Consider the following 72,089-nt stretch of genomic DNA (forward strand, 5'->3'; position numbering starts at 1 on the left):
AATTGGAAGGAGCTAAATTGATAACTGCCTTTCTCTTCTGCTCCTCCTTGACCTGGTGAAGAGATTGAATATCTTACCTCACATACAGAAGGTCTGCACAGCCACACAGGCAGAGCAGCTTCCTGAACACACAGACTGGGTCAGAGCAGTGCCAGGAAGAACACGAAGGACATTATGGCCATGAAGGCTCTTTTATTCATACCACCAAACACACCCTTGGGCAGACAGATCCCTGTTTTCCAGTGCACTGGGACTGGTCAGCACTGCAAGAGTGAAGCTCCATGTGTGCTGCACTGGACAGCCAGAGGATGAGGAACATGAGCAACCACTATATGCCAAAATCTTGGTGCTAGAGACTTTCTCTTCAGCATCATTAGGAAGAATCTGGAGTAGAAGACAGGTTTTTACCAGTCATCTTGTAATTACATGATCAACTTTCTTCTTCCTATAGGACGCTGCTTAGCTATTGACTCTTCTTTTGAATCGTGTTGCTGAATGTTGTCCTATAGCAAACAGCCTCATTCCCTACAGAGTGCTGAGACATGTCCACACCCCAACCCCACCATGGTTCAGCCTCACCACCATAGTGAGTGAGGTAATTGCCTGTGGAAAATGCCGTAATTAGATGTAAGCTCATGATGCAGACAAGGAAATCTGCATTATGTCTACACAGATGTCCTGCCTGGTCTTCCCTTCTGACCTCCAAGTGCATGACTTGATGAGTCAAATACTAATCTTTCTGGGCTCAGGCAAACATACACTGAAAACAGGCCAAAACACACCAATATTTTCAAATCAAAGTAGCCCTATGGAGCAAAGGTGGACTGTGCCTATTTTTCCTGAGGACTGGGGAAAGGTCAATTGTCAACAAAAGTGTACTTCTTTCCTCTTCCTTCACATTCCTTAGAAATAAGCTGGATTTGGATACATGGACAGAAAGACTTAGATTCCTGTCAAATTCCTGCAAATACAGCTTTACTGAACCATGGTAAAGGTGATTAAGAGTGGTGAAAAAAGGTCACTACCTGTGTTTTCATTTACCTTCTAAGCATCTTGAATAGCTTGCAAATTGTCTCCTCTTTTAGCCTTTTCCTGCAGCCTGTCTTTGCCAAGAGTAGATGTTCCCTGTTCTGGAGCTGGCAGTGGCACTCTGCAACCTGGGCAGCTGCACTAATGGCTCCAGTACTCTAGACATCAACCTGGCTTTGTTTGGTATAAGAAGAGGCCAGCTGTAGGCTGGCCATGCATGCATTTGACAGGCTCATCTCCTTGTGCCTAACATCAGCTCTCTTAAGTCTTCAACAGTTGCTTCAGCAACATCTGGTTTGAATCACAGAGATCAGGTCCAGAGTGTGCATGTGTGAATGGAAGTCAGCACGTTAAATGTGTTCCCAAGTCAAGCTTCTCCTCATTTTCAGGGAGCTGCAATTTGGGAGAATATAAAAGGCAGATGAATAGAAGTGGATTGCAATTTCATCTGGTAAAAGTTCTGATTAGGAATGATTTGCTGTCTAACAATGCTTGGTTGAGAAAATTTTGGGTTCTTCCCTAGCTCTAGAGATTTTTCCCAAATGGCATAAATCATGGGAAGAAACAAATACTGTGAGTACTAAAAGCACGACTCAGACTGCAGAGTTAAGGCACAAATGTCAACATGCTGCAGTCTTCAAATTTTCTAGGCCTGATAGAGCCAGTGTGTGTGACAGTGGTAGAGTGCTACCTGGTCATTTTCCTACAGGCAAGTCTCTGGGACAGGAAGCTTTAGCTCAAAATTTGTAATAAGTGGTTGAAGGATCGCCTGAAACCAACCCTCTTGCAACTACCTGTTTTAACATTTGTTTTGGTCTCCTGGATATTTGGTAAATTATGAATGCTTATGAAAATGTCCGGGAAATTCCATCAGCTCTGGATGTGGAGGTGACTTTCACTGATACATAGACAAGCCTTGGTGCTAGGTCAGGGGCAGTAGTGCTGTGAGTTGTGAGTATCCTGATGTGACACATGCTTGGGATGTAGGGGTAGCAAATCTAGAATATGCTTGAAAAATGAAATATAACAATTCCACTGCAAATACTTGTAGCACAACTCCATTGTTACTATAAGTGGAACAGCGTGAAAAATCAACACAGTCTTATAATTAGCTCAGAACCAACTTTTGCTCAGGGTGAGAATTATCCTTAAAAGAAATCCAATCCCATTAGGATAAGAAATGTAGAAATAAGTTTTATTTCTGCCCTATAGGGAAATGAAGAAATGTGGAACAGCACAACCTTTATGCGACTTTAAAAACCAGTTTAATCTAATTGAGTACCATAAACCCTAAAATGCCTTAATTACACTTATTTGGTTATTGCACAGACTATCTTGCTTCCTTGTTCAGCAACAGAAGTCTCCTAAGTATTACACTGAGCATTAAGTAGTGCCTGATCTCTAGCATTCTGCAGGCTAGTTAACACTCATGAAGTAATATCTGCCTGTGCACTGCAGGGCCTTTGCATCCTCATAAAAAAGAATTTACTCAAAACTTTTTTGAGATATCTATGCAAGGAAATCTGTAATTCTCACAGGAAAATTTTCCCTGTGTCTGTCACTATGTGCTACTCTTCTCAACTCAGGGATCAGTTGTTGTGTTATTGGTGTCACTGTTCAGACATGTGCATTGCAATTATTGTCATTAAAGTCAGCCAGGCTGAAGGGGATGGGGGTGTGAGAGGGTACAAGGTGGTGTAATTCCTGTGGAGGAATGCCAACCCTCTCTATACTTTTTGCCTTGCAGACAGTTTGTAATCAGAGCTCTTCCCAAGCATCAGGAGGCTCATGCAAATTTGGCACATGAAATTTTTAAAAGGGCTCATCTAAAAGGGCTCACCCTTATTCCCTGCACTAGTGTTAATTGTCTTGTGGAAATGTAGTACTCAGAACCAGGCAGCCTTCAGCAGGACATTGGAATATTAGTGACCACGAGTAATACTTGCTGTAGTGAGTGCTGAGCAAATGTAGCCCTTTTGATGGGGACAGTGGTGCCTCTGTTCAGCAACCACTTGATGTGTTTCATATTCAGGTGGTGCAGAGCTCTATGCATGGGGAGGCTGTTGGCGTAGTGCAGTCACTGGGCAACAGCAGCATGGGAAGTTTCCCTGTTTCAGGTCAGAAATTGTTCAGTTTGGACACAAGGCTCTCAGGACTTTGTTTCTCCCTTGCACATATGCTCCCTGGCCAAAAGGGACAGCAAAAACTCCTGTTCCCATATGTCCAGTTTTGGTGGGATGCTCTGCTCTTCTGAGGGGAGCACATGAAGTGAGCCACAGGAGTGGATGGTGAGAGTGCTCTTTGGTGCCTCTGTCCATTCCCTACCAACTCCTGGCTGTGGAGAAGTGGTGGTAAGTTAAATCTCCTTGGCCAATGTCCATGTCTTTATACTCCTTATTTTACTGAAGCTGCTGGTCTGACCAAAATCAAATTCAATCAAGATGCAGTCATTTAAGTTCCCACCTTTGACTGACACAGTATCACACAGACACACTGCAGAGTATCAGATCTAGTAAGCAAGCAAAAAGGCTATCTTTGTGTGACAGTGCGACCGTGGACATTGTAAACAAGGAATTTCATTAGTGTTATGGAAATAACCAGAACTCCTGCCAGACTATGAGATTATTTGCTTGGGAAGGTGAAATCCTGATTTGCTCCAAAGCCTTTGCCTGCCTGGCAGGCTGGCTTCAGCCAGCTTTGGTGGTTTTTGTTGTATAAGGATTCATTTGCCACCTTGTTGTATAGCAGCCTGTGGTGTTCTTGGGGGAAGCTCTGGGCTCTTCAGAGCCTGATTATGAGCTGAATATATACTCCATATCTGGGCTGTATATTTACAGGCCCTTCCCTGTGCCAGTGCTGGGACTGTGATAAGTGGGAGGAGGCCCACTGGAAATCTACTGAAGCAGGTCTAATTGAACCAAATAGACCAGCTCAGTAGAGTAGAAAATAGTCCTTATATATCTACCCAAAGAAGATAATGACCTTTTAAATAACAGAAGCAATTTTATTTCAATACCCCAATTACTCTGAACTCTCAAATGTCAAAGTGCCAAGCACTTTCAAAATAACTTAATTTAGACATTTATAGCACTTAGACACTGCTAGTTTCTTATCTAACCTAATTATGGGTTGTACAGGAAATTGCAAAGCGTTCCAATTAGCGTTATTTTTTATAGTGATACATAGGAGTGGCCTTTGCCATTTGCTGTAATCATGTGCACGGTGATTTACTAATTTTGGCTTTTGTGTTAGTTCCTCTTATGTTCTGCAAGGAGGAAGTAGAGGTAGAAGTGAGCATAGCTATGTTTGCTTGAGGATTTGAAGGGCATATTTTCCTCTGAGAGCAGAGTACAGTTGCAAAGCAGGACTATTTAAGATGGAGAGGTGCCATGTAGAAAATAATGGCTAGCTAGCAAAATTGCTGACCTTCCTCTGATCTGAGCACTTAGGCCATGATTCTTGACTTTTCTTGTGCAATGACCACCTAGATTTAATAGTGTCAGATCACATCACTGGAGGAAAAAAAACATAATCTTGCAATTAATTGCACATCTGTAAGTAACAAAGCAACTCACTCAAAGACTACAGGGAAGAAAATTTCACTGAGTTTAATATGCTTTAGTGTAAGAAATGCAGAATAAATGGATTTACCTTCTTTTAACAGGAACTGTAAGGCCAAATTAATCCCTGGCCTAACTCTCTCTGGCTTCAGCCCCAAAGGACTAGTACAGGGGAAGGGGATGTGTAAAGCTGCTTAACTGGGTGCCTGAAAAATCCCTTCACAGGCAGTGCTGAGCATTTTTCTTTCTAGTTCTTATGCACTCTAGTTCCAATGAGCAGGCAGAATCAGAGGTGGAGGAAATGGTGCAGCACCACTGAGCAGTATTCAGTGACTTCTTGTTTGCTTTCATGGTAAGGGGAAGACATGCATCCAGTTACTATGTTTGAAAGTGACAGCTGTTGCCCATCCCCGTGTGGTTTTTTGCCCTGTATATTTTATGTGATGTCTTTGTTCTGTGCTGTGGTCATCCACCCTCCCCAGTGTCAGGAGACAGTTTGTCTTAGCAGTCAGAGCAGTTCCTGCAGGCCTCTTCATTCCTGAGGGTGATCCAAAAGTATCAATGGCTCATGTCTCAAGGAAAGATGCAGGGTTGTGGGTAGCTATATACTGCTGTTAACTGTGCCCAAGATGATGCCAGCCTGGAGCAGGAAGGCAAAAGCCCCAGTGGTGATCTTGTCTTGTCACACCTCTATGTGCAAAGCCCTAATGCACTGTTGTGTTCTCATTCACTTCCTTATGGCAAAATATTGCTACAGACAGATAGGTTTTAACAAGGCTTAAATTAAGTCCATGAGGGAAAGCTTGTGTTTGACCAAACCAGTCACTTTCCTCAAAGTTTTTCTTTAGCCAGGACCACAACCCAAGTGAGATTGTCTGGGGCCTCTGTGGACATGACCTCCTACTTCCCTGGTGTGAGATGCAGGAGCAGATCCTCACAGATCATGTCTCAGATCCCCACAGCAGGGAAATGCAGCTGCAGTGACTGGCTCTGTTAGGTACTAAAATGAAAACCTGAGCAGATCTCAGCAGGATGCTCACAAAGGGCTGCCAGAATATTTCTGACCACAGTGGTCAAAGACTGAAGAGCCCTTTGTGGGGTTTGGAAAGAGCCCAGCAATGCTGGTAAGGAACAAGAGAGACACAATAGGATGCCAAGACAGGGAGGATTCCTGAAATATCTATGCAAGAGTCTTCCACTGATATGCAGTCTTTTGATTTGCCCAAGTAAGGTAGTGAAATGGAATCAAACCTGCTGGTGGAACAATGTAAATGGAATGAGTACATTTCACATTAGAGTAGAAAACTCAGAAGACCACTATGAAATTTAGGAATTTCATCTTTTACTCTGGCAGGTTAGACTGAAGCCGAAAAGGATCTTTGCATCTTGATGTCACTCACCAGAGGTGTTTTGGAGAGGCCCTCAAAAAGCAAAATTTAACCTACAAATTAAACATCAAATGCAAACTTACCTGGTCTGAGTCCTATGCTATCAGAACCTGGCCAAACCCTGGCTAAGGACACAAGTTTATTGAACTTTTTAATGAAGAGAACTCCACAATTATGTTACAGTTATACTAAAACAAATAATTTGCTTGCAATTGCAGAGATAATGACATGCTGACCACACCTACCAATTAGAAAGTTGTAATAAAGAATAATAAAATACTTTTTCCTTGGGCTGCAGAATCAACCCCCACACAGCCTGTGACACTAATATGATTTACTCCTATTTGCTGATGGAGAATTCTAGTAATAAAATTTAATGTGGAGGAACAAGGTGCATTTAACCAAAGCTGTAAACATATCTAATTCTATTTAAAGCTATAGGGTGCAGTACATTAACGTTTAACAATCTGATATTAAATTGGTGTGAAGCTAATAGAGGTGTATTTGTTAAGATTTCAGCACAAAGCCATGTTTTACCAATGACAACAGAAGGAGTAACCAAAATAGTGTGACTCAGCAGACTCCCACTGCTGCTTAATAAGGTATTAAGAGTCTTCATGGGAACTCCTCTCATAACAGAACTGTGGACCACCTTCAGGTCTGCTGCTTTTCTCCTGATGCCAGAGAGAGTTAGGCCAGGCATTAATTTGGCCTCGCAGTTCCTGTTAGAAGGAGCTAAATCCATTTATTCTGCATTTCTCACACTGAAGCCTATTATACTCAGTGAAGTTTTCTTCTCTGTAGTCTTTCAGTGGGTTGCTTTGATACTTACAGATGTGCAATTAATTGCAGGATGATGTTTTCTTTTGTCTGCTGCCATATGAAGTCAGTTCCAAACATTTGAAAAGCCTGGAATTTTCTGCAGAATGAAGAATTCAATTCTAAATACTGGGACTTTCTAAATGCTATGTAAGAGATAAATGCATATCCTTCAATCTAGGAAGCAATATCCTTCTCTAGGAAGCAATAAATCCTGCAGAGAGTGAGACAAAAAATCTTACAAAAAAAGGTAATTTATTCAGTTCAATTAACTATTATTTTGGGCAATTAGATATCAAACATACACAAGAATATATAGGATATTAATACATAAAGAATGGTATTCATTAACATGCTGGGCATAAATACACAGTAGAGGATTCTTCTGAACAATGGGCACAATGGCCAGTTGTATGCAAAAGGAATGTTTGTCACCAAACTTGAAAGTTTTCACATCTAAGTAGTCAAATAATTAATGTGTTAGGATTTTATCTTTAATTCCAAAGTAACAACTAATAATGTCTATATTTTTCTAAGGCTTCTTGAACAGCTGTCTGCATAACAGGTGTCCTCTCTGAATAATCAGTTAAACTGGCTGTTCCAAAATTGATCCCTGAATGTTGAATCACTCCTTAGCACCAATTTGGTTTTGGTCAATGAGTTGATTGCTGTTGTCACTGAAAGTCCAACACCTGATCAGAGAACAAGGAAAAGTACCATGCCCTTTTGGTGGGTGATTAACTCCTGGGATAATGCAAAGGTGAAACAAACATCTTTTCTGACAGCTCACAAATGCAAACATTAAAAATGCAAATAATTCCTAGCATTATGAACCGATAAAAGCTGACCTTAGTTTGGCAACAACTGTTCTGATGAAGAAATAGAATTAAAATTAGTACTGCACATAATGGTCAACCTGATAAGCTTTTCTTAAATTCTTTTTATAGAATAAATTTTTATCTAATGTGGAAGCAGGTGACTGCATTTTATATTTACAGATCCTGGCTAGACAGTAACAGATTATGTGTGCTGCCTAATCTCTACCACTGTTCAAAAAAGTTGAAAAGCAGTTTATACAGACTCACTTATTCTGGAGAAACCCTCCAAAAGGCAGTGATGTGCTCTGTCCCCTGGTTGCATGTCCCCATCCTTGAATTGTCCCCCCTGCCCTCCTCTCCTGCACTCCCATGCAGGAACAGGAACAAGGGCATGAGTGCTCCTGTGATGATTCCCAGCTGTGCTCTGAACCCTCATGAGAAGTTGTTCTATCACTAAAAGGCTGTGACCTGTAAAGGAAGAACCAACTTGGACCATCTTAGCTGTGACTCCAGAACTCAAGGCCTGCAAGTGCTACTCCAAAATCCACATTAAATACTGGTGAATGAGCAGCCTGTCATGGGGCTCCCTCACAGACCTGGAGAAGACCTGGCACACACCAAGTATCAGATCTCCATGACCCAATGGTGACCTAAAGAGCCCATGCTTTTCCATCTCCATGGACTGCACAGTTACTCAAGGGCTAAAGCTTCCCAAGAGCTGAAAGATGTTGGGTATCAAACTCTCCCTGAGCTTTGGGGAAATTTAGACATTGAAGATACGTGAGCTTGAAAACAGCAGTCCAGCTATTCTTCATGACTGAAATGCCCAGGATGGCACAGAATAGCTCATTTTCCATCAATGTGTGTCAAAGGAAAAGGGAGAATGCCTTCTCAGTTATCAAGAGGTAAAGAAAGAGGAATGTTATTTTGTATCCTCACATTAGGCTCATTTCCTTATCTCCTAAGCCCTGGTCTTTCCAAAGAAATAACTCCAAAGTCAGCAGGGCATTACAGAGTCTGTTCCATATGGAAGGAGAAGCTGTGTAATTTTTTCCTCTAGATCAGCAGCTCAGCAGTGCAGGCTACAGGAGGGAACTTTCGCAGGTTTGGAAACACCAGACTAAACCAAGACCAAAAGCAGTGTCCTGGTTCTCTCAGTTTTTCCTATTCCTAATCAGAATTTAAAAAAATCAGATCCTGGGAGATGTTTCCAAGCTATGAATATTCTTCCTTAAATCATTGGGGTTTATCTATAAATGTTTCTTTCAGATTATTTTGAAATATTTTATTTCAAACACCTTACTAAAAGTAATAAAAGTTTTTTAAAGACAATGTCATTTAGAAAGGGAATTTGAAAACATAGAACACAAACGTTTTTAACTATTTCTGGAGAAGAGGATAAAAAGCAGCTTTTCCTTTGCTGTAGAAAAAAGTCTCAGCTTTACTGGGTTAATATTTTTCTGATGGGACAAAATGCATTAAAGTGGCCATTTTCCTGGTCAGTGGTCTTTTCCTTCACGAGCAGGTTGCTGGGCATGGATCCTACAACCAGCCCTCCTAAGGCTTGCTAAGATATTGATGTTTGCAGCTGGACTCATCACATTAACATTAAAGAAGGAATAATGTCAAGTGTTAAAAATGCCCCAGGTGGAACTTCAGTCCATTTCCAACAGGGATATAGAACACTACAAAGGGTATCTCTGGGATGTCACTTGCTGACCAGCTGCTTTTTCTATGATTACTTTCAACTACATTGTGTTTAAAAGTTTCATAGAAAAAAGAAGTGCATGAATGGAAATAAAAAAATAAGGACATTTGTATGATTTCTATAAATAAACAGCACAGCAAGATTTAAATAGAACACAGACAAAGGACATTTATACAGGCATGAACTGTTACAGCTTGTTCTCCTCAAAGAGTATCTGTGCATAGACCGTCATGCTGGGAATGCCTTTGGCTTCCTGAATCGGCTTCATCAGTTCAAGTTCAGCATATGTTAAATTCTCCTCTGTGATTTTTGGCTGAAAGACAGAACCAACAAATTAGTTACAATGTCATTACCACTGAATGTAGATATTTTATAAAATTGGCTATAGCTCTTCTCCCCCATTGTAATTCTACTACGTGTTTAATCCGTTTACTCTGCATTAGGGTTAGTTCTTAGAAGATGAAATAAAAAGAGTATTAAAAATAGGAAACAGGAATTAGTAGGATTTTCGGGTTTGCTTCTAATTTCACAAACATTGAACATTTTGACAATTCAAATATTGGAGACTTGAAAGATGTGTGTTAGCAAAATGTTCAGCCTCCTTAATAGTAAATTTCCCAATTTTATTTATTGCAGATTTCACAATTTGAAAGATATATGCCAGATTTGCTTTCCAGCTGTAAACTTTGGACCAGTTACATCTCTAATCACAGCCACTCACAGAGCCTCTCATTATATTTCTTAACAGAACCAAAAAATGTTAAAAATACACAGAAGGCAGAAAAAACTGGATAGAATTACTGCCATTCCACTGGAATTTCACCACTTTTGCCAAGCTATAGATGAGTTCAGAGTTTAGAAAAAAGGCAATACCACCAAAACTGTCTGCTGTATTACAGTGATTGAGTTTGACTTACAACTATAAAATGTAGCTAAGGGAGATGGTCAATAAAATTTACTGAAGAAAATTTTGTGGGTGGCAGAAGCTGCCTTCTGCTGTTGGGGACTTCATCCAGACTCAGGTGGCTTAGAGGAGGAAAATCTTGTCTTGTCCTCCTGTGTGTTTTGCTCACAGTTGGGAGTGGGTTGTTCATGTCTAATTCACCCAGAAAATGTACCATCAAACAAAAGAGTTGCTGTGGAATTGTATGTGAGACCCTCAGTATTTGAAATGGATTTCAGTTAATCTGTAGAAGACTGAGGTCTGTACTCCCTGAAGAAGGGTGAAGCTCTGTGGTCATATGCAAGTGAAGAACTGGAGAATTTGTTCTTTATCTTCTTGAGTACTTGTTCTACCTGAGTAACTGGTGTCCTCAAGTTGAAGTGCAAAGGACAATTAAAAAACCCAAAACATTTCAGCCGTGTGAATTTCTGCAGTCACAAGAAGCAGCCATGAAAAGGCTGCATCTCTCAGACTACAAAAAGCTTTGGCAGTTGTAAACTTAAAACTGGCTCAAAGTTCATAAACCAAGATTTTCCACACAGTACTTAAATGTTAGGAAGAAACTCTATATAGTTGCCAAGGCCAAAGTTTCACATTTTATTTATTGCTTATTTATTTCTGATTTAACACAAATGATTCCTGTTTCCTTGAAATGTGTTTGAATAATTATTGTATTGTCTTCTGCCTAAAAAGATAAGCATCTAATACCCTCTGAAATCAGTCCCTGTGCTCCCCTGCTTCCTGTTCTTTGCACTGCTCTGGAATCCTCTCATGACAGTTGCTCACACTCAGCATTTCATTTCAGGTTGTTTCCATCAGGGTGAAAAAGTTTACACTTTTCCAGCATTAATTTGATCCTATTTCTTCTCTGCAGATCAAATCCTCAAATACTTTGTGCAGCTGCTGCTGCAAGTGGTGTCACTGAAGTCAATTGATCTGTGCAATGTGAGTCCAAGCCCTTTGCATGGTATTGCCTGCAGGACTGGCACCTTTGCATTTCACTGTTCACGCAGTCTTCCCTCCCTCCCCACTTCCATCCGTAATCCTATTTGATCTCGACTTCTGGTCCTCATTCACTATCAAATGCTCTGCTGTTAACAACACAGAAAATGTCGTGCTTTCATTGAATTCTCTGGCATAATGACAAAAGGAATTACTGTGGATCCAGACAGATCTTGACTGTAACAGAAATAAAATCACACACATATTTTCTTTGTTAATGTATTAGGATTGAACTGAACCACAATGTTTAGAAAGACATCTCTCTGTCCTGGCCCTGGCTTAAAGACTTGGAAAAAACTCTTGGTCAACTGCTGTGATGCATTTTTATATTGCCCTTTTCTTTCTCTCCTGAAAGTATTAGAATTAGTATCACTTTCTAGGCACTTCAGTTGTTTTTTGCTTTTATGTTAAGTTAAAGATTCCTTTTGAGATTTCAAAATTCTATGTGCCTGTCTATTCAGTTATGTAGTACAGAAGCTAAACACAGGAGTTACATTGAGGGTAGACACCACAATAACACCAACAAATGCTATATATTTTATTCTCAGTGTAAGATAGTATATTGAGCCTCTGTATGGGGAATTTTGCTGACAGCTTCAGTGTCACATCAGACCTTCAATGCATAATGATACACTGCATGTGAAAAGCCTCCTAAAAATGAATCTGATAAAACTTTTCAAGAAAAGATACTGGTCACTGCCACAGTAAAGCACTACATTTCCTAAGTCTGATGCAGAACATCTGTTGAGGCAGAAATATTTTCATTGTTCTGTAGGAATCAGTTGTTCAGGGCAAGCTAAATCTGTATATGTTTTCCTCTTTATTGTTTAATCATATTTCATGTTATGTTTCCATTTAGAAAATGCCACATGTCCTAAAATAACCACCCCAACACCCAGCTCATGTAAATTTTAGAAGTAAGATTTATGAAATCATATTGTCCAGGTGTTTTATTATATTATCTCAAAATTGCATTGTTTTCCAGTGTAGATTATCTCTTTAGTCTTACCTTATTCTATTATGTTTGGATATGAAAAATAACACTAGATTCCCCAAAACAAGTCATTGGGCAGTAGTGGCTGATGTGTTGCTTTCATACATTTTTATGATGTTCCTATAGTAAACATAATTTAATAAAGCCAAAACACACTAAATAAATAATTGCATCTAGAAAAGCAATAAAACCAAATAAAATTAGTACTTTCATAAGTGGAAAAGGTACTTCAATTACTGCTACAAGCAACAGCACACCATAAAATGTGTAGAATAATTTCCCTTATGCATATTTCTAGTATGTAATAATTTGATTGAAAATATGAGGAAACACACAGGAGGTTCAAAATTGTGAAAGGTATACAGTTTTCAGCAAAGGATGTGTAATAATAGTGCACGGGAGCCAACACTACTTCAAGTTACCTGTGGTAGCCAGGTTTTTATTCCATACACTCTTCTGCACTTCATTTATCAACTACGTTTAATTTAATTTTGCTGTTTGTTTGTCCAAAACCAACTTTTTTTGAGCAGACAGGAAAAAAAAAAAAAAAAACAGCCTAATTCTTACAATTTCATCTCTCATTAGGATTGGATATTGTTTTGGCAGTGTTAACCTGGACCCATGCCACCACTTCCTTTCTGGAACAATCGTGTGACTTTAATAACTGATGTTGTAGGTGGGACAGAGGGTAGGACAGAAGAAGAAGAGACAACAATTGACTGGCCATTCACCCCTCTCTTTCTGTCCTGGTGCTTCATCTAGGAGGTCATTGGGATTTCTAGGGCTACAACATCCTTTTCTAAAAAATTTCATCATTGTTCTAAAATAATATTGAAATTATTTCTTCAAGTAGGATCTATTCCAGTGTGGCATTCCTAGATACAGCATTTATCTTGTATGTCTGTTTTCTCATCTTGGGAACATATACTTTGCCAAAATATAAATTAGGAAGAGTTATGATTTTCCAGTGTATCTTCTGGCAAATGCAAAATGATTCCTCTTCCAGATTTCTTCCAGTTTAATTTTAGTTTATTCCAGTCACAGGGCTTCCCATGGGCAACTATTCAAAAGAGTTCACTTATAGGAACATTTTTCTTATTAAACAATCTGCAAGGTCTATCATGTGAATATGTAAAAGAAACTAAAGTACGTGTATATATAGTTTTGTTTTTATTGGGTTTGTCTAGTATATAAATGTGTTAGAAATTAAATAGAAGTGTTGGGTTTCAATCAAAATTATTCTGAATTTTATGTCATAATTACCAGGAATGTCAATTTTTCTCTTACTAGGCTTAGCTAATTTGTTTCTTGGCAGCCTCAAGAATGTTTACTCTGAGCACTGTCAGACGGGAAAGTTCTTGAAGTTTTAACTAAGACTACTCTTATCCAAATTTGTAATTAGGTATGAAGAAAACAAGCAAATAATAACCTCATAAATTCAACTTCTCTGCAAAAACAACTGATGCCAACTTGCACATAGAGATTGCTGCAGTCTCACTGTTCCATGACCACACGTGTTATGAAGATGACAAACTGAATGTGAATTTTTAGTTTACTATCAAAAATAAGCAGAAAAGGCCTGACTTCACAGTTCATTTCAGTCTTAAATATTTTAGAGACTATTGCTGCAGACATTCGCCTTTGAATTCAGTGCCTATATAATCACATGTAATGTAGTTTTTGTTTGAGATATGATACAGAAAGAATTTTACACAAGGGAAAATAAACTCCTATAGATGAAATTAAATTTTCAGCACTGAGTTTTCTGGATTCAGCAAGCATATATCCCAAATTGTGCACATGGTGGTGGGGTTGGAACTAGATGATCCTTAAGGTCCCTTCTAAAGCCATTCTATGATTCTATGAAATTCCAGTCAGAGCTTCACAGTATTTTTAGTAACTCCGGTTTCCTGCAGTTAACACTTGAAAATGGAACTCCACCCTCACTGCCATGGCCTGCACTCATGGATGAGTGGATTAGGTCAGCAAGGATAAAACCCTGCCAATTCTGCAGATGTTTGCTGGTGTGATTGCCAGTACATGGCAAATTGCCACCCGTGGCCCAGCCATGCCATGCTGTTGGGTGGACATGTGGTGCCCAGGAATGCTGCAGGAAGTGCAAACGGGAAAGGTAAAGAGTCAAGAGGTGCTGCTAAATTTTGTTTGACCCAGTCTCTAGGAATTGCACTTCTGGCCAGGTTACTCCACAGCACCAAGAAAGCAGCCTTGCCCCAGTGCCATGAAGGAGTTGTTCTCATCAAGCACATTCTGGAACTACCATTTATTTTCTCTCCCTTTCTCTTGCAAAAGCCAAACTTGACTCTTTGGCCTTTTTCCTTTAACGTTTGAGAAACATCCTGTTTTGTAGTCACAGTCAGTAAAAAGCTCCAAAGAAAAGCTCAGATACTGTCCAGATGGCACAGCTCAGGAGCATCCAGTGTCACTGCCTGAGCACACTCCATCAGAAACTGTCTAGACAGGACTCCCCAGGCCAACTGGTTGGGCTGTGTTACCACAGGAAGAGATTGTTGGCTGTCTCTGTATTCATGTCCAGAAGGGTGGAAACTGCATGCTGAGTGCAGCTTAAGGAAAAGGGGGTAGCCCATCATCTCCTCAGCATATCTCCTTTTCAAAGCATCTGGTTTTTGAAGCCATGGAGGGGATGGGATGCAATGGGATGTGGCTGCCAGCTTGGCCATCACTGGAGAGTCAGTGATGGAGGTGAAGGTGAGGATGTGCTGAAGCAAAGATCCAGCATGATCTGGTGGATCCAAAGATCCAAGATGATTTGGTGGATGGGTTTGCAACTCACTTGTCTGGGCCATCAGGACATGGGAGAGAGCACATGCTGGCAGTGGGGTCAGGCAGGACAAAACTCACTGTAGCTTCAGAGAGAAAAGGATTAACCTTTGACAGTCCTATTTTTAAATATACACAGGAAAACCCCTCCCTTTATACTATGTGGTCTGAAATCAGTAGTGTTCCTGAGGGCCACAGATACACTTAATAGTCAAGCCCTATGAACTTCAGTGGGATGATTTCCTCATTAAGATAGTACCATAACTCAGAAGTCAGAAGGAGTTTTTTGTTCTTTTTTTAAGAGCTTCAAGTGTTTACCAATGTCAGTGACTTGATTGCAGGCAGAAAGCCAAAGATTCCCCTGGAACAGAGGAGTTTCAGAAATTACTTTTGCAGAAGTTCTGAAGCTAGATCTGCAAAATGAGCTTTCCTCTAGAAATCCATCTACTGGCAAGTAAGATGAAATATCAAGAGAGACATTCAATGCCAAAGCTAATAAATACGACATTGGAAAATATGGAGAGTAGGAATTATGACTTTTAGTGGCATTATCAGTTAAAAAGGACAGGTTTTTTCACATTAAGGTATCTATTTTTTATTTCCTATAGAATAAAATGCCTATACTCCCTGAGAACAATATCTACAAGAATGTGTGAACACTCTTTCGCCATTGCATCTAAGTTTTGTTATTGCATCCCACAGAAGTTATGATTACAAAGTCAGGGACAAAGATGATTTAACAAATCCCACTGAATGAGTTTTGGGGGAAGAGCATCCTCCCCTTTGCTAATGCTCTATTGCTTTTACAGTTGCAGTTATTCCTAGATTCTAAACCAACATTGCTGGAAATCAAGCTGATTTCTTATCATTCAAAAAAAGCCAAGGAAGTAATTAAAAGTTTTCACTTCACTGGTGACACTTCTATTACTCTAAATGTGTCATCACACAAAAATCATCTACTGTGGGTGGCACTTCTATTACTCCAAATGTGTCATCACACAAAAATCATCTACTGTGGGAATTTGTAAATACACAAGTCTCAACACAGATCTAACAAGAAATTTTACATATTTATACAAATCATTCCTTCCTGGGCATAAAGATAGCAACCTGTGATCTGAATCAGGAAGCAAGCATAACTCAGTAGTTTTGAGTTCGTTGAGTTCTGAGTGTCAGCCTGAATGTGCAAATGATATTCATGTCCTATGGACATCTCATATCCTATGGAGACACTGAAAAAAAGAAAGGATTATTCATCTTGTAGAGAGAGGAATTATGAGGACTGAATAGAAATATTAAAGAATAACAGGGAGTCTAGGGTAAAACTGTTCACCACTGCTTTGTGTATTATATGTATGGTCTTACTTGAAGTCTGTGGAGATCAATAATGCCTTAATAAATTGGGAGCTTAAATTGTCACCCATTATTACATGTGGAGGAAGCAACTCTTCTAACAGAAGGTGGCACAGCTTTTAATTTAAAGTCATCCAGTAGAAGGGAAGACTTGATTGCTCCCAGATTCAGAATTCACAAATTACTGAGAAGATGTATTCCACTTCCATTTTCTTTCTCAAGGAAAGGGCCAATGGTACCTACAGTTAAGACTACTGAGGAATCCTACTAATTGTGTGAAATACTGACTTCTAGAAATTTCCCTCAGCCGTGGATAACCATAATCCCTTCCTGGTTCTCAAGTAACTTTTACATCATCATCATCATCATCATCATCAAAAGCAGATCTCAGTAATCATGTAGCACTGAGCCACTGGTGATCCAATCCATGCTGAAATAAACAATGCTGTCTACACTGTGGGAGCTGAAGGTAGAAGGATGCTTCTCTTAAATAGCTCAGCGCTATGGTCACTGAAATCACTCTGCCCAGAAGTCACACAGGAACAACATGTACACTGTGGTGGGGAACAAGAGAAGCCAGATACACTACATTCAATAAAGAGTTTATGTAAGAGGTTAGTCAGTGTAGGAACAGCAGAAGCCAGCTCTTGTGTACTGTGAGCTTTCCATGGATGTGTTTGGAGAACTAAGCCCAAGGGGATCATTTGTAATACAGGAGATATTCACCTGATTTCAAAGTGTGATGGTTATATGATGTAGCAGAGTGCAAATGTCAGTGGCAGAATCAGAGGATTCCCTATAGCCTGTCTTATCTGGGCAGGTATTCCTCCCCTTACAATTTGGTGTGAAAATGATGAAGTAAAAAAAAAATTTGTATAAGTAAAGATTTCAAGGTTTGATCTAACCTGAAGTCACATCCTTTCCACTGGTTGTAGTGAATCACACAGGAGCTCCTAAGATTGATGGTTCAAACCTTCATGAAAAGACACTAAAGCCTTTTCATTTAGATTATGTTCTATAACTGACACTCTAGGGCTATGACAGCCAGTCTCTAGGAGGCAATGAAAGGCTTACCAGAAAATTTGGTTGAGGAAGTAGAAGATTTATCTCTACCAACTCAACGGGCTAAGTACTTAAGGCTAGAGCAGAACAGCCCTTAGAGAGAAGAGTTTGTGGGCCCCCAGAATTTTCTTCTTTGTAATGACTCTCTGTGCTTCTTGCATGCTATAAAAAACATCCCTTTTTGCATTTCAGCATCTCTATTTCCTTTGATCTGCACACATTTCTCGTTGATGCTAATAGAGAATGACACTGATGGGGAATATTTTTGCAACAGGGGGAGCATAGAATCGTTATTCTGGCTAAAGCAAAAGCAATATGACTTAAGCAGAGTATTTAAAAGGCTTTACTCAACACTGCGCAATTGAACATGGTATTAGACTTTCTCTCTTTTTTTTTTTTTTTAATTTTCATTGAGATTATGTCCATATTTTATCCAGGTTATTGTGTTCTTGTAAAATTATACTGCAACCCACTCTAGCACGTTAACAACAAAAGAAATTCTCTAGCTTATTATAAACATCTTTCAAGAAACCAAAAGCATATGTCCTCTGGAAATAATTTTGCTGGTATTTAGGCTATTACAAAAAAATTTCCCAAAACACTGGAATTATTTTGTAATGTTCCCTTATACTCTAGCTTGTTAGCTTAGGTTTTCTAGAATATTCTCCTGGTGCCCCAATACAGTCCCTTCCCTGAGTTGCACAGGGAAGCTGCAGAAGTAGTCCAGAAACTCAGCGATACGTGTCTGTCTTTGCAGTAGTGATTGCCTAGTAAGTGTGTGCCATCAGTGAAAAAAGACCTAGTGTAGACACCAGCTGTGCAATAATTATAGCTGGAAAGGAAGTTATTTTATCCTGCAGAGATTTGGCAGGATGATGATATTAATTTCTTTTGCCCCAAAGCACACTGAAAATTTAAAATCTGAGAAATTTTTGAGAATTAAAATGGGGAGACAAGTTTGCTGAAAATTTTTTTTTAAAGTTTCATTTAGATGTATATGATATGTCTTTTTCTCTGTATTTTCTACATTTTTTATCTCTCTTTAAACTTCTTTTACTTCAGTTAGTTTAATTTTCCTCACTGAAAAGAAGTAATTTAAAAGCAGAAAGTATGGATTTTTTTCCCCCTGAGAATACAAAAGCATAGACAACTGTGCTGTAAAAGGAGGCAAGAGGAACAGAATTGGCAAACTGCTCTGACAAGTGCCCTGCTCAGCTTCTGAATATGCCTTACAGATTTACTTCGGTTTAGTTTATTTTGTCCCTCAATGCACTTTATTGCTAGGTCCGTTTATATTTGTTGGATCACTTTTTGACTTAAAACTAACTCATGTCCATAGATTGTGTATTTTCTGTGGGCTATGTTTCTCCAGGTGCACTCTGAAGTGAAATATGAAAGGGAAGAGAGCAACATACAGAAACTGCTGCCAAAGTCCAACAGCAAGGCATTAAAACAGAGTCTGCTGTCTGCATGCAGCCTGTGGATCCTCAGTTGTGCTAGGGGAGACAAAGCTGATTTCATTGTTTGAAAAGGCTTTACTCCTGCTCAACCTCCAAAATGTTTGGACCTTGACTAGTGTCGTGTAGCAGGAAGGGAGAGCCAACAGCTATTTGAGGGCTATCCTTGGAATTATTCCAGAAAGAAAAAGCATCTGGAAACAGATTTACTTCAAGTTTAGCCTGTGTTGATGTGCTTTATTGACCTGCAGGAAGAGTCTGAGTGCTTTAACTGGTGAGAGCTTTTCCTAAGAGAGCTGAGACTGCCTGATTACTGATGTGCCCGGGCGCTGGGGTTCACACCGTGGGCACGGCAAAGGGTGCCTGTCAGCCCTGGTGCCAAAGGCTCTCATCTGTGTCTTTGTCTTCTTAGCAGAGCTTTGGCTGGCCACAATTACCTATGTTGACATAAGGCCTTTTTTACGGAGTTTTAAAACTCTGCCTCTTCCTCTACTAAGCCTGACCTGTACGAGCAGAGTCTGGCCAAGGGGCAATCCCTGCAGGACCAGCAGAGGAATGATGAGCTCCATATCCAGGCAGAAAAATTGCCCAAGATATTAGCTGAACTGTTCTCAAGTCACCTGGCATTATGCCCAGGTATCCAGGGTTGTACAATGTAGAGGTTATTTACTGACAGTTGGTGGGAAGGTTCTCAATTCTAACCCTCATCTGAAAGTGAAACCATCACATGGCATTTGGGTTATTCCAGTGGCGTAATTTTAGGTACCCATCTTCACCTAATATAGAAAGTTGGTCTCTCTGTGATCTCTCTATTGCCAGAGAAGGGAGAAAGGATTCCCAAAAGGCAATTCAGAGGAGTAGTCTGAATTACTAGGAGCATCAGGCTCCTACTTTAATTCATCTCTCTTTCTATTGACTACACAGGGACCATAGCAGAGCACTGCAGCTATAGGCATCTGAAGTGAGTTGGTATAAAACTGTGTCACTCTATTACTGCTGGATGTCTTGTCCAGGCCCTGCTTTGTTACAAAAGCAGAGGAACATCTCACTGTCTATCTGATTTGTCTTACATGTATCTGCAGGGGTATTTTTCAATCGGAAACTCATACCCAAGAGAAACTTTTATATGAAGGGCTTTTTCCTTAGTATGAGCTACATTTATGTATCTTATTCCTGCAATTCAAGGCATTTCTGACTTACAGCAGTGTAGTGCAGAATAAGCCTCCCCATTTCTGATTTGAAGTCTCAAAAGAATTGTGACCAGTACAGTTATGATTTTGTCAGTAATTGGTATTTTTTTCCAAAACACCAGCTGCCAGAAGCATGTGAGAAGGAATAGCAGGTTTCATTTAAGAACAGGCCAAGTTTGTAGACATGACAACTGTTAGAAAGCTGGAAAACATAATCCAGTGTAACATTATGCTCAAAATGAAAAGAACCAAGATAATTCATCACTTGAAAAAGTATTACTTAAAAAAAAAAAGGACCTGTATGATTTTTTAAGGCGATTTACAGTATCTGAACCTAGAGTTCTGGCAACATTTCAGCATTTGTATTGAGACAGAAGAATATGCAGAAAATTATGTCACAGAAAATTACTCACCAGGATCAATTTTCTTTGAGGTTTCAAGAGCTTGGGCTTAGGGAAATTATTGGCAATTGGAGCTACAAAAATAAATATTAAGGGATCATTTCATATTATTATCATTCACTGTCATTTTTAGCATATGTATTAGCAATTTATAAATTACATATTAATAGCAAATTAGGAGCAGATGCATGTACTTATACATGAGTTTAAACATATTTCAGGTATTTTACAAGGAACCATAATGCTTATGAATTAGAAAAATTCATAAGATTAAAGAATCTGATATGCAAGACATGCTGTTTGTGTGCAAACACTAGAGCAAGTATACCCCCGGAGAACTGATCATTTGTTACCTAAACCACAGTAAATCTTCAGGTCCTTTCCCTCCTCTCTCCCACTGGCTTAGCACTGGCAGTGTTGCTCAGAAAGTACACCCAAGAGTTTGTGAGACTGACCCTGGAGTTGCAAATACTCTTGGAAAATGAAGTCCCCAAGAGGCTGGTCTTTATCTGCCCAGTTTGCTTGACTTCCCAAGTACACCAGCAATTTTAAAGAGTGCAATGTGCTGGCTTCCCTCAGAATACCCCCAACAAATAATTTCAACTTGCCTAACTTTAATCTTCTCTTTGAGCAGGGTGAATATTGCTGCAGAGGTTCCTCTCTCTCCTCTGGTTAGTGTGAGCTGAGACCTCCTGCTTGGTCTCATTGAGTAGCATCTCAGAATGGCTAAAGCTGCAGGGAGGTGAAAGTCTGTCCCAGCAGCAGGCAGAGGCCATTTCTTCCCCCACAGATGGAAGCAAGAACAGGCAGAGGCAGAGACAGTGGCAAAGTGAAAGATTCCTGACGTCCCACACTCTGCTGTCCCTCCATGGTTGTGCTCAGGATTTGAAATACCTCTGTGTCTCTGTATTCATACCTTTTGCTGGGATGGCTGGTGGCTGCTCCAGTTTCTCTTTCTCTTTCTTTTTCTTTACCTTCTTAGGCTGTAGAGGAGACATGCTCGTCACACTGGTAACTGTCTCCCCGGAGCTGCAAAGCACAGGCCCAAAAGTGAGGGGAAAATGGAGGCAATGGAGGGAAAGACAGTTTGTCTGTGTGAGTTCATGCAAACACATCACCTTCTACTTGTGAGAGTTCATGCCCAACAACCTGGATTGTTATTAGGGTATATAATGAAAAACCTCTTACGGTGGTTGGAAATGCTCTGGGTTTTGCATTTGTTCAGCCATATAGTATGGCTGAGAAACTCAAGAGTCTCACTCATCCTGGCATAGAAAATGCAAACTGTCAGGTTTAAACAAGACCCATTTCATAGCACCTATTCCTTAGAAGCATGTATGACCCCACTGATGCACCCAGGGTGAACTTCTGCCTGCCTGCCCTCAAGGGCTAGAGACACAGACAGGTTATGTGACTTGCATAAGCTCCCATGGGAAGTGTATGGAAAAGCAAAAGCTTCAATGCAGATTCTGGGCTAAGACTGGCTGAGGGGCCAGGAGAGCATGTAGCATGTCTTCAGGCAGCTCACAAACCCGCTAGCAAAAGCTGGCTTCGTCAAGGGGGCCAGTGTGCTCAGGGAATATAACAGGAGAAACTGTGCCCCAATCTCTAACTTGGGCATTCTCCAGTATATTTGTGCTGAAAAGGTGCTATGAGGGAAGAGTACAAGTTATACTGTAAACAGACTCCTATCTAAGAATTTCTGTGTTTGGACTATTGGAGTTTAACATCCTCTAAGGCTGGACTCTTTACCCTTATCATCTCCCAAAGCCTGAGATCAAAAATCCTGCTTTGAATATTCGGGGCTTGGATGCACAATCAGGTGGCAGCGATTGTCACCGTGGGTCAGCTGAGCTGTGCAGGGTAACTGACTGTGCAGGGGCTCCCTGCCTGCAACTAAAGGGGAATAAAATTGTACTGGCTTAAGTGGTGATGAAAGGAATCTTGACTTACAGCTGGGGTGGGAGGAGAGGGTAAACCATTTAGTTATGATGACTATGGTGATGGAGGTGACTTGGTAAGCAGCCATTGCTCAGCTGCATCTGCCCCTGGGCTCACCCTGGGGTAGACTAGGGCAGTATGGTTGTGGGGACCTTTCTCTTCTGTGCTGGGAGTTCCACCACACCATGGAATACAACCAGGGTCTCCACAGTCATAACACTGACAACACTTATTTCATTGAATTTTAAATCCTTTGACCCAATCTCTTGTTCATCTCCAGATTCTTTTGCATAATGAAACATTCTCTTTATATTAATAGAATAAAATATTCAGACTGGGCCAAAGATTTAACAAAAGTTAAGATGTGTCAGCTATTGCCCACACAAGAACAACAAAATTACAGACATTACCATTTTACACAGTTGTAAATCCAAATGACTGTCACTACCATTGGTAAAATCACTCTCTGGATTTACACTTGTGTAGATTACAAAAATACTTTGGTTTGCTGATTTTCCTGAGTTCTGTTTCATGTACTCAGTCAAAAACATAGATTGCTGCCAAACTTTCTAAAAAGCGTTTAAAAAGTAAAATATGTTCATGAATTATGAATAAAAATCACATCAGTTATGTAAACAGAGGGTTGCACTGAAACGATTTCAACGTCTGCCTGCTCTGCTACAAACCTATCCCACAACAACCATTTGTTTCTATACTAAAATCAAGACAAAATGGTTTAAAACCAGCAGAAAATAAAACTGCTCTACCTGGCTTCTTTGTACAAACAGCAAACTGCCAAGAAGAAAGACTACCAAAAAGGAGATGAGAATGATTTTTTTTAATGTTTTTGGGTTTAGTAATCCAAGGTCATTAAGGCAGATGTGTAGCTTAAAGATGCTGTTGTTCCGATATAAATTCTTTAAGCGCAACATATGAAAAGGCTTAGTGTCAATTCATTGCATTAGTTATTATTCCTGCTTTGCCACTGAAAAAGTGAAGCTACAAAGAAATGTATTTGTGACTTGAAGGTTTCTTTTAAATGCCAGGGCCACACAGGGTTAACTGATTCTGGGAGATACAATAACTATACTTGCTGTCTTAGAACTGAGCTCCTCAAACCACACAAGGAGGCTCAGAGAAGACTCCTTGGCTCTGAAACACTGCCTCTTTGTGAGCTTGTCTTGTTCTATGTCTAAAAGGAAAGTTAGTTTTTTATCTCCAGTTCCTTCTTCAGCCTCCTGGCTTCTGTTTCAATGGTGTCATGTTGTGCATTTGAAGGATCTAATGAGTTTTTAGAGAGCAATAAAAATACAGGGGTTTGGGGAAGTAACCTGTGGAAGGTGTGCAATAATCATGGAACCAGGGCAGCAATCTCCCTGGAGGTCATGCCTGTTGCAAGACCTGGGAAGCTACTAGAATTTTGGCTTTGCTATTCTTATTAGACCCTAGGATGTGGAACTTTGCCTGTTGTCACCTAAGTCAGCTATTTTCTCTTGTCAAAGGTCTGCATGGGGGTGACAAAAAATTCACTTGAGTGAACTGAGAGTTGGATATTTTTCAGATAGGGGAGCTGTGTGAAAAGGTGCCAGGGATAGTTGGGTTCTTGGTTCTGGTTCTGTGTGGCAGAATTTGCTCCTGTGATGTGAGATTGGCACTGTGGAACCAAGGTGTCAAGATGGACAGCTTTCTGAGGCGAACACTTTATTTACCTCCAATTACTTATCTCCAGAAGAACAGTCACTGAAGGACTGGAGAGTTCAGGCCAACACAAATATAAAAGACAGAAAAAAATGTTCCTGTTTTCAAAGCTTTGCCTCCTAGGGGTTTCTGGATCTGAAAACTGACAAAATGATCCAATAACAAGGAAAATAATAAGAAGAAGGGTATTTAAAGAAAAGAAAACATCAGAAAATGGAATTAGGTGGTTTGGGAAACTAAAAATAACTGTACTATTTTATTTAGGTAGTTATTTTAAAAATGTGGTAAGGAAATGGGTTTTGGTCAACTCTTTTTTTTCCCCCTTAATTTGTTATTGGTCAAATAGCAAACCAAAACCTAAACATCTGCTTTGTTATACTCAGGAAATCTGGACTTAATTTTCTTTTCTACCATGGTCATTTTGTGAGACCTGGGACAATTCATGTAGCCCGCTGTGCTTTAGGTCCCAATTAAAAGTAAAAACATAATTCTGACATCAAGACATAAAATATTTTAAGATGCTTAGGTATTACTGCAGTGCGAATGCAGACATTTCTTAGACATCAGACTATTAATGTAATTTTGAAACTGGATTCTACTCTGTATTTGAAATATCACTAAGGGAACTGGAGTTGAGCTTCTCTAATCAAGGCTGAATTTTGCACAGTAGTAATTTTAAATGGCAAGAACCTCATGCAAATTAAACAGTTTGGCCTAATGGATATTTAGACAGTAGGTTTTGGGTCTATATGTGTTGAATTAAGTTCCAAGACAAGGAATTTGCAGGTGAAGAGCAATGAGTTCAAAGGAATTAATGGTTTGTGTTTTGAGGAGAGAGTGGAAAATAAATGGTACCAAGTGTGAAACATAACAATTATGATACTGTGTCCTGGGTTGCAGTGTATTCTATTACCATCCTCAGGAGCTGTTGAAATCAGGTGGGGCAGTGTTTCCTTGCCTCCTCCCCCCAGACTATCTCTCTGTTAATGGCCCATCATTGTCCTGCCGCATGACTCAGAGATAACTCCCTCCGGACTATCTTCTGTTAATGAGCCTAATCAACACTTGGCCTCATGACTCATTACCCCATTGTGAGATGCTCCACCCAGAGGGAGGAACCAAGCATCCCATCATGGATATAATCTGGGACTCTGAACACCAGAGACAACCCTTCCACTGGATTTCCAGAGGACAGGAGCTACACAGCCACCACTGGACTGAGGAAGAGCAGACTCTTTTACTACAGGATCACCACTTCAGAGGGCTGCAGCCACCATTCTACCAGACTGCTACCACCACCCTGCCTAACAGGGTGTCAGGTTGTACCTTGACTCTGTCAGTTTGAACCAGTGTTTTCTTTTACTTTTTTTTCCTTTTCTTTAATTTCCATTAAATTGTTATTCTGACTTGGTGCCACCCACTGGTTTGTTTTCAAACTAGTACATACTGGTAACACTTTCATAGCTATTTCATTTTAAAGCCCCCAAGTCAATGCACTTTAGCCATGCATTTGTGTGATCAAGGATTTCACACCGAAATACATGAAAACTGTGTTTTTATCCATATAGAGTCATGCACTTCTTTCATTTCTTGAGATTCTGTTTTATGGTGAAGAAATCACATGGGCTTGTTTTCTCCCCTCTATTCAGCCTCCTAAGTTAGTGCTTGCAGCAGTATCACTGCTACATCATCTGTTCCCAGAGAACCAGATTTTGTAGTATGAGTTTTTATCTGACTGCTATGCTCCATTTTTTCAGTTGGGTCTCATTTTTCTTCTCTTTTTGTGTTCTCTACCAATCTACTTAGATTTCCTCCCCCTCCCCATTCTTTTTTGTTTGTTTGTTTTTTGTAATTCCAACTTTGTCCCAGCAGCTAATAAAGAAGGGGAAAAGAGAAAACATCCAGGAAAAAATGAAAACTGCTGAGCTGTCTCTCTGAATTTTTGGGTGGTGCAATGGCTGGCCAAGGTCACAGAACAAAGATCTGTCCATGAGTAACATGAAAGTTTCAGTTTGTACTGGCATCTCCTGAACCCTGTGCTGCTTTGTTTTGATTTCACTTCCATCTGAGTGCCAGTTAGATTGGATACTGTGATAAACCCATGAGAATGCACTAAAAATCACACTACTGGAGGATCTAGGGTGTGCTATACATGGCATTGAATCCTGTAGTGTCTAAAGATATGATGAGAAACAGTATGTGATACCAAGAAGTATTGGATTTCAACTGTAAGGCTAGAAACACATGGTTTCTGTCACTGAAAACTGGGAAACAGCTGTGCCTCTGTGTTGTTATGAGACATATCTCTTTCATCCTTTTTGTTTGTAAAATGTTTGTCATATATTTTTACTGCAGTTCCAGTCCAGTATGCATATCAGGAAAATCATACAATGGAAATCAGTTGTATAGCCACACCATCAAAAACTTTTGGCAGCCAATGGTATTTAAAGGAATGCAGCAGCAGTAGAATTCTTCCCATCACTTGGAGTCTTCAGCTGCGAACAGACTGTGGGCCTTGAAAATTTGCTTTTGAACCCCCACTTCATTCCTGGGTGTGGGAATCATGGGGTAACATTGTGATTTGTTCTATGTGCATGGATGGTTTAAGACATTACCATCCTGTGAGGTGCTGGGAAACCCTAGAAACCTACAAGGGATGAAAGCAGGCTTCTTCAGAAAGCATCAAGGAGGGGCTTGTCACTGCAGCACCTGCAAGACCTTCAGCTAGCCCAGTTAGATCTCCCTTTTCCTGCACAGCAGGCACATTCATGAGTCAGGGACCTGGGACTCTTTATGTTCCCATAAGCATTTTGAAAACATTAATCCTATTCTTCAGCATACAGAGCAAAACAAATCCAGAACTGGTACCTTGGTTTATAGTAAAGAGATGTGTAATCTCCTACCTGTTCTGGGGGCATTTCACCAGGTAATGCTTCACTGTTAAAGAAAAGAAAAAAAGAAAGAAAATGTGGCTTCACACCAACATAGTTTAGGAGTTTCAAATGGGCACTGCAGACAGACCTGTGTTGCTGAGACCGTGGAGTTGCCAGGTTGTTACACTGGGAGAGCTCCTGATCGTCACCATACATTATGTTGTGCTTTAAAATGCAGTCTGACTCTAAGATATAGCTAGTCTTGGGAGAGGGGAATGTACGAAACACCAAAAATCTGCTGTGGAAATGCAGGGCAACACACATTCCAGTGGTCAGCCCAGCCAAAAGACAGCTTGCTAAGGAAAAACACAGCAGGCCAGTAATTTTACTTTGAAGACTTTTATTTCCCTTGTGGTGCCTGTATTTATTTCCAGAAGCCTGAAATAAACCATTCACCCACAGGAGCCACTGCTATTCCTAATGTAAGTCAGATTGTGACCACAGGCATAAAGGATTGCCTCCTGGGATCAGATCAGAGGTCCAGTCCAGCCACTATCCTGTCTCTGACAGCTGTGTGTGTGAGCTGCGTAAATCCTTCTACTTCCTATTCCTTTGAGTCAGTAGTCCTGAGCAAGGGCAGCTGCCCCCACTGCAGCCTTTTAGGAGCCAGGGTTATTAAGATGCTCTTTTGTGGCTTCTATGCCTCTCTTAAAGGACAGACTCTGTCTCTTCTGGTCAATCTACTGCCAATTTCCATCTCAGAAGGATGAGAGGGTGCATCCCTGGGTCATGATGTCAAGTTGACTGCAACCTAGACATGCCACTCCCTTCTTCTCTGTTCTTTAAAGGACCATGAAAACCACACAACAGGGCACTCATGTGACTATGCCCCTCTCTACGGGAAAGTTTTCGTATTTGAACTTAGCTAAATTCTCCCATTCCAAGGGAGCTATACAGCTCCCTATTTTGGTTCTAAGGAAAGGGGAGCTGAGAGCACCAAGAGCTGGGACTAACACAGGGGCCATGTTTAAGCTAGTGAAGGCAGTGCTTCCATCTACCTGCCAGGCCTTTTTTAAATGTACAGGAGAACAGTAGGCCTGACCCTCTGGGAGTAAGGGGATGCTCATGTACAGTGCTGACACGCTTTTGAGCATGCAAATATTCAGATATTTGGGTAGCGAAGAAAGGTTTTAGCAGCTCAGAAGAACCTACTTTTTCTCCTTTATATATCCTTATTCTATATTGTATATTATTTCAATATTTAGCTGGTGTTGGTTCAATGTAAATAGACCTTTCCTCCAAGTTGCTTATATGGTCACAGCAGTAAATTGACAAAACCAAGCAAATTCTAACCCAACGTCTGCTCAAGAAAAACTGGGATACATCAGTCTAGTGCTTGTGGCTTCAGGGTGACTCACCACGACCAACATACTTAAGTGTGGGTACTCCCTTGGCACAGAACCTTTGTCATCACTTTACAGGGTAGGAAGAATAACATCAATCTTGCTCCTTCCTCTTGGCAAGCAGAGTTGTTGGGTTCAGTCAGAATCAGAGTTACTCTACTAAGTGCACTACTAGGAAGATGGAGCCACAGCCTGAAATGTGTTTGTGGTCAGGCAAGGGCTTCTCTATACATCTATTTTTGGCTTACATGTCTTCTCACTTGTGTATCTGAGTCACTCATTCCTTCGTGGGATCTGTGTAGGCTGCAGAGGCAGCAAAGTCATGATTCTCTCCTGTCATTAACAAGGCAAGGCACTGACCAAACTCCTCCTGAAAGCTTCTCTTCAGAGGTGGTCCTTACACTCTCCTCTGACATGGTGGCTGCTAAGTGTGCTGGTATCTCATCCTTGCAGCTTGTGTGAGGTCTCCAAATAAACCATTTTTAAACTGAAATGAAAGTAGAGCCTGCACTGGTTACTCCACAGATCTGAAGTAGCACATCTGTTTACAAAAACACTGCTTTGATGCAGATGTAGCCTCTTTGAGAAACCCTATCTGAGGCAGAGAAGAATGAAACAGTAACCCTTGATCTTGAAATATTATTATGAAAAGACAGATTTGAATGTTGAAATGATGCTTCAGTTTCAAAAAATACAGTAAGTGAGAGAGTGCTAATAAAACCCTTCAAATTCCCAAGAATATTGACAGCTACTCAGGAAAGGAGAATAAAACAGAACAGAGTAAGATTGCTTTGAAACCACCCTACATGTTTGGAGAAATGTGACTCATGCAAGATTTTAGCTTCTGGTCAGAATGCAACTTAGTGATACAGCACTTGGTCTCCTCTGAAAGAAGTTCCAACAACCAACTTGTTTGTGCAAAGGCGAAAGATTTTTGAAAAGTCTGAAGCAAATTTGAAGTGAAATGTCTATTAAAAGGGAGGAAAATTCCTTTGTTCATGTTTGGCTGATAGAATTTTTTCCTACCAATTTTATTTAAAATTACAATAAAGGCAAGGCAATATTTATTTTTCCTGCTTCCTCTGCATTCTCTTAATTCTCTTCTCCCCTCCCCATACCCCCCTTTTTGGCAAGGTCTTTGCAGTCATCAGGAATGGCATTTCACTCACCTGTGGATCTCCTCCTGTTCAGAAGTGACTGACAGAGAATGACAAGTGTAAAAAGGAGGACACTGATGATTCCTATGGAACACACAAACACTGCATACACGTACAGATCTGAAAACCAAGCACAGATGATAGTCAGTGTTGCAGCTGATGCTCCATGGTGATAGGCCAGAAAAAAGTTATGTCTGCAAGATCCAAACACGCTCTGGCCCAAAAGATTTTGGGTAACAGCTCAGAAGTAGTTTAACCCTCTTGAAGCTTTCCTGTAATATCCTGCTCAGTTTAAAATTTGGTTGAAGTCTCCATAAATGCAAATAGGTGTAGCTACACTTATGAGTTGTGACTTTCAGGAGCTAACAAAGGACTGGTTTGGGTTTTGGGGTTTTTTTGAGCAACATCTCAAAACCCAAAAGTACTTCGGTTGGGTTATTTCCTAGTTCAAACAGCTGTACTTTTTTCTTTTGTAACAAAAGGGGAAAAACAAACACACAAACAATGAAGCAAGAAAAGTGACAGTGGGGAGAGTGTTGAGTGGCTGGGGAAGAAGGAAGAAAGGCTGCAATTGCTTCTTCTGCTGGCAGCACTGGCTTTTAACTTTTGTATTATTTTTTTTTCTTTTTCAATCTACAGCCTTAGGTTCCCTTTATGGCTTTCATTCAGGTGTTGTAACACATTCCCAGTGCTTATCTTCCCATTGGCCATAACAGATATACGAGAAACTGAAGCTGGATGCTTCCATTCTCTTTTGTTCAGCACCCCTTGTACTTTGTGGGATGGTTTCTCAGGCAAGGCCTGGGTTTGCACAGGAAATAGCAAAATTGGTCCTGATTTGGGGCACTTTAGGTGTCCTGTAGCGTTGGAATAAACTGACATCGAGTATAGAACCAGTAGCAGTTAGATGTATCTTTACCTTCAAAAAACTTCCAGGCTTCATGGTTTTTCTTGAAAGTGGGATGATCAGAAGCTTTTGCTGAAATCACTGAAAAAAACCAAAGAAGACACAACAAAAACTAAAAAAATGTGTGGCATAAAAAGTTAGAACCTCTTGAAGTAAACGTATTCTGCCTTAGACTTCAATGTCCCAAGATCTTTCTTCATCTAATTGCCTTTTGATGAAACACTTCAGCTGCACAGAACTGTCCCCTCTGTTTCAGGAGGAGGATGGGTGACTGTCAATATCATAACAGCTGTACAGGCTAGCACCAGCATCCAAATGCTCTGACTGCTGAAACATTGTTCCAAACCCTCTCTGCTCTCCTCAGCCAGCTTGGTGATGCATGCTGATATTTTTTATGACATCAGATTAGATGATGTCACTTATGCCAATTCCATGATTTTTCTTCCTCTAGCAATCATTGCAATGAAATGTGAACCTGGTAATGTCCTCCAGATTGCCAGTGAGGTCTGAACCTCCAAGAGAGCTTCATGTGGCAAATCATTAGAGAACAAGTATCTTACTGGAAAGGAATTCATTACAGAGAGCCCTGCAGGGATGTGAAGAGTGGGGCTAGATCAATGGATATACAACTTTCAGGACTAATGAAATCTATTCAGTTGTGATGGGAAGCTCATCCTGGATATTTTAACAAATAACTCATTTGTTACATGAAAGCATCACATGTGTAGATTTCTGGCAAGTATTTCAGAATAACTTCCCTGGAAAAAAGGGCTTTTGTTCATTTTGGGAAAAAAATAATCTTTCATTCCTGTATCTTGCAACATTTTTACCATTAGAAAATGCCACATGCAACTAATATTGAAGAACTCAGACTCTCTTCTGTGGGAAATTCTGATACATAAACTTCTCAACAAGACAGATTGTTGTGATCATCTACTTTTTTGTTGTCCATGCCAGTATGACTATAGTTGGACTGCCTAATTTTCTGTATTTGTCTTCCTACAAGTAGTCTCTTTGCTTGGACTGTAAACCATTTGGAACATGTATTACTCTAAGAGACATGCAGTCTCTTGAGGGATTACATGATTGTAAATGATGTTTTCTGGGGTGCTGCATATTGTTCTGAGATATGGATTAGAGTTTTCTGATAGGAAGGGAGTAGAAGAATTTTTTTTTTTTTGGTCTGTGATAAATTGGTGTTTTGGTGTATTCTCTACTGTAAATAAGACTGCTAACTTGGTTTTAGGCTGACATTGACCACACAAGCCCAGGAAAGGATCAGATGCCTTTAATGAGAAGATGGGGGAAGGGAAAAAGGTTGACCTTATCTTAGACAGAAGACACTGCAGGCTGGATTAGGAGACACTTCTTGGCAACACTGGCACATGGATTTCTCTTGGTTTTACTAACAAGGTTTAACAGTAGCCTTCTTGTAGATGCTATCTGATGTCTTGTATTCACGATGAAAGGGGCAAACTACAGCAGTTTAAATTTCAGGTGGACCTTCTGAAAACACTACAAAGTTGCTGTAGTTGACATGAGTGCAGAAGACTGTAAGGACTCCATCTCCACAACAAGGCTTCTTTTCCAAAGAAATGTACTTTGCCTCTAAAGTAGAAGCCAGATATGTAGCTAAAATTAGACTGTCATCATTACACAGTAAGGAACTGTAGCATGTAACTGAATTGTTTTTCTGTAAGTCCAGTATGTGTATTTGTGCAAATTTATGTGTTGCAACAAAATGTATTTGCAACTTCTTAACGGCCTATGCAAATTTACACGTGCAAACTTGCCAGCAAATAACAAAATCTAAATATAAATTAATAGCAGTAGATACTACAGATCCAGGTTGCTTCAAGAGCAAGTTACATTTTGAAGAAAGAGAACTGTCCTTTTCTTTTCTCTCTGGAAATTTGTGTCTTGCACAGTAACCTCCTCTTCCTGTGTGAATAAATTTAAAAAAAAAAAAAATAGACTGTGCTATTTCTGCTCTGCTTGATGTGCAAAGTTTTAAGAAATTTGCCTGGTGCTTTAGCATAAAGATACTATTTTGAATTGGGCATAACTGCAGACACATTACTGGAACAAAATGTTAGGCAACACAGCAACTGTGATGTGGTGGAACACTGCTACCTTATTTGATAAAGCACAAGCAGTACAACTTAAGTATCCAAATGCTTCAGGCAATTTGTATTGCTCCTTTTGTTGCATCCTGGGTCTAACTGTAATATAAGTAAATCCCTTTGCAATAAAAAGTGTAACTGATCATAATATAAAATACAAAATGTGTTTGGAATAAAATTTCCTTGAAAAGCTCAAGTGTTACTGTTGGGAAAACTGGAAGCTTTTATCACTGCTCAGAAGAGTTACCTTCCCTCTCAAGTGCAGCAAGTTCTGTACACTCAGGGTGCATTAGCCAAATGCTAGCAAAGGTGGTCCTTTTTTTCCAGTCAAGAGGCTTTAAGTGGTAAAACAGTTGCTATGACATTTAAAGATATGCAATATTTCAGCTATCTTCTGGTATCTTTAATCTGGATTTAGAGTTAGAATAAATATGCTTTTGGGGGGCCAGGGTGGTTGTGGTGTTTGCCTCAGATCCCCATAGGGTGTCTACAACTCTCTGCAGGTTGGCCAGCCTTCCTCCCTTGTCTCAGGTCTCCTGCTCTGCTTTGGTTCATTTCAAGTGAAGTAATAGAGCTGAGCAGACTGTGAAAATGATGAAGTCACAAGTCTCAAATCCCTATTCTGATTATATATTCATGACTCATACTAGAAATCAGGGGGAAAATATTATTTAAGGACTAGACTGAAAAATGATGGATTTCCTTCTTTTCAACAACTGCATTGATCTGAAGCCCCATACTTTGGCTATGAAAACCAATGAGCAGTTTCAGTGTTACAATCAGCAATAGCCTGAGAAGCTATGAAAGCTGTGGAGTGTCTCTTTGGGAGGAGGGGTACAACAGGTGGTGTGACAATATTTTATATTGCTTTTTCTTCTGCTGCCACTTACTTGGAACATGCCATTCCCTTTCCAAGAACTTCTGACAAATCCGTATGTTTCACTACAGGCATTTAGGAACAATGAGAAAACACTCTATACTGCTTTCTGGCATTATCTTTAGGGCTGTCCCTGTGGGAAATCAAATTTTCTGTTTATAAAGACACAAGTAGGGGGCTAGTTTGCCAGCTAACACTGATGGCACAGCTGCTGAGCAAAACCACCTCTCCAAAGGAGTCTGCTCTCAAAATCCAACTTCACCCATCTCTGAAAGTGTGGGTATGGTGGCATAAGATTTGAGCTAATCCATCCTAAAGAGGTGGCTTGTTTTCAACTTGGTTCACATCTGCCACTTGTTGCTGGCCATTTTATCCGAAGTTCAATACCAGCAGGATGGCCATTGCTTTTCTAGCTCTGCTTTCTGGCTGCAAGTGGTGTAAACAATAGTACTGAAGTGGTACTAAAAGTGCTACTTACCAGCTGCTGCTAGACTAGAACTAAGAGTAAGAGAAACACCAAGAGAAGGGCAAAACACATAAGCTGAGTACTAGGTTTTCTTCTCCTATCCACAGATTACACTTAAAAATAATCTAAGTTCAAATGTAGTACGGATGAACTTTCAAAAAAAAAAAAGGGATCACAGGACAAGAAGAAATTATAGACTTGAAATCAATAGTCTCTCACCTCTTATTTCAGTAGCTGCTGTACCATTTGACCATGCTGTCCACTTATTTCTGTGTTTGCCAATTTCTTGGACTTTGCATATATAATGTCCTTGATCTGTTTGCTGGAGGCTTAAAATAAGGAATTTGTACATAGTTCCATGTTTCTCTTTGAGAAGATGAAGTCTTTGCTTGTGAAAATGATGAGTATAATTTCCATAATACTGGACAGACCCAAACTTTGTCATTTTGATCATCAGATGCTCCTGGGTAGGTGATGCAGCGAAGACCCACCGCACAGCCAGCAAATTGTCTGTCTTCCTCTTTTGAGAAATGTGGCAGTAAAGGGTAGCATTATCCCCCTCGGAGTATTGCACTGTTGGTCCAGGAGAGACTGTCACATTTAAAGCCTCACAAACATCTGCAAAGGAAAGAAAAGATGGTGAGAATCCTCCATATAGGCACAACAGCACCATGATCTGTCCCAGCGTGCAAGCCCACAGCAGATAAACTGATGGTATCTGTTTAGTGTGCAGCAATTTAATGACCTTGTAGACCCTGACAGCATCTGTCTGTGAATGTTAAAGATGGCATGAGGCCCTCCTTCAGTGAGCCTGCCCTAGCATTTTTTCTGTCACTAATCAATAACACAGAGCTGACATGGAGACCTTGTTACTGTCAGAGGACCAACTTTATATAATATTTTATCAGTCTGAACAAACGTATTGGAAAGCTGTTCCCTGACCAGCCCTTCCGATGGCTTGCATCCTTCTTAGGACTCCCAGGCTAAATGGTTTCAATACCCAGTTTATGCTCATTTGTTCCTGTGCCAGCTTTAAGCTTAAAATAGCGTTTTCTTCTCTAGAGCTTACTTCCTGACTCCATATACAAAGCAATTATCTGGCTTCAGCCTTTGCTTTGTTGAGCTAAAGAAGACAAGCTCTGTTAGTCTCCTCTAGTAAAGTAGCGTCTTCCCTATTCACCCTAAACAGCCCTTCTCTGCATTGGTTACAGTTTAAATTTTGGGTTTGATTGTAATTATTTTAATTTTCTTTTTATTTAATTGACTGCAGTTATAGGCAGTATCTGGAAAGAAGTTCTTCAGTGTCCTGTGGAATACTCACAGTACTTCTCAGATTTGACTGGAATATACCTTGCCTGGTACATCCCAGAATTAACTTGTTTTTTCCATGATACTTTCATATGTGATTATATGACAGGTTATATATAGCATACTTGGGTGTTTTCTCTTCTTTGTCACTTGCAGTTCAGCTCTCAGTGTATCAAAGAAATTCTTACTAATCCCCAAGTATGTGACTTTGCTGTACTAATTTCTGCTCCACTTCTGTTACCCCATCCTCAGTTTTACCTATGTGTCATCCTTGTCTTATGCTAATTTGATAAGGTCACAGTTTCAATGTTCATGCTTCTGTCTAGACAGACATCATTTGTGTAAACCTTATTTCATACTGTTCCCTAGATTATCACTGGAAGACCACTGAATTCTCTATATCCCACAGTTCTCCATGTCCTCAGTTTTAAGTAATGTTCTCCTTGTCATAATCCAGTGGTCATCTCAAACCTGGGTTAAATCCAGCAGACTAGATTTTTTGACTACAAATTCAAGTTAATCTGACATTATTTCCATGAAAAAATATGACATGAGATTGTATTGGGACAAATGATTATTCCATTGTTCCATTAATTCTGATTCTTGTCTTTAATGTTCTTCATCCTAAACCTCACTTAGACCAGTTGTTTGCCTCTCTGCTTTACTTCTAACAGTAGCCACTATAGGTGAAGCTTGAAAAAAGTGTCCATAGCTGTTCATTAGAGGAAGATTTCCCTTTCCTAACCTAACTGATTTATACTGGACTGATTTCCTGAGGCATGCGAATCAACACTCATTTTATTTCCTTCCTAACGCACATTAAGAATGTCCTGATTAGTCACATCAGAGAGTGATCTATTTTTGACCAACGGTGTATTGTGGCAATGTGTTCCCTAAATGACTTGTGATGTGTAATCTACCCATCTGAGGGCATCCACTAGAGAGAGAACCATGTTCCAGCAGTGAGCAAGCACTCCCTGCAATGCACTCTGCAAAGCATGAAATGTCCTCTAAACTGTGAACTTCCTGTTATGTGAATACTGTACTGTACTCAAATACTAATGAGAATTGCAACTCTGGGAGAATTATTTTTTCATTTTTGGACACTTTTCTAGCACATCAGCAAGGAACATTTTAACAAAGGGGATGAGAGTTTTGGCAGAGACTATTGTCTGACATCAGCTCCTGAAACGCAAACATGTATTTATCTTCAAAATAAGCAAGTAAAGTATTTCCATTCTATTTCTGAAGGAGTACTGGAGACAGAGACACTGGTTTTATGGTCCCAGTGAAGCTGTGAAATGAAGCAGTGAATTATATCACCTTATTTACAGTAAATCCACTAAATTAAAGAAGTTGAATTGCAACTGTTTGCGAAGAATTCTGAAAATTAATAGTATGATAATTATTTTGTGCCACTTCAGTCGAAATCTCCAATGAATGGCAGGTTTATTCCAAGTAGACATTATTTTTTTTGTTATGAAGGAGAAAATATTTTGTATAAAGAACAGTTTGGCTTTTTAAAAAAAAAATTCTTGAAGAAACTACAGCTAAGCATGGATGAGGTTATTGATAAAATTATTTGTGCATTATGTTTGTGTCTGCAATTCATGCAAATGCCAAAGAAAGAGGTTATTTTGCATTGTAGAAAGCATATAACAGGATGTCAAAATTTTAAATTAAGACTGAATCCCACCAAAAGCTTTCCAGGCATGAAACTTCAGTTATTACTCTCTGGACTTACCAGCCTTGGTGCTTTACCAGCAGAAGGAAAGCCAGTAAATGGCTGTCTCTGCCATTGTGAAGGTTGTGCTGCTTAGTAAATATGGAATAAGTTTAAGATTTTCAACACTTTTGGGGTCCTAAAAAGTACTTAGGCAATAAATGTTTAACAAATAATTTATAAAATTATGGTTTGGGTACATTAAAAACACAGACCTTTTTTTTACTGAAATTACGAATGAACATGTCGTGAAAACTGTAAAGAAAAACAATTATATCATTTTCCTGACATGTGAATTTCTTTTTTGAAAAAGCTGGCTAGGAGTAATTGTGAAATAGAGTCCCAAAATAAAAGGCAAAAAGCTCATTGCTTAATTCCAAACTAGGCAGAACACAGTGCCAAGAAGTACCCAAGAGAAAATACAGAGGAAGTCAGATATGGTGATGATGGAAGCCCCTGTGAGAAGATAAAGCAGCATTGTACATGGAGACTCTGATCCCTTTCTAGCTGTTTACACTCATACAAACATTGGTATTTTATACCTAAGGCTTCTACTTTGCCTCTGGGGGCATGCCTTTTTATAAGGATGTATCAAATTTTGCATCCTTCATGTGTTCTGATCAGTGGGAACTTATCTCCTCGTCTTCCTTCTGTGGCTCCTATTGCTGCAGCTGCACAAGTACAGCAATGGGGAGAGTTTTGGAAATCTCATGGTGCTTTTACCATGGTATCAGCTCATGTTGAACAGGGTCAGCCGATGCTTTATATAAAACAGAAAACCAGTATCCATTTGACTTTATCCTCCTACTGCCATTGGAGAAGGAACAGTGGATTTTGAAGGAAAGTTCATTTGCCTCCTATGTGGAAAGGAAAACCCTCATTCAAGGCTCTGAGACACGAGTGGACATGTTTCTCCTGTCTTTAGCAGGCACTGGTCAGCCCCAACATGAGGTTTACCCTTGTAATGGGCTCCTTGCCAAGAACAGAAGACTTCACAACGTGAGAGCAGGGTTGTGTGCCAACATAGTACTGAATTTCTAGACTTCAAATTGCTGTTTCAAGTGAGGAATCACTGCTTTTCTTCTGCCTTCCCAATATAGCATGATGGAGCCGTTCAGGTGGAGCTCACCACAAGAGTTTTAGTCTCATTTCCACTTGGAAAGGAAAATTATTTATAGGAAGGGGGAGGAGAGAGAGTCAGAGACTTGGTGATTCCTTTGCAGTGTGCTTAACCATCAAACTTCTCTCCTTTTTGCAATGAGCTCACTTAGTGGCTCCCATCCCAACATTTCAGCTGCTCACTTCTCTGGTACACTCTACCTGCATGCCTCAGTAGCCTGTGGGGAGTCTGGAAAGGTGACTGCTGACTAAGCTGTTTTGAAAAAATCTCACTTTGAAAATAGTCCAGTTCTGCTTACACCAGTTCAAGTCCAAGAATTAGCTAGGTTTGGAGTTTGCTGTCTGCCATACTGCACAGCAACACAGTTTCACAGCACTGTCAGTAGTACCAAAGTATACTTCTAGCACCCAGAAACTTGTTTATATTGGGCCTCTCCCCTCTGTCTGTGCTGGAACAGTGGCAAAGGACTTAAAGTGACCGCTTGGTCCTTACATGTGGTGAGCATTTTCAGCATGGCTGTGGTTCTGTGGGAGAACCCCAGCTACTTTAGTTGAGATAGGAGTGGAGTTGTTCCTGTGCACAACTGCTCACAGTCCAAGTTTGGTGTTGCACACAGGCCACTCTTCCATCCTCCATGGAGACTGACAGGCAGAATCTTCAACCCAGCGTACAACCCAACCTGCTGAGAGGACTGATAGCTGGGGGACTGGGGTATCTGGGCAGCTAGAGGGGCATACGACTAGGGTGGTTACCTTCTGATCTCAGCTTTCCATGACCAGAAGCATATGGGATGGCTTTTATCTGTGTTGTAGTTTGTTCAGTGAAGCTATGCTACTGTCAAAGCCTGCTTTAGTTTGATTTCTTTACAATTAAAAAGAGCAGATGAGCCACGAAAAAGCAAAGTTCTTTGTTTAAATGAAAGTAATTAGGAGCTGGCTAGCAAGAGCACCGAAGAACAACCAGCTGTTTGCAGTTGAACAGATCTGTCTGCAACTTTCACAAGTCAGAGGCTCCCCCTCGGAGAAAGCTTCTGCATTGACTAAAGATGGACTTGAACCAAACCTCTGCCTCCACCATCTCCTGCCGTTCTGCAGTGGCGTTCGAATTCAACTCTTTCATTAGCCTTGAATGAGCAGGGCTTCGCCACCCCTCTAAGCTCACTGCACCTGGAATTCAGATCCAGACTGTATCTGTTCTGCAGCTTCAGGACACAAAACGCCAATATACCTTTGTTTTTGGAGGCATAAAAGGTCTTAAAAGGGAGGAGACTTTTTACAAGTGACCTACAGGTTCCATTTCCACCTGATGCCAACGGGATTAGGGCACCTGTGGAAAAAAACAATGCCAAATCTCCCTTCACTTCGGCTTTGCTTGGCATACAAGACGGCCGAGGACGCATTTCCATGAACCTGCATGGAAAGGGCTTTCTTTTCTAAAGAGGATCCGATCGCCGTGCAGAAGCGCTGCTGCCGGGAGCCCGGGGAGGCGGCGGCGGAGCGGGGTAGGGATGGGGCCGGGCCGGCGGGGCTGCCCAGGTGGGACCCCCGGCTCTCGCTCAGCGCCCGTCCCGCCGCCCAGCCCGGCGCTGCCCCGGCCCCGCCCCGGCGCGGGGGACCCGGGCCCGCTCCGCGGGGGCTGCCCAGGCGGGGCCGGGGTCCCGCCGGGGGCCGAGGGAGAGTTCCGGCCCCTCCGGGCGCTGAGCACCGCGGTGCCGCTTACCTGGGGCCGAGGCCGTGGCCAGCAGGGCGGCCAGCGCCGTAGCCAGGAGGCGCATGGCCCGCGGGGCGCCGGCTCCCGTCCCGTCCCGTCCCGTCCCCCTCTGCCGAGCTGCCTCCCTCCTCTCCTCCCCGGCCTCTCGCCTCCTCCCCGCCCGGTCCTCCCTTCTCCCCTTGCTTTTCATCTCCTCCCCTTTCTCCTCCTTTTTTTTTTTCGCTTTCTTCCTTCCCTCCCTACTCCTTTGCGCTTCCCAGCGTCCTGCCCCCCTTCAATTCTCCTCTTTTTCTCGCCCCTCTTCCCTGTCGTTTCTGTCCGCCCCATGCCTGTAGGGTGGCATTAGGGCTAGACAGGGATGCTCCATCTCTAGCCTCCGCGATACTCCCTGTACGCACACATACGCACCTTGCCCAAAGGACACGGATCTGTGTCGATGGGAAATGGGAAACTCCCTCCCTCCCTGAGCGCAGAAAACCTCTGTACGAGCAGGTAAGGCAGCCCGGCAGCTGGTGGCTGTGGGGTATACTGCTGGGATGGGGAAGGCATCTTCTCAGGGTTCCTGAAGGTGTTGCAAATTTTGCAGGCACTCATGCCGATTCCACTCATCCCACTCTGTAACTGGAACAGGACCACCATTCCCTGGCTGTTCTAGTTAACATTATCTCCCATTCCCTGGGTTCAGGTGGTGGCAGCCTGAACCACCTGAAGTGGTCTGGCAGGCAGGACTATCCCATCAGCAAGCATAGGGATGAATGTTGTAGGCGTTTAGGATACCTGTGCCAGGACATTGCATACGGTGCTCTGGTGTTTGCCCTCTGCAGTGACAGCACCTCCTGACCACTGACAATCAGCCTCTAAAAATGTCCTGAATGAATTGATACAGTAGCTTAAGGTGCATCACCCCAAGGTTACCGTCCTTGTCTTCACAAATGGTACTATAATGCTAGGCCAGAAAGGACAAGGGAAGTTGGCACCTTGCAGTCCATTCTTGCCTTTCCCCGGTGTGCCTTTTGAAGTGTTTATCACTTGAAAGCCTACAAATCTCCACAGACATGGATTTAATACTTCGACCAGCAGGTATGATGGGTTATGCCTGATTATATATTCAGGTTGCACGAAGTGTGGATGATACAAACACACTGGCATTCCTGTGTCCCTGGATAGGGCAATTAATATGGATTTAGCTACTCCACCCTTCTCCTAGTAATCACTTAGGCAGGATAATACATGTCTGCTTTTAAGCATCACAGATAATTTAGCATGTGCTAAATCTGATCCTTATGAGACTGAAAACTGCCTTTAAAATCTTGCATTTTGTTTCCTCCAGGGACAGACTTCTGTGTCTGTACAGCAAATACTTCTCACAAGAGAGTGAAAGGTCTGGATTATGCGCGCAGCAATCGGCAGAACTGAGGAAGCAGAAGCAGTTGTTAAAAGTTATACTGCCTGGGGAGATAATTAGAATTTGTAGATTCAAATCTACTCCTTTAACATAGCACAGGGAAATCCTGTCAAAGAGATAAGCTAATTCAAAAACAAACAGACAAATTCACCAAAAACATTCTACCAGCAATTATGCAGTTTGATGGTCCTGATGGAAACTCCATTTCAGGAAGTCATTGGACTACTAATAGAGAGGAAAACAGGGGTGACTGATTTTGCATACCCTTCCAAAGCATCTGCTCCTTGCCATTGCTTGATAGTAGATATTAGGCTGGATGGACATCTTAAACCTTCTCATATAATTCTGCTAGGCTCATTCATGCCTCACTCCATGTCTCTGATAAATTCCTTCAGCCTACTAATCTTTTAATGGTGTGTACAAAATACTGGTGTAAAGACATCAGTAAGGACTGCCTAAGGTCTCACGTGAGTGCAGAGCAGAAAGACGCACTGCAAGTGTCAGTATCAACATTTGTTGTTTGTCAACAGTCCCCATTCCTCGCTGCATTAACAGTTCCTTTAATTGCACCAAGAACCCTAACAAACTTTGGGACAGAGCTAGATCATTTTACTGGGGAGAAGGCTTCATATGATGTATTTGCCTATGAAAGAAAGCAGAAGAAAAGTCAAAGGCACACCCGAACTTCTGAAATCTCTTGTGTCTGACATTTTACTGAAAACATACTCTTTCTGTTTTGAACTTGTGATCTCTGTACCTTTGACAGTTCCCTCTGTGTTGTGGGTTCAGTCTTTTGTGTAGAATCACTTTTACTGCTCCCCCCTGAAAGTTCTTCAACAACATAAAAACACAAAAAGTGATTCTTACTCTTAAAGGGATATTTATTCTAAAGTTCCAAATGTACTTTAAAAAGTGGTCTAGGCTGGAAGTCTTTTTTACTTGTCATTGCATAAATGAGTTCAGGTGATGCTGCCTTTTTAGTTTTTTTTATCAAGGGAGAGCTTTCCTTTGCACAGCTAGAACAGCACCTGTAGATCTATGTACACATCTCTCTCTTGCTTACTCTAAGTTTTACCACCAGCAGCACTCATCAGGTAACCCAGCACCTAACATACCTGAGTAAATCTGCATTGTGCCAGTCTCTTAGGATATACTCATGGGCCAGACAGCACTAGTCAGGCTAGTGAGCTGTGGACAAACAGAAACTTCTGACCTCCCATCTTCCCAGGTTTGATGCTGACTTGCTGGATGATTTTTTGCAAATTGGTTCTCACCTCTGGGCTGCAGATGGGTGAACTGCAACCTTCCTTTGTGCCTCTGTTGGAAGGGTTTGCTATTGGGGCAACCAGCATGAAAGGTGGCAATTGCGTGATTTGCATTTCTTTGCTGTTAAAATCTTTCATCCCTTCCACCCATTTGTTGCAGCTGAGATGTTTCTGCTTTTGTAAAGTGCTTTTCCAAGATTTTTGATGTCTCTTACCTGACACCATCACAGTTTACCCATGCACCAAAAATCCCAAAGGCCAAATGAACGTGCAGTACAATTCCTTTTTTCCCCCCCAGGCCGGTGCACAGCTCTCTCTGTAAGACAGTGCGCCTCTCTTTGCTGACGCACGCGAGTGGAGCCTCTGACCCGCAGGATATGGCTTTCTCGGCTCTGGCAGCACGTATGTGGCCTCGTTTCCTGCTGAATGGGTCTGCTCTGAGGAGAAAAGTGCCTAATCAGCACTCCAGTGCAGCTGACACAGCTCAGACTCACTGACTGCAGAGCCTGGAGCCCCTCTCTCGCTGGGGCAGTGTTATTGAAATCATCAGCCTTGGTCGCTCGGGCTGAGACCTGCTGTGCAAATCCCCTTTGCCTCTCTGCAAAGTCACATCTGTCAGGAGAGGTAACCACAGCCTCTTGGCTTTTGCTGTCCTGTCCTCCCTCTCTGGCTGTTCTTAACCCACCTTCTTTCTTTGAAAGGTCTTACTTGCGTCCCCAAATCCGTGTCCAGAATCTGCTGGAGGGTTCCTGTGAGCGGGATTGTGGCTTGCCCTTACAGCAGTGTTGCAGTGTGGCAGAGGGACACAGTGACATCCACTGCAACTCACACTGGGCTGCTTCAGCTGGGCTCTAGCATGGAAAAAGGTCTTCCCGAGGCTGCAGGTCTCACCATGTGATGATGGGCTGGGGTGGGCTGCCTGCTTTCATACGTGGTACGCTGCTAAGGAGAGTTATGCTTGTTCTGGATGGTGTATGGGAATTTGCTGCCCACCTGCAGCAATAAACAATCTCTCTGAACTTTTTGTCTTTCACCTGGACATTATCTTTCAAAGCAACTGCAGCTTATCACCCTTCCACACCTCATGCAGGCAGCATGCAAAGATACTGCCTGACTGGAACCCACCATCAGAGACATGAGTTATGGCCAGGTCTTCTTCAGAATCCAGCAGATAGCTCCTATGGCCCAAGGAATCCTAATTAAAAATGAATATTCAGTGATTAGAGATGGAAAAAATCCAAACTGTTTCAATGTTGCCAAGCATGGAGGGTGTTCGGATCTGTAACCAAACTTTCCTATTCCTTTAATGCGCCAAGTTACCTTTGAACTGTAGCAATCCAGAACTTCTGAACAACGTGGTTCTGCCCCTGGCATTTTTCTATGGCTATTTTGTGGGCCAACATGTGGAAAATACTGTTTTGTAAATCCAGCTCTTTGTCAACAGAAAAAACACTGTGTAAGAGCTTACAAATTGTAAGCATCATACTTTTAGGTCTGTGAACATCATGCAATGTTTACACAGTGTTTGGGGTTTTGATGGTATTTTTCTTGTGGCCATTTATTTCTGACTGGTTGGAAAATTGCTAGATAGATATGGTGATATTATTAACTCCAGATTTCCTTTCCCCCCATGTGAAGTGTCCTTCTTCCATTCCCTTTTCCTTTTTTCTTTCAGGGTTATGAATGAATGATACTGATGTATCTGGGTAGGGTCTGAGGTTTTGTGGCTGTTGTGCTTCCAGGAGAAGTGAAATCCTTACCATTGATGCTGTAATGCATTTTTCATTTTCTCTTTTTTCAAATAAGAACACGTTTTGGTACAGGAAACTTGCTTTTGTTATTACTTTTATGATTATGTTTGGGACTGCACAAAAGCATGAGGGATTTAGTATATTTTTCTTAGCTTTTGCTTCAAGTTTGATCATTCAAATTTTCAAGGCACTGTTAATCCTGAAAAAAAATTAGATCTGTAGATGTGTTGCAAGAGTGTTTAGAGACTGTCATGTGTACTTCCTGCATAGTTAGGTGGGTGCAAGAGTCGAAGAGTCTTACTGCGCATTGTCATGTAAAAAGACACCGTTTTGGCTTCCTGTAGTTGTATATAGCAATGTCAACTTCCTATAGTGGTAGAGGGCTGTGTCATTTGAGGACCATTAAAAAGTCCATTGCTGCTCCAGTTCTGTTCTCCAAAAATATTAAAATGTCACTTTTAGCTGCCCTATTTCTGGCAGTAGGTGACCAAATGTCATGCTAAGATGGATTTCAAAGGCTTTTCAGTGCATTAGTATGTTCTGGCTATGCATTCTCATTAGGCACCTTTCCCAGTTGAAACATTACTGACAGGACTTCAAGCTACTCCCTGTGAGCCTGCTGATCCCACTCTGCTCAGCTCAGAGGGGGCACAGACTCCAGAACTACACGGTCAGTGAGAGTTGTCCTGACAAAGCACTGTGCTGTTGCCTGTTCTGGCTTGCCTTTCTGCCCAAATAAGTATTGCTGCTGAGTTTGGGGAAGGAAAAGTCTCTCCAAAAAACCACATGATAGGGTTTATCTGAAGTCTCCTGTTTCATGGAATTCAGTCTTTCTACACAACCTGTGCTGGCACCATATTTTATATGGACTTTGTGTCCATAATTTGTCTCTGGACCTTCAGTCTAAGGGACTGACTGATGTAAGGATGACTCTACTGAGACAAAGCAATGATCCTTCTGGTTCAGTGTCCTCTTTCTGGCTGCAGCTGGAATAAACAAATACTTAAGGGCAGGGCAAACACACAGTGCTGTGTTCCCAGAAGACTTTTCCAGCTTCGTACGGTTTGCAGCATGTGCTGTCTCAGCAAGATGTGTCTCAGAGCCTCACTGATCAGACCCAACTGCTCAGTGTGCACTCAATCTGCTCCTATGTCACTCAGTTCTGGACTGAGGAGACAGAAATTTTCCAGTGCATCCCTCTTCTGTGGACAGGGTGGGTGTGTGGCTCCCATGGTACTGGATGTGGTTCCTGATAGAATAAAGCTTGGTGGGAGGGAGAATACTTTAAGCTGAAGCTGATCATGAAACAATCACTGCATCCCCACAAGGACACTCGAACAGCTGCTACATGGTTCTTGGAAAGTCACACTACAAAAGCAGTGAACTAAAATCAGAAAGTATAGTGTACTTGTCTCAGATTTTTTTGGTTATGCTCAGATTTATTAAGTTTTCAAACATCTCTTCAACAAATTTTCTGAAGTAGCACATCTAGCCTTGATGTATCTTAAGAATAAATGCTTCCACATGAATTCTTTTGACCTACCTGTTTCTGTTCAGACCAGAAATATTACAAGAAATGCACCCCTTCCCCACACCTGATATTTCTGATCTGTCCTTACCTTGTCACCTGGATTGAGAAAGATTGAAGTAGTGTCCAAGCAGAGAATTGAATGGTTGCGGAATGCAAGGTTTGCATGAAGGTGAATTAAGGGGAAGAATGTTGGACTAAATGAGATTTGAAGAGCTCTTCTAGCCTTGTTTCCTTTGAGACTGATTTATGTTCTCTGTATGTTGTTTCCCTTAGTAGAAATACTAAATCCTTGAACATACCACCAGAGAAAATTTAAGGTCTTCCCATCCCAAGGAATAACAACATTTTGTCTCTGACCTACTTTGTCCTTCTTGGACATAGATAGAATCTTGCCCTCTGATCTCCATTTTCTACCATGTCCACCAAGAGTTTCTTCTGTTTCTGCTTTTCTTAAGGATAATAAATCCTTGATCAAATTTCTTATTTGGATAATAAATGCTGTGACTCTGAGTTTTGAGTTTTTTAAAACATTCCAAGCTGAAAACTAAGTACCCACGCACATACTCACAGTGCAGAGTTTGTTGTCAGAAAAGCAGGGAATCCTTTCCTAACCTCAGGAATGTCCCTGGAAGATGTGCTGCACTTTTGCTCTGTTGTCAGGAATGGTGTCGCTACACTTCAGCAGCTGCTAACTTTAAAACAGATTCTTTAAACTAAAAAACAGAAGTAAAAGCCTACTGTTTCTTAAGGAATTCTTCCAGTGAATATCTTTATCAGAGATGGTTTAATCAGGGAACTTCAGTCAAATTTTTTATGCTATGTAGGTTTGAGTAGAGGTTGAGCTTTGACCTCTGAGCTTCAGGAGGAGTTACGGATGAGACAAGTGGTTATGTTTCCTGCTGAGCAGCGAAATAATGAAAAAGTATTTATCCAAATATCCAGCACGTCTGTGAACTGCTTTAAAAGTTACCTCACTTGTGTTTGTAAGATGATCCCTCTGAAGAATTTTTGACCCAGCTTTGAATAAACAAAAGTATTTGTTTCATGTCCTTCAAATACTGGGTATTTTAGAATAGATTGTCTTTCATGTTGTAGATGAGGACATACGTTCCTCAATACTGCATTTAAGTGAAAAATAGGCAGATGCTGTAGCACATTAAAGGCATCTCTTTTATGTAGCTGTCAGGTACTGAATATTGTGCTCTTCATCTTCTTTTCTTTAAAATAAAAAATAAGGAGCAAAAGAAATATGTTGTCTGTTCTTTTTCAAAGTACAGAAGTTCAGGTGCCATTTGTTAAATTATTCTTTGCAGGAAAAGAAGCCACATCTCACATACTGTACATACCATAAGCTTGGATGCATCCCTTAACCAAAAATAGGTATTTTCCTTAGCATTGTTGTGGCCATGTGGATAAGATGTAAGGTGGTCATATTACCAAATCAGCTTGTATTTCTTCTGTCTGAAAAGTTGCTTTGGATAAGCTCTCAAATATGCACTACCTATTAAAAAAGAGAATCTGATCCTTTATTTTTCCTGCATTCCTCTCCTTACATGAGAAGGCAATAGACAAAGTTTGTCTCCTAAAGTAGGAAGGAGACAACTGCTTCAACAGCAGGCCTTTGAAAGGCGCCGAATTATTTGCATTGTTTGATGGAAGAGGAGAGGTCCTGACCCATTAAAAATTAGTGATTTTGATGTGGTGAAGTAGCAGCCAGATCCCTTTTGACTGTGTCCAGTCTGATTTTCTGGCTCCATGGCTACGTGGAACAATAGTCTGTGCAGGGCAGCTGGGACGTGGGCAGCATTACAAGTGAGCATCCGTCAAATTCCTCTGTACTACACTAAGAGGGCTTTTCCTCTGCACTTTTTAAATGACAGAAGACCTGTGTGAATGATTCTCTATGGCTTGGGATAGGCAGCTTTGAACTCAGGATTGTACCCTGGAAACATGAAAAATTATTTTTGTCACCCATGAAGGTATTAAAAGTGTACTGTGTTGATATTGGCACAGCTCCATGGGTTGGTTGGTTTCTTTGTTTGTTTTAAAGAGAATACTAATATTTGCACAGTTTGTTAAAAAAAACCCCAACATCTCTTTGTGGAGAGCCTATGCATAGACTATTTCTATTCTGATGGTTAAAGTCTGTCAAAAGTTATTGATAATAGGAGTTGAAGTTTCTGATGGGGATTGTTCATGAGGAGTGCCAAAAAGCAGTGGCTGAGTTGAGTATCTTGGGTTTGTGGGATTATATCTAGAAAAACAGCGCGGTTTCTTGGAGCTGCAATTTAATCAAAATGTATGTGGTCCACAGCAGACATTGAGCAAAGGCTTCCAGCTGGGGAGTTACTACTGAAGGGTCTCCCACACCTGAGACTGACTTCACCAGGCTAAAAGGTTTGTGTGTGCCTGAGTGGCTGTGGAGAAACACAAATGGGAAGGAGGGGAACTCACTTCCTTCTCTGGGACTCACAATAGACATCATGCTGATCTTAAAGGGAAGTCTGTATTTGAATCTAGGAAACCTCTAAAGTTAAAGCAGATGGGTGAGTGAGAGCATCTAAATTCTGCTTGGCTGGCACATAAGGTATGTTGTACCTTGTAGTATCTTGTTAAATGTCTGCTGGTGATTCTGCTCTTGCAGTCTGCTTTATTTATTTATTTTTGTTATTCAGACTCCTCAGTGCAAAGGCAGTCAACAATCTGACTGAAAAGCTAGCCATATAGTGAATGACCACAGTGCTAAATGACCATAATATTAGCCATGGCATAGGCAAGTAATTTTCCAAAAAGGAGTGTACTTGAACATTGCTCTGAGGAAAAAAAAAAGATTATAGGGAAAAAAAGGAAGCAGGATACCATCTTTTAAAAGTAATAGCACACAATGCAGGCTCCAAAATGTTCCATAATTGTTTGTGGTATAGCCTCAGGGTAAGGAAATATTATCATTAAAAAGGAGCAATTTGAGTGAAGCTAGAGATCATAACATTCCTCTCACCCATTGCAAATGCCTACTGTCAGAACACGGGTTTCCAGTAATACCCAGAGACTTTCTCTGCTTCTTTTGATCTGCTAGCCTGTAACAAATATACTTTCCTTCTCTGACACTGAACTTAGGAAAGTAAACAAAATCAAAACCATATTTAAAGCACTGACTCACAGAAAACGTTATGCTTATATATATGCCAAAGGCCTATGTTATATTAGTCATTATAATTAAATTGATACACACATCTGTTTTACAATGAAATGTGAGTAATGTGTCACTAATTATTAACATCTGTAGTTCTTTCTAGCGATGATATTTCCATTTTTAAATGCTGCACAGTCTCTGGATTAATAAGATGTGCAAAAGCAGATTTGAAGTTTAAATTTAAAAATTATAGTACCCTGAGTTGTACTTTGATTTTGCTCATATCAGTATTTGTCATCAGGGACATCCTGGCTTTCCATGAACTGTCTGTTTTTCCCCTTTCAGCAACCAGAACAAATGTTCAGCAACTGGACTAATATTTCTTCCCTGCCTTTCCAGACAAATGTGTTTAAGCTTTCCCTCTCTTTCCAAGAGTAGCTTTCCTGGGAGCCTGCGTGTTAGAGTAATTGTGTCCTTTCAGCACTGTTCAGCCCTCTTTGAGAGGATCCCAATTTCCCAAAAGTGTCCCTAAAGCCTTCTTTAGTTGTTTGGGTCACTCCTGCTCTGATGAGTGTACTGTCTTGACCAGACTTAGAATGTTAAGATCAGCTATAAGGTTTTCCTTCTTCACTAAATCTTAGAAGACACAATATTATTAAGCAGCCCACAGCTGCAGCCAAATCACGTTTTGTAGCCATGCTGTCCAGACATCTCCAGAAGCAGCAGTGTTGGTGTTGTCATCGTTGAACTTGCCAGGCCTTCCTTGCCATCTCATCAAGAATGATGGCTCTAACATAGTTTTAAGCTCTGGGCATGGTTTTGGCTGGTGTGCCGAGTCACGTACTGTTGTTTTGTACTCTGAATGCCATGAGCGGGTCCTATCTTTATTTCTTTACTTACAGTGTTTTTTGCATGCTATCATGGCCACAGTATCAGAGCAGCCTGCACTCTGTAAGCTTCAGTTAAGTCTGGGTAACTTCCTTTGCTTGTCAGATTCCAGATGTTTTGCCAAAGTTTATTTCTGGGTCTTTCACGAGCCTCTCTTTGGATTCCCTGTGCATGTGTGTCTTCACACCAATGATGAACTCTGCTCTTATCAGGGTTAGTCAACTACCAAGCTCCCTCAACCCCCTTCCGCCCCACTCCAGAAAAAAAAAAATGTTCATCTTTCAAGTCTTAGATCTGTTACAAACTCCTTTAATACTTTCCATTCCCCCTGCACTAAAACAATATTGTTCCATTTTTGTACAGAATGCAGTCCTCCTTTAGGCTCTGCAATCCATTTTCATTGTGAGCCTCTTGGCTGTCTTAATTGAAAACTAATAAAAACTTCAAGCAACTGAGAACCAACTTTTATCAGAAATAAATTGACTTTCTGCCCAGTATCCTTCTGATAGCAGTCACTGTAGCTGCAGAAACTGTGCAGGTCTTCTCTGAGGGTTTTTTTTCACTAGCAGGGAATTTACCCACTCCATTATTCATTCCTGCAGAATAGTTTGATTCTCCCCGATACTGTACTTTGTCCTGAGTTAATGCCAAGCCTGTGAGCCTGACAGCCTGTAAATGTGATATCTGAATGTGTCAGCATTGTTCTGCGTGGAACACCATCGGACTGAGCATTTCCTTCTACACGTCTCATACCAGCAGATTTTAAAGGCACAGCTGCACACATGCTGTGAACACTTTCTCCCCAGGAGATTTACCTTTCCACTCCTCACTTTTATGCCCCACAACGGCATTGTGGAGGAGAAAAATTAAAAGAGCTTAATGCACCCTGCAGCCCAGAGCTGTGAATTCATCTCAGCTGCTTGCAGAGTGTTAATGATCACTGTGCAGGCCAAAAAGACACAGAGGGAATCTGTCCCAATAGTTTTTAAAGCTTCCCCTCTGTTGCTAATGTCACCTTTGAGAGCTAAGGACAGTTTTCAGATGTAGGTCTGGTCTCTGCTAATGCTCATGATTGTGAGCATACAAATAGTATTGCATACTCCAGTGGGAAGTTTACTTGGGCTACATTCCCACTGAGGTCAGCTGGGCTTTGTCCAGAGCAATCCTTGCCTAATAAGTCCCCTAATACTAATAAGCAATGAGTTTGGAACTGTAGTTAAATATAAGAATATTTTAAATTAAAAAATACATGGGCTGAAGTCTCCTCCTGTCTGTACTGCTTTTTCCTGCAGTAATTCCATCAAGCTACTCCCAGTCTTTGCTGGTGTACAGCTGAGTGCAGAATCATGCCTCCTATTACCATGTGAAATATCTCATGAAAAATCTTCAGTTTTACACTATTTATTTCAAATATGAATTTAGGGCTCTAAACTAGTGAGCACCATGACATCCAATGAATCCTACAGTATCTTAACCCTAAAATAAAATTGAGGAAAATTCTTATTTTTCTCTAAATGAAGGTGTGATGGCAGGGTGGTTCAACGTCTGGCATTTTGACAGAGATGTAAGTTGCCTTGTCATGCTAGTGATGAGTGTTTTCAAGACAGGTGGAGAATCAGATTGTGCTGCTTTGAGGCTTTTCTTGGTCAGTGCAGCTGTAAATGGGCACCAGTCATTCCAGCTGAGAGTCAGAAAGGCTGTGATAAAAAGGTCTGTGATAACCACCTTAGTGTTTTCATCAATGTGGTTTACCACAGAGCTGGCATGTGCCAGTCTGATGGGCTGAGCTGCCTTGGTGTAAGTTGTGGCCATTTTCCTACTACTTCTGCTGAGAGATGTGTATTTCCAGTGTGAGCAGATTTGTCTTGTGAGAAACAGAGCTAATGAAGTTGCCTTCCCAACAGATTTGGTTATGTGCTTGGTTGATGTTTGCTAAATGAGGCCATGGATCTTAGTAGGTGTCAGGTAACCTGCAAAGAGAGATCTAGAGAAGGCCCCAGTCTGGCAAAAAGCTTGAAATGGGGTTTTGTGTCCTCTTTTTCTTGCTGCTTGCCATCATGAAGCATGCTGGAATGTAAACTGGCAAATCTGTCCTAATGGTGGGAGGAGACTGCCTTGGCCTGAGCTCCAAAATTCTCTGAAAGATTCTCCAAATCATAGCACTTTTTGGTGGATCCATACAGTCCAACATGAGCTCTGAAAGCATCTGCCATGGGCAGGTTACTGCTCAGCACACTGGGGAATACCCTGAGTTCAATTGTTCCACTGACCAGTCAGGAAGCTCTGGATCCATGTCTGGCCAGGCTGCAGCCAGCAGTGTGAAGGGATCAGTCTGCTTTAACTCACTCTTCACTTTCAGCTCAGGCAAAGTCTGCCTGACCCTGCTATGGTAAAGCAATTAACAGTGCTTTAAAATCTGCTTCTGCACTTACGCCTTTTAACATCCATACAACTCAATGGCTTTGATTTTCTCTTGATTTTCCCCCAGCACAAAAGAGGCTGGTTTTTACTCTCAGTAGGAAGTTGCATTGACTTCTTTAATGCCATTACATTAGTATCAGTTGGCAATGTCCAAAAGGACTAAAAGGCCTGTTTCCAGAATGAAGCAGAGAAGAAATTCTCATCAGACAAGCCACAGTCAGGTGCTACTGCTAGATACTGGGATTTTCCCAGGAAGTTGCAGGATGGGAAACAGGAACTTTGAGAACTGTGAAGAGGATTAAATCCAAGTTAAATTCATAAATTTCTGTAGTGTGTAGAAATCCTGCCAATAAATATGTAAATATTTATCTTTTACACTGAATTTTTTGAGTTCTTACCCAAGTCAAAGAAAGCCTGCTATTCTCCACAGTCCTTAAGCATGTGCTTAACTAAAAGAAGGAGGGATTTTAAGGAGAATTTCTGTGGAGCTCTGTGTATTTCCTATCAGCTGCTTCCATGAGGGAATCAAGCCATTTATGTATACAGTTCCTGACTCTGGGGCAATTAAAATCTCAGCCATAATGTTATATTAACACAGAATTTGGTGTGCCTAATGACATATTAAATTTTCCTAAATTATAGCTAAATTACAAAAAGGACTAATTTACCAAAACCAGTTACTAAATGTTTAGAAAAGAAAGCTAATTGAATTATCCCTTGTTTGTCAGAGACAGATAATCTTCTTGTGAGAAATCTCATTTTTTCTGAAGCATGATTAATTGGCCTGACGAGTCAGAGATTATGACAAATTATGCAGGAGAAGATAATAGATAAGTCAGTAGGACAGCTTGGGAGTGGAGAACTAGCAGCTCTTATTTGGTTTGGGGCTAGGTACCACTTCTGGATTCCCCCTGATCCTTGTATGATCTCCTTGCTGCTGCTGCTGGAGACAAGCCTTGCTGCTGTCACAACCATCCTTTGCTCCTTTCCCCGACACGCTGAAAGCCTCAGCCCAGTTCAGATCAATAACATCACCTCCCCAAGAAGGATGCCTGAAAAACCATGTGCTTCTAGGTCAACAAATGGTTTCTACGGAATAATCAATGACATGAGATGAATTTTTTATTTTCCTTTAGTCATGGTAGGAAGGCATTTATGACTCACACAGAAGGTCCAGTCACAGCTTCATCATCTTGTGTGAAAAGCCTGGCAGGTGTTGAATCTGCATCAAAAGTTTATTGGTTATGTTAATGTTACATCACATGGGTTTGAGAATAATTTTAAATTTGCACCATCTTTTATGTGTAGATCATGCTGTAATAGGAACTAGATTTTAATTATATTCTCATTAACATTATTTGGAAAATGTTATGAATTAGATCTGCATTATTTATTAATGTGCTCAAAGCAAGGTATATTTAATATTATAGTGGGGGTTGCCACAGCCACATGATTTGAAGACTTAGTGTCTCAAGTAGAGTATCAGACAGTGCAAAACTCCCATGTTAAATAATGACTGTTGGCACCACTCTGCTTTTTTCTGTTGTTCCTGACTGCTAAAACAGTGATTTGAGGCAAGTGTAAGTTCACGCATTCTGCCTTTTCCTCTGCATTCACTTTTTACCCCTTCCTGACATCAGTTAGTTCTGTCTAATATTCAGTTCTCCTTTATATCATCAGTTTGCTTATAAGAAAAAGCAATTTCTCAGGCATCCCCAGCCAAGTCCCTGTGAACCTACCACTACCCCAGTCCCATACCACATACATCCAGTCATCTCCTCACACCAGGACCCCCTAAGGTACCTCAGAGCCATTCCAGCTCTACTTTGGGCACTGCATCCCTTTGGCAGGAAGGAGCAGAAGCCTCAAGTGGGGAGAGGCATAAAGGGAAAAGCCAGGTACCTGTAGCGTTTGAAACATGAGGTCAGGAGCCTTCCTTCAGGACAAAAAAGATGTCAGTAGCCTCCCAAAGAGGAGCCTGGGTTGGAACAGCAAGGTCCCAGAGATACCAGAGTGGCAGGTTCACCTACCAGCCTGGCCAATCTTCACAGGTGCTTTGCTAGTTGTTAGAACTGGTCACTGCAAACACACAGTGGACTTTTCTTCTGAGTAGCTATTTTGTGTTTTGCATGCATTTCAAGGTAGCAGCTCCTTTGAAGAGGTCCCTTCAGGTGCCCTTGGGCACTCAGCACAGCTCTCTGTTGCTTCCCTGGTGTCACTCTAATGAGTTTAAATATGAAGCAGCTTAAAACATACAGGGGTTGTTCCCAAAACAGGTGAATAGTCAGTGGTTTATATTCATTGGGGCATTTCAGTCAGTTTTAATCACAACAGAATGTTTGTATCTGCTCCCAGCTCTCCGTCTTCCCTCAGTACTGTGGAGTAATTGAAGAATATGATTAAAGGTAATTATTTTAATTGCCCATTGACTCAGGAAGATTTCTGATAGTGGTGGGAAGGATCTGATCTGTAAAAGAAAAGCCTTAAGGATTGTCTGCATCAGGACAGATCCCCATCAGTAGTGGTGTGAGGTGTGCAAATGAACCCACTTGCATCCTGAAAGCACCCTGTGGATTATGGTGTGGAGAGAGGGGGCATGGGGCAGGAAACACTAGACATACTTTTGTCTGAATACAGAAGACAGAATGTGTGCACTGTGCCACTTTGCTTGAGATGCATTTGGGCTTGTCATTAGCTCACACAGTGTTCAAACCCAGTGGAATGTCTCTGACTTTGCTGAGGCTCCCATTTGGTGCAGCCGTGAGGGAAAGCACAAGGTTTGTCTAGGACTTAAAGCCAGAAACAAGAGAATTGAAACCATATATATTCACTGAGGTGAAATACTTAACACCTAACTATTCCAAAAGCAATGTTTTTGTTGGAGGCAGTAGTAGAGAAGAATGATGGTCTACTAGGTAGCTCACCCACGTGGGGCTTGGAAAACTTTGTCTGTATTCTTTGCTCTGCTGATGCTGCATTGGCCTTTTTTGCAGCACTTAAGCTGCTCCATGTCCCATTTCCCCTCTCAGTTAAGAGTGAACATGCCTTCTCAAGACTATGTGAATTGCTTCCACGATGTGTTAGCATGGAAATTTGTACAAATTCACTGATACAGTGATAGAGAGGGCAAAGGCCCTTGTGATATTTTATGTGCAATTATATAGAATGTATGGAATCAACCGCTTCTGACAATGGAAGAAAAATACACCAGAAGACAGTAAATTCAACACTTTTGGCTAAGTGACACAGAGCAGAAGTTTGCTGTAGGGCAGTAGGGTCTTCTAGGAGAGCATTGGCACGTGCTTGCAATGCTCTTAGGTTTCGTGTAGATGTTTGCTGTGGCAAAGAGGCTACCAGAAAAGGTGGACCTCTGTCAGACCTAGGCTGACTATTGTAATATTCCCTGTGTGTAATGAGAGCAATTTTCTGAGGTCTGAAGCTTCTATAGGTCCTATTTGTATGGTATAAGCATCCTTTCTTTATCGGGTCCGCTAGTTTGGTGCTTTCTTTGTTTGTGTTTTCCCATATTTGCTTGGTGAATCAAAGCATTTTTAATAGTCTTTTTTATTTGATTAAGTGCCATTGTAAGAAACAGAAAAAGTATTCCTGACTAAAATGATCTGAGTTTTTATTTACTGTCATGAGAGAAGCCAAGAAAAATTCAGGTTGCAAGTCTTTTGACTATTGACATTTGCCATCCTTTCTGTTTGGGAGGAGCTGAATCAGACTCTCCTCTTCCTCATACTGCCCAGAGTGGATTTGTATCAGTGGAGTCTGATTTTCAGGACTCCTCCCACAGGCACATTTTACTACCCATGCAGCTGTACTGAGTCCAGTGGATTTTTGCCTGATTTATTATCACGTGAACAAGGGCTGCACCAAGCTGTGTGACTCCTGTAGTTAGTTTTGATTTGGACTGATGCAGCTGACAGAAGGAATTGACTTGAATGATCTTTGATCTCACTGTTGCTGTGGCACTTGCATTGTAATTAAAGCCAATGCTGTGTTGTTATCTCTTTAGAAATGCACGCTGTGCCTGCACCTCTCAGCTCACTTCTTGTGCCCACAACTGTCTCCTCTTCTGAATAACTCTATTCACGAGCATCATTATGTTGCTGGGCATCTGCTGTGAAGGGACTGAGGGCCAGAATGACACGCTGGGCATGTGTCCAAACCCTGACTCCGGAGTGCTTCCCACTGTTATCCATTCAGGGGAATGCCAGTGAGCTCAGGGAGAGCGTGGGGGGTGCTTAGCATGGACAGGCATAACCTCTGCTGGACAGGCAAACAGGTGAGTGCAGATGCCTGTTGTGCTGGATGTGGACTGCCTGGGCTGAACCCTTGATCAAAAATTCATAGAGCTAACAATGTCTTTTGTCTCCCAAATGCTCCTCTTTCATCTAGTTTTCCTTCACTGATTATTTCCAAGCACTGTTCTGCAGCTTGGCCCAAATTTAGGAGCTGCTGATGCTCCAAGTGCTGCTGGTGAAGCTGGTTGTAGGAATGGGCAAAACCAGCAACTCCCTCAGGTGGCAAAAGACTGCAGCCCCATGCAACAGCAACTAAGTGTGCCCAAACTTCTCAGTGACAGCAGAAGCAGTAGCTCTGAGAGTCCCTTGTGCCCAGCTGTCTTGTCTCAGTATTGCTCATCCTTCTCCCATACCCAGGGAGCCAAGGCACACACCAAAAGGTTTTGAGAAATCATAATCTATTCACCACCTCAGCACATTTGCCTGATCAAGATTACCAACCTTAATTCTCCAGGCCTTTCTCCTCTACTGCTTGTAACTTGCCATTTCTTGTTTATTTTCATCTTTATTTCCCACAGTGTACTGAAATGATGTCTAGTGAAACATTTGTTCACACAAATAAGGGAAGGTGATAGCTTCCCTCCCTGACCACATGCTCTCTCTTCTGTTCCAAGTCTTAATTAAAATGATACTAAAGGAAGCAAATCAATTAACAGATACCTTACAAGATGCTTTATTCACTTACACATGTACACACAATTACTTACAAGTATCATATTACTGCTTTAGTTTATCTGTTAGCAAATGCTGCTAATGAACTGCAGTGCTACTGAAATGGGTAACAGACACCTAGGAAACCAGGGAAAGTATTCCAATATATCATTCTTCTCTCAAAATAAATTTTACATTTTGTTGTTCAAAATGTGTGGAAAAATTACTATCCAGTTTCCTTTGCACATTTGAAAAATGACCTGCTTCGTGAAAGTCAAAAAAACCCCATATTGAGATCCCTTTAGTTACAGTTACAAGTTACAGTAGCTTTATAAAAGCTACTGTACTTCTTTATAAAAACAAAATTCTGATATATCTGTTCTTATGGTCTAACAGCATGTTTCTTCTAAGTTCCTGACCCAGCACACCAGCTCTGCCTGATCTGAAAGTTGATTACTGGATAGGAGGCCTTGGTTTCCATTATTTTTCTGAGTGATATTTCTGAATAACACTCAGAATTTCTAGGTTGGACTTCAATCTTACAATTATTTTTGTTTGTTTGTTTGTTGGTTTGTTTGTTGGTTTGTTTGCTTTTAAGTTGGATTAAATCTGTTGTATTAGTGGAGAGCTAGAAAGAACTTTATTATGATCTGCCACACTGAGAGCAGAAACAGGTATAAAAGTGAACTTTAAGAATGTATGTAAGGTGAGAGATTTAAAAAACCTGTATGTCTATAGACATTGGTTTGAGTTAAAAGTTTATGAAGATCCTATTTATTTACAGTTTGTGGTCTTTGGATCTGGATAATAGCTATTTGTAAATTCAATAAAATAGTGTAACATCCTGTTTGGAGTCACCCTGTAATGCTATGACATAAAGCTCTGCCTGTAAAATATTGGGACATAAATAAAATATTAATTAAGTTGTGCATGCCATCTACCTGAGGCTCCCAAGCCTTGAAGTTCTGCTGGGTTTCCCGAAAGAAGCTGTAAGGAATAGCAGAGGATGCTGGCCAAGAGCTCCCAAAGTTCCCACAGCTGACATTTGCTGCCCTGTCTTCACAAGGTGAAAGAAAAGCATGGCTTAAAATACAAAAATCTTCCTGCTTTTCTTGCAGCTTGTGATGACAATATGTTATATACAGCATTCTTGAAAGAAGAGGTTTAAACAGAATAGAATCTACAGCATTATTTTCTGTACTGAGACCAAAGCCACAGACTCAAAACTTTGGTAAAAGTTGGAAAGTGTTTACAGAGTAACTTGGGTTTAAATTATTTAAACTACTGTAAATGTTTTGAAACAAAGCTCTAATTTTTCTTCTCATCACTCCCACTCTAAGAAGCTTGTAATTGGAGCCAGGCAAAGCAATTTTGATGTAATCAAGTCCACCAGAACACATAAGGCTGGAATGAAGGTGCTGGGAAACTGAAATTATTCACAATTTCTTATTGAACTTAGTGCATTGTTTTATACTAAAAAAATTGGGATAGGGAAATTCTGGAAATAGCAGATCAGCTTGTTTGTACAATATTGACATGAAGTGTCAACAGCACATGGAAAACATTATTTCAAAAAGAATTTTTTCATTTTAAATGACCATAATTAATATTAAATGGTTGAAATCATCACTACCCCCTACAAAAGACATCAGTTCTAAATCTAAAAAAAGATAAAACTCTAAATGAATGCAATGTTTTCCTACTAACACAAAACTGCAGCGATCTGCTAACCCACTGCTTTTGCGATGCCAGGTTCCCTTTCCGGCTCTCCCCTGCCCCCAGCCCTGGCCACTCCCTCGGGCTCTCCCTGTTGGTTCCTGTACCCCAACCCCGCCCAGGGACCGCTCCTGAGCCCCTGACAAAACCTCCCTCTGCCCGGATTACGAGGTCTCTCTGCCTCTGGGGATAGCGGGGGCAAGATGTGATTAAAGTCCTCTCAAACCCCTGTGGGAGACCCTTCTCGCCTCCTTTGCCATCACTGCTTGTAGCGCTGCCGCAGCAAGAGCGCAGGGCTGTCTGAAATGGGCTACGGGAGGGGGACCAGCATCGCATTCCCCAAGCATCCCTGCTGAGCTCTCAGGAAGCTACAGCCTGCTAAGATAAATCTAGAGATTACAACACAAAACATGTATTTCCTGAAATAAATGAGAAGCCTTGTTTTGTTTTAACCTCACACGAATGATTTTCCAGGTTGCTGAAATCATTATTTACTTATCTTGAAATATGGGTGTGACCATGAATTCTGCTGCTGAGTTATATTGCCACCTTTCTGATTACCTGGTATTTAACTGACTTTAGAAATCAATCATATACTTATCACAGACTAAAGAGGCTCTATTAATAAACAGAGATCATCTATTTTATTTTCCCCATACATTTGCTTCATATACATGTTGTGGGGGATTGCAGGCCATTTTGGTACAGGTAATTGAAGTTAGCCTGCACTACAAACTCTTCCAGTAAACAATCAATCAGCCTTTCAACTAAAGAACAAAGAAAAGGATTGGTATTGGTAAGATTCCTGCCTGTGCACAAGAGACTTCTATTGACCCTCAGACCAGGTAACTGTTGATTGCAAAAGGGTTATTGATCTTCTGTACTTTGGTTTCTTATTGCATTGCTGTCATCTGTGAAAGGAAAGAAAAATCACAGGTTAACAATAATTCTCTGGCTTTGGTTTTACCTGGATTGTCCCAGGTAAAACATCATTGTAAAAACTGAGCTGGGAGATACTCAGATAAAAATAACAGGAATTCTAGAAAATTATTAATGGAGGTGCCGGAGTTACATTCATGAAGTTCCTTTCAGTTCACTTTTCTTTTACTAGATGTTTCTTTGTGCCTTTGGAGGCATCTGTTTTTCCTAAGGGAATTAACAGAACAAACGCATGATTGTGGCTGTTTTGGTGAGTTCCAGATGCCCTTGTCACTGCCAGGTAGGAATCCACTGGCAGCAAGCCATACATTTTTGGGTAGCATCCCAGTGCTCCCTGTATTGCAGACACTGGACTATTGTCATTTGGGGTGCTTCCCAGTATTGGCTTGCCAGAGTGGGGAGCAGCTGAGCAGCCCCTGGATCCCTGCTGTGGCTGCATCTTCCCAGGAGTTTATTACTTCAAGTGCCTGCTGATGTGGGGCAGCTGCCTAGGGCAGACAGCCTTGCAGTGTGCTTGGCCCTTACGTTAGGGTGCTCCAGGTAAACCACTGGGAAGCTGGAGGACAGCACAGTTAAATTACCCACCTTAGCCCATGCAGAGTGTCCAGGAGACCTGGGCTGTCACTAGGAGCTCAGGGTAACCCCACAGCCTTTATTGCTGTGTGACCTTTCCCTAGTTGCATGTGCCTTCACAGCTGGGTCTGCCCAGTACTGTCACTCCACCTCCCTGTGCCACCAGCACCCCCTTCCCCCAGAACATACCTGTTCTGGCTTGATCCCGTGTTTGACCTGCAAAGCATAGAGAGTGAGCTATTAACTGTGACTTTCAGAGCAATAATCAAAGATGAGAATTCAAATGAGTAACACGTTAGAGTTGGGGAAATGCAGGAACTTTGTTATCTTTTCTTCGCTGCTCTAAATCTTTTATTCAGTTTTACTCCATCTAGTGTCAGTGCTTGGAAATACGATCTTCTCTTGCAGCCCTCGACTTGTTTATATTATATCTCAAGACTCCACAGGGAAATGAACTTCATCGCAGTCCACTCCTACAAAACTACTTAAGTATTTTCTGGTGTCTTTGCTAAAGAAAGATGTCACCGGAGATTTGGTGGGCAAGGACAATGCTTCACATAATTTGCCTCCGTCTTTTTTCCTTCTCTGAGAGAAATTTTGTCACTCATGTCTTTTAGAATGCTCTGCCAAAATTTTCTGTTCCTGAGAAATTCACTGCCCTGTTAGGCTCTGTAAGATTCTGATTCTCATCCTTCTAGTCTGACTGAATACAGTCCATGGGAGACCATATTATGACACTTAGATAGGCTGGAATCAGAGGGATTTTTTCTGTTCTGCTCCTTTTCCTCCCCTGTTTCTTTCTGTGGTTTGGGGCTGGGGCGAGTCAGCACAACTCTGTAAGGTGGCAGTGCCTGCACTGTCCTGCAGCACAGTCACAGCTAAGTTCCCATTCTGCCTGCTTTGCCCAGCCCCTGGGACCTGCCAGGGCAGCCAGGGATGGTGTCTGCTGGAATGCAAAGACAAAGGCTCACCTGTACCTGCCTGCTTGCCTGCAGCCTGGTGACCACACTGGATGTACCAGGGGATTGTCTCAGCTCTCCTCTGCCTGCACTGGTCTGGCACTTTGCAGACACAAGGAATTGCTTTTAGTGACATAGCTTTGACATTACCCAAGAGGTAACAGTTATGCAACAATATTTTTCAGCTTGTTCCATTTTGTGGCAGCTCTTTCCCAGAAAGGAAAGGCATTTCAAAACATATTTAGGGACCTGATATAGGCTGTGCTTATGAAATCATCAAAAATTTCTTCACACAAAATAACAGACTTTGGCCTGTAAAGTGCTACACAACTTTCTGTCTGGATCTGTAGCCATTTAAAAAACTACAGTATTTTTTCCACTTCTAACAACAGAACAGGCCAGTGCAGTGATATGAGCTCACTGAGGTGAATCAGCAATGGATTAGGTTCAGGGATGCTCACTTGATCCCTTCCCCTGCCTGTGTCAGAGGAGAAGAAGCTGGCAAGGAACTCCTAGGAAGCGCAGTTACTAAGTGATTGCCTGGATGGTCTAATACTGAGTAACTCAATTCTCTCCATATAAAAAGAGCAAACAAGAGACTGGCTGGGAGGCCAGTGCTCTTCTCCATGTAGTCCAATGCAATCAGTAAGTCACCCCAAGATAGTGGCTGTCTTGCTGATGCTCTCACACAATCTTCCCACTGTTGACAATGCCAGTTCCTGCAAGACAGGACAGTCCAGCCTTCCCTGGCACCTCAGTTGCAATATTTTACCAATTCCCTTGTGCCAGACGTCCTTGAACAACCTGATAACTCTGAAAATTATTTTTATGTTCTACTGCATTGATTTTTGGCAGGGCCGGTTTCCTGAGGCAGTGGAGAAGGGTGACTGCCTGAGCAGAACATACAGCTGTGCTGGGAAGGGGGGGAGGTGAAGCAGGCCTTTCTCTAGAGGTGGGACATCCTTTGCTCCCATGCTTTGCTCTCCTCCAGGGAGTCATGGAAGCTCATTCAAAGGAACCAGTTCACAAACACTTTAAAAAGTGTATTTCTGCCTACAAGGTTAGTTATTCTTCGTATCCCCAGCTTCTACCTCTCCTGGACCAGCACAAGCATTTCAATGCCTGTGTTGTAAATAAGATTTGGGAGTGGGCCAGGTGTTGTTTTAATACACACACATACACACACACAAACCTAATTACTTTTCAGGCAGTGGTTTTCTGTGTTTTTCTTTTAGAAGACCATACAAATTTTCCATTGACTCTGTGAGCCTCTGCAAAGTGTCTTTAAACCCCATCTAAATCTATATGGAAAGCCTTTAAGCCCATAAACTTCCGTGAACTGCTGAGAAATACACCACGGATCCCCAAGCATTTGCAGCCTACGAGGCAGAAGTCAGGATCACTTTGTGGTACTCATTGATTTCTTTCAGCTTGCTGTTTGTTCTCTGACACCAGGCTGTAAAGTACACATGGAATATGGAGAGTGGATGGTTATAAGCAACAATCAGGAGAAAAACAAACAGCTGTGCTAATACAAGTTATTCAAGGCAGAACTCTTGGACAGTAAGAGATCAGGGAACTGAAATAAAGTGACGTGATACACTGTACACATGATCGTAAAAAAGGATCTGTAAATAACCTTATTTTCTGAAATGTCACTGACAAAAGCTCCTAGGACCTGAAATCAGTGATTCCTTTTTCATAAGTTTAGTGTGAACTTGTGTGCAGAAATTAAATGTGATACAGGAAAATCGGTGAGTTGGAATATGCAGGAGCTCTGATTTGATGCTCTTCTTGTCTGACTAACACCTGTGGCACTCTTGAGTCTCTTGCGTCAAGACGCCTTGGTTTCTGTTGGTTTTAAGCTGTCCTTTAGCTATCATAGCAGCTTTCATTCCTACCTAATCCCATGTTGTCACTTCTCTGACTAGCCCTAGGCAACGCAAAGCTATTCAGTCTGTTTGGCAGGCTGGTGCTGTCAGGGAGCAGGAGGTTCTTTGCTTGGTGGCATCTCATATTTGAGTTACCCTAGGTGCCTGTTGACAGGGGTGAAGAGGGTACTCTTCCAGAAACATTTCTCCTTTTTTTTTTTTTCCTATCCAGAGTTGCAGCAGCTCGAGGGGAGGGTAGAGTTACTCGTTTATTGCTGGAATCATTTGCACCAGCAAGTTTGCCAGCAGCGACCACGATGGCTGTGGAAGGAATTGCCTGTGACAGGTGTCTGAATATTACCAGGAAAGCATTCTCCTGACTCAGCAGGTTTGGCACCAACTCTTACAATCAAATTATTGAGAGCTATTCAAGACTAGCCTCAAACAGTTGTGCAGAGGGGTAGGAAGGAGTAAGGATTCTTCCCTGTTTGGCAGCTGTGAAAAGGTCAACCACAAAGGCAGTCCCCAGACCCAAGAGGAGTACAGGCGCCCTGGGCCAGGTACCTTCCCAGGGAATGTGGAGGGTGGCCAGAGAGGAGCAAAAAATAGCCAGAAGTGTGGCTCTGCCCATCAGGCTGGTAGCTGGCATCAGTGAGATATGCTGTGTCCTGGAAACAGGTTTAATGAATTAATTTCACCCTAGCAGTTTGTGCCATATGTATGTGTGTAGTATATATTTATATATCTATATATCTATATATCTCACTGTCTTTCAGGGTGTGTGTGCCTGTATACAAAGTATTCCCTCAATCCAGGAATGGTGCTAAGGGAGCTGAGAGCCTACAGAGTGTCTTAGTGCTGCTTTTTAAAGCCTGCTGTCTCCAGCATAGTGCAAAGCTTAATGTCCTTGATTTTGAAGTGTGTTATAAAAAGATTAATTTCATTTTATGGAAGGGGTAACCTGAGCCAGTGATTTGTCCAAGGTTGTTCAGAAGAACAAGTTCAGCTAGACAGGGCAGTGACAGAAGTAGGTAGAAATACCAATTTATTGCTCTAGCCACTGGCAACTATTGCCTCAACACAGAATGGGTATTGACATTTTGTTTATGTAAATGTGTATGTACAAGGAGTTGAGACAGCCATTTCTGCTCAGATCATTTGCCCATTTTTAACATTTACACACACATGGATTTGTTTAGATCATCTCTGCTCAAATTTATTTGCAATAGTGTGCATTATTATGGCATTTGTGAAGCTTTAAAATATTTTCCATTAAACTCAGTTCCTAGGATGCATGCTGAGGAAACCTAAAGCAGTGAATACAGCCTTCAGTCTATCAACCACCTGTTGGTTGGATTGCCAATCCCTACAGTGCTGAGTGAGGATTTGGGCCTGTCCCAGTGTATCAAAGGGGCCAGACTCATCTTGTGCAGGTGGTATCTACTCAGTGAAGTGCAAATGCACTTCTGCCTAAGAGGACTGGAGCCCTCCAAGTTGTATTCCACTCCCATTCTCCTGACAGCTCTTCACTACTGTTTTTTGGCCATGGTGGCAATGTGAATAGAGGCTCTGCAGTCAAAACAGACCACACAGGAATAATTTGTGACTGATTTTGCAAGGCTTATTTGGATCATTGAAGATCCAAACTCTGGTTTCCCTTCTATGTAAACCACTAACTACTTATGACAACTTTGTTGACCTGATGATTGAATTGTACATAGAATATGCTACTTGTCAGAATGAAAGACTTTGTGAAGGTCTGTTTTGGGGAAACAAGAGTGGCAAGTGAAAGAACAGCTTAGAGCATAACTGAGGGATGTTGAGAGAATCCATTCACCCAGAGGTGTCAAAGATTCTGCTGAATCTACGTGGCTGGTCTGCTACAGACCCAAGAAGATGAAACCGACTGCATAGTTTAAAAGGAATATTCCTGGGAGAGGAAAAGAAAAAATGGCTTGTTTTAGGAGAGTACAGATAGAAGCAGGCGACTTGCTGCCAGGCTGTGGGCTGAACCTATAGTGGTACCTGTGAATAGCTGCCACAGTATCTGAGTGGCTGCAATGCATTTCAGTGCCCAGCATCCTGGGCAACCTGTGTTCTCCATATGGACCTTTTTCCCTTGTGACCCACTCTTCCAGTGACACTCTCAGACAAGGCCAAAATGCCTTTTTTTTCAATTTGTATTTACTTATGGATTTTGATTTGTAAATTTTGGGACCATTTTCCAAAGGACTCCCACATGTGGCTTTCTCAAGTACCCACTCTAGCATCAAAACTATATCTCCAGTTAAGTTTATTTAAAGTTTATTTGTGAGCTCAGACTCTGGTGACTAGACAGATTGTGTCTCTCATTTGCAGGTGATGGGACTCATGTCTATATTTTTGGCTTCCTAGTTGTTAAATGATGCATTCTTCAATTCACTGCTATAGACCAAGTTGGACTATTTGGATCAGAAAGAGCTGTTCTCATCTCCAAAACAAGATGTTTTTCTTTCTATCTGACTTTAAACCTGTTTGAAGGATATGATATTTTTAGATCAGATCTTGTTCACTGTCCCTGCCTGTCAGGCTACAGACCTGAACATCACAAAATGCTAAGAAAAAGACTCTTGTTTCAGATGTTTAGGCTGCCACAGTTCTGATGGAAGAAACTGCAGCTCAACATAGAAACCTGCACATATGATTGCCCAAACCTAGTCTTTTCCATGCCATCCATCTCCAATGTTTATATTTTCAAAGTGGATGATTTCACCTCCTATGCAATGTATGGCACTGGTTTTAGAGACTTTTAGCACAGATTAGAGGCTTTCAAGGTGCACTAACATTCCAAGACCACCTCCACTCACCTAAAGAATTCTCAAAAGTTCTCAAAAGTATCCAGTGTTTCTCAAGCACAGCCTAGCAAAGGAGAGAGAAGTTGGTCCCTTAGAAGTCAAAAACACCTGGCAAGCAGCTCCCAAGCTCCTCCTCTCTTCCATCAAATGTCAGAAGAATTTGTGTATTGCATTTAAAACCTGATATTCTACTGAATGATTTACATGGAGTCCTGTAGAACCCAGTGAGCTGCATGAGGAATTTTGTGTGCGCTGTTTCCCAGGACGTGTTGACAACAGATTAATTTGTGGCAGGTTTAAAAGATGTACTTTTTCCCTTTTAGTAAACATTCTCTGTCCCTCCACCCTTCTCCTTGTCTCTGTAGGTCTCTTTCTTTGTCTCCTGTCAGAATAAATCTAGGTGACATGCACTGTAGTTAACTCAAAATATTGCCAGCATTAAATGTGCCCAGACATTTTTATGAATACATTAAACTTGCATGAAAATTTTAGGCATTATAATTTACCAAGCTTACACCAAGATGGCATTTGATACTGACATGAGCTATTAATTAAAAAAGAGGACGTTAAATAATTGTCAGTTGATGTATAAATTGCTGTTTTGTTGGCTGACAGAATCTTGCCTCAAGCCTTTTTCTTCTCAAGCGTTAGTAAATATCCCATTGAATTTAAGGGCAACCCATTGTGAATTGTTTAAATCTTAATGTTATGTACCTGACTAAATAAAGTGGTAAATGCTATTAATTACTTCACAATGAGCTATCATTATCATGTGGGTATAGAAACACTTTTTTTTTTAGTATTTTGGAAATTATCAAGGGAGACACATCTGAATACTTCCTGTTCTTAGTGAAAATCTGTTCTTGGAATGGGTTGGTTAGGTTCAGTACCAGCTAACTGGGGTTCTGACCTAGAGGATGATAATCTGCATCAAGGCCTTCAGCTGGTACAAGGCTGAGCAACTCCATCAGCTATGAAAGTACAGTGCTGGGTGATGCCCACTCAGAGTATGTCCCAGCTAGGGAAATATTGAGTGGCTGATGGGGTTTGTGGGAATAATGATGTGAAATTTAAAACAAAATTTGGCTAAAGGTGAATTTGGTTGAGTGTTCTATCAGTTGGATTAAGTATTTTTTTTTTTCCTGAACAAGCATTAATAGTCATCACTGGTCAAGCAGAAAATTAAGCTGTTTGCAGAAGATTTGCCAGTTGTCCTCTCCAATCCTAAAGAGATGGTCTCTCGATTAACACTGAGGGTTTCAGGTTGCCTGTCCCTGAGGGATTCAGGATGGCTATATGGTTGGTTGGAGAAAATCAGGTGATTTCAGATGATAGATTTCACTTTATCAGAGGTTTTCCAGGACTAGCCACTGGTCTAAAAATTCCATGAATTACAAATCCATAGGGAACTGAAGCAGGTAGATAAAATCAACTTAGACCTAATTACCATATGCCTCTCTGGTGACCTGAATAAATCCTACTAAGGATTAGTTTATTAGGGGCATTTTTAAATGTTTGCTATGGCTCTGGTTGTATTTTTACTGCCAGAGGTTTCCTCAAGACCAGTAGAAGGCTATAGTGTTTCCACAGATTAACACCAGCATTATAGAATCCCCTAGTGACCCACCAGAGAATAATACATAGATGCCCTGAAGTGAATGAGAACAAAGATTTGCTGGTAAATTACAGACTACCACAGCAGAATTGAAAAGTACAGTGATTAAGAAGTGACAGTGGATTACTAGGTTTTTTCCTACTTAGCCATAAAAGTGTAGTCTTTAACATAAATAGTTTTACCCCAAAACATTGTGAAATTAGAGTTTCTCTCACTGGTCAGTGTCAGTGGCTCTAAGGCAAAATGTTTGTGTATTGTGTCACACTTCCAGCCTTAAGACCAGAATTTTGTCATGAAACTGGAAATTTCATTCTACCTTTTAGCAAATGCCTGTAGACTGGGATAAGGAAATATCAAAGAGGTCAATGTAAGGTCACCATTAAAGACATTAAATTTTGCTGCCACCACAAAGTCAGTCACTTCCCCTAGAAAGATCAGAGGATGATATAATAAATGTTCAGACTGTCTCTGAAGGAAAATATGGCACATAATAAACAGCAAAGGGAGCTAGAGAAGCCCAGTGTGGAACAGTTCATAGATCATACCATCTGCATTTCACCCAGGCAGTAAATCTACCACTGCCTTCCATGTTTCTTCTTGTCTTTGTCCCTGTCATCCCTTTATTCTCTTTTCTCTTGACTCTGGTCTCTGGCTTTTCTGTTCTGGCTTAGCTCTTTCTCATGACTTTCCTATTCATTGTTCTGTCTTTACTGTCCTGAAAGCAGCATAAAGTTTACCAAGTATTCTATGTTTGTTCTTCTGACCTTATCATAGTCCTAATCTATTTCAGGTTAATGCACAGGAATTGCCAGAGTCTTGTCAGAGAATGGTGTATTACTAGAAAGGAAACATTTTGTGCCAGTTACCACTGGGGGAGTGTCCCCCTGGGAAAATAACAAATCCTTCAGGACTGGGGCCCTTCTCTGCTGGGCACACAAAGCATTGAAGCCGTTGCTGCAAAGGGTGTCCTTGCTTTGATCTTTAATTCTGTGTTTACATATGCTGTGCTCTCTTTATGAGGAATGGCTGTGATAGGGACATCCTTCTATCCAGCTCTCTGAGGGAGGCCAAAAGCCATTTCTGAGATCATCGAGTACAGCTGTTGTCTTCACTTGATGAGAATGCTCATTAATTAATGTTTGGGGTTTTTTTAGTCACTTATAAAATGTAGCAAAGGAACACAAAAGAGTCACCATCTGTAGGATACCATGAGCCAACAGACAACTTGCAGTCCAGAGTTTCTGCTCCTGTCCCCTTCTCCATTGCCTGCCCCTGGGGGAGATGCAGAGTGACCATTGCCTACGAAGGCTGGCCCTGCTCTTCTGCTGATGAACTGGTCAGGTGCTCAAACCCTAAAATGGCCTTACTGTTTTGGGTAAGGGGGAGGATGGTAAAGGGCAAAGAGGCATCCCTTCCAGCAGGAATGATCATTGCGTGACCTTGACTTGTAAGAGCCTGGAGTGAAGGGAGTTCTCAGAACTGAGATCCAGACACAGTAACCTTAGACGAAGCCATTTACGCAGAATTTGCTGTTATTATACATAGAACAAACAAAACAAAACAAACAAAAAACCTAACAAACAAAAAAAAGACCCCAAAAAACAAAAAAGCTTCATCACAAGTGTTTGAAGGATTTTAATTTTAAAAACAATCTGTCTGCTGAGTTTTCTTGCATGTTTCTGAAATGTTAAAATGCTGTTAGAATAAAATTCCTTTTTCCATGCAGATTCACTAGATATCCCAGGCCTCTAGAGCCTTATCATGTGTGTTATGTGCAATCATTCAAATGTGGGGAAGCATCATGCATAACAAGAGAGAGAAATTAAAAGTTGTGCATAAGAGAAAACATGATAACTCTTACCTTCTATCCATTTTGCCATCTGACTCTAAAGTGAGAAGAGGAAAATGTGATTAGTTAAAAACAAGGAACAGAGGGATGATAGGCCTCCACAGAATTTGTGAGGAGACAACTAGGAGTCCACAGTTACAGCTGGTAAAGATCCAGCCATCCTTTCTGAGGAAAAACTCTTTGATATTAGTTGTAGCGTGCAACTTTCCTAAAGCCCTTCTTGATTCTAGCAGCTGGAATATCGCATGACAATTTTGTCAGAGCTGTATCTTAGCTAATACTTTGTCTGTTTTGAGTTTGGTTGTAGCATATCCCCAGGGTATCATGAGAAACAAGTCTGAGACTGAAGAGTAGAGTTGGTTATACTGAAATGTGAATCTGCAGTTCTAGGCAGTCCAGCAATTCAGACACTTCTAAAATAGTTCTTCTCAGGAAAACCAGAGCTGCTGTACATACACAATTGCTAACACTGAAGCTCAGACCTGCTGTATCAGAAGATGAGGAGAGCTAGATCTATGGATAAGGGATTAGGAGTATGTTTTTCTTACCTTCAAAGACACTGTCAATCATTTTGGTTTTGGTCATGCAGATTACTACTGCTACAAAACTGATTGCTAGAACTGCTCCCAGAATAACTCCTATAATAACATATGTGTAATCTGCAAACATTGAAAACAAGTCAGTGAGTATACACCATTAAATAATAAATACATTCTTTGAGGTTCAGATGTGCCAAACTTTAAATGAATCCCTAAAAAGAAAATGCTGAGCCAGACTAGGTATCTGAGAAGAGTCTGAGTCTATTCTTTCAAACCCCAGCATACCATGAAGCCATGTGAACCTGTGGCTAAGGGGCTCGAGGATATTCTATGATAATGAACAGCTTCAGCTTCTGGTGTGTGCAGGTCTCAGCTGAGTTTTAGAGCTAGGGCTTTACTTTTCCCCCCAAAACCAAAATCCACCATCCCCACTCCTTTGCCACTCTGTATCCTTCCAAACTGTTACTCCTGCTTTCCATAGCTGCACATGCACATATCCACCTCCCAGTCCCTCACCTCCTGCCCTGCCCAGCTGTTCTGCCTCTGTAAGTCTTTGCTGGGAGGAAGCAGAATTTTTAAGTGTAAACTATGATCTGTGTTGTGATTTGGCATCACTGTGTGTACAGAAGGGTCCTCCTTCATCCATCAGGCTGTGTTCAGGGTCTGAGTCCCATGCTCTGTCCTCCCTACACGTAATTTAAAGTGTCAGTCACATGACAGGACTCTGCAGCACTAGCCAACTACAAACTCAATCAGATGCTTATGTTCTACATATAAAAGTTATACAAAGTCTTCTAAGGACATTCAGTTGTGTTGTTTTGCCTCTAACTTCCTGTCTGGAAGTGAAAATCTCACCATAAACTCACCTATTTCCTCCTCTGGGTTTCCAGAAGCATATACCTTTGCTCTCCGAAAATCTGGAATGGAAATATTTTAGCCTGTTAGGACATTGAGCAGAATGCCATTTCTGGCTATTTCCAAGGGGATAGTTGATTCTAATAATTTTTAAGATAGAATACAAGGCTTCCTGCTGTAGTGAAGTGTTATCAGTCCAGTTAATGAGGGCGTCCTAGAAATGTGGTCACACTGTGCCAGTTTTTGACCAGAAGAGAAAATACAATTCCAGAATTTTATGTTGCCTTAGCACTGTTTCCATTCCATGGTTTTGTCACTGCAAGCCAGAGAGCTCTCTACAAGAGAAGCTGCTATAAATCAAGAGGAAGGTTACAGATACACTAAGGCTAATGAGACATGCTAATAGGTGAGGATATGGCATAGCCCAACACCCCTTTAAAGAAAAACACGAATCCCAATCCTGCCTTGTAGTTCCAGTCGTCAGAATGTGATTTATTGCTGGCAGAGAAGAGAGTCTTTTCCTCTTGCAAGCAAACTTTGTGGACTGGAAGCAAACCTTTTCAGAGACTTCTATGCCAAGTACTCTGTTCATAAAAAGGACAATTCCTGGCTCTTCCCTTCTCTGTAAAGCCACTGAGCCATGCTGCCTGATGCTCAGAGTGTGCCAGGCCCTCAGAATGGAGTGGCTTTGAAGAAAACAATTCATTCCCATATACTTTATGAAGAAAAAATAATCAATATTAAAAAAAAAAAAAAAAAGAGAAAAAGGAAAGGTCCTGTTTAGTGTCAATGTTGCATGATTATAGGAAATTGTTAAAAATGTACACTCAATTTTTTTTTTTTTTCAGTGCAAGGATATTTCCACCAAAGCCTTCTCAAGTAGCTCCAAATGATGTAACTGCTGTGTAGCTGCATGAGGTGCCTGGACCATGAGAAGGCTTTGAAGGCAGATATGACTCCTGCATGCTGCTAAACTCCTGTCCCCTGCACATGCTTCAGGCAGAACATGAAGGCACTGCTTTTTGGCCAGAGTGGCAGTACAGGTGGGAATACAGCTGCTTTTCATCAACATCTACATCATCTTTTCACTGGCATTCCCCACCATAGCAGGGAACTGGGAGGGAGTATAGTCTGGCTGAAACCCAAGTAGAATTT

General features: G+C 41.3%; 2 protein-coding genes across 3 annotated transcripts in view; both read right to left on the reverse strand.

Annotated features, from left to right (window-relative positions):
- Positions 1–9,509: 9,509 nt before the first annotated feature.
- VSTM4 (V-set and transmembrane domain containing 4) lies at positions 9,510–39,893 on the reverse strand (the record flags this gene model as incomplete). The annotated part of the gene is made up of 8 exons (XM_082286632.1): positions 9,510–9,635; positions 20,536–20,597; positions 21,440–21,552; positions 27,066–27,099; positions 29,608–29,715; positions 30,515–30,583; positions 34,188–34,586; positions 39,839–39,893. 8 exons carry the CDS (start codon positions 39,891–39,893, stop codon positions 9,510–9,512), a joined length of 966 nt encoding a protein of 321 aa, XP_082142758.1.
- Positions 39,894–59,572: 19,679 nt separating this feature from the next.
- The window catches only part of TMEM273 (transmembrane protein 273), a 16,652-nt gene continuing 4,135 nt past the window's right edge, over positions 59,573–72,089 (reverse strand). The window contains exons 2-6 of one of the 2 annotated variants that reach the window (XM_082286204.1): positions 70,946–70,996; positions 70,089–70,199; positions 69,553–69,577; positions 60,602–60,628; positions 59,573–59,811 (exon numbers count right to left, since the gene is read on the reverse strand). In XM_082286204.1, the coding sequence (XP_082142330.1) occupies positions 59,808–59,811; positions 60,602–60,628; positions 69,553–69,577; positions 70,089–70,199; positions 70,946–70,996 (218 nt within the window). In that variant the 3' untranslated portion in view covers positions 59,573–59,807. Of the gene's footprint in view, positions 59,812–60,427; positions 60,629–69,552; positions 69,578–70,088; positions 70,200–70,945; positions 70,997–72,089 lie in introns of those variants that run through there. The other variant, XM_082286203.1, reaches the window with a different exon arrangement.

Source organism: Coloeus monedula, assembly GCF_965178545.1.
Source record: "Coloeus monedula genome assembly, chromosome: 8".
Classification (NCBI taxonomy): domain Eukaryota; kingdom Metazoa; phylum Chordata; class Aves; order Passeriformes; family Corvidae; genus Coloeus; species Coloeus monedula.